The sequence below is a fragment of the Cryptomeria japonica genome, chromosome 3 (genome assembly GCF_030272615.1).
Source record: "Cryptomeria japonica chromosome 3, Sugi_1.0, whole genome shotgun sequence".
Lineage (NCBI taxonomy): Eukaryota > Viridiplantae > Streptophyta > Pinopsida > Cupressales > Cupressaceae > Cryptomeria > Cryptomeria japonica.
Window position 1 is genome coordinate 289,698,529 of NC_081407.1, and position 72,089 is coordinate 289,770,617.

The following is a 72,089-nucleotide window of genomic DNA, read 5'->3' on the forward strand; positions in this document are numbered from 1 at the left end:
GGTGTTGGTAAATAAAATCATTGTTGTGATTTTTCACTAAAAATAATTTGACTCACCAAAATGGCAACAACAAAGTTTACAATAGTTAGAAAAATAACTATTGGATTGGTATTTTTTGTGTTTGAAAGTTGTAGCTCCCTCCTATGATGGATTTTCATTTTTTGTAGGGCATGCTTTTACCAAAAAGCAAGAAAGGCATAAAGAACTAAAATTGAAAGAAACTATGGGAGACCCTAGCTAGGTTAATGGCCACAAATCTATTCTTTTTTAGAATGAAAATTTGTATTTTTCAAGAGGAATAAACATAGATATATTGATTTTTAAATATGTTCTAAAGAAAAAATCCAACTAGTGTTTGAAAGAAGGAATGTCGTCTAACATAGATTTGTTCACTTAGGATTTTTAGACTCATAGATTAGAAAACAACATATCATATCATCAATGATATCATAGGGTAAATATGTATATCAAATAAAATTAACTGTCAAAGCTATCAGATTTCCACAATCCGTTCAATTAATGTATACAATTTCTGGATTCGATTGTGTAAATTTATTTAACCATCAACGTTTCGAATCACACTCTGTGATCCATCATCAGGATGAAGAGAGGTCAAGGTGTTGTAAAGTGATTCGAAACGTTGAGCTCTCTCCATCCTGATGATGGATCACGGAGTGTGATTCGAAATGGTGATGGTTAAAAAAAAATTGCACAATCAAATCCAGAAATTGTATACATTAAAATTAATTGTATTCATCACATGAAAGAAAATATTAGAAGAAAAGATGTCAATTTAACACAAGAAAAACCTACAACATAAAGATGAAACACATAGGCTCATAAACCAACAATGTTCTTCTTTATTCAAATTAAAAATAAGATCTCTAAAGACTCTTTATGTTGCTCTACAACTTGATTCCATTGAAAAAAAGCCCTTGGTTGATACTCTAGAAAATAGCTCAGTTTTTACAATATAGGAAAAAGAAAACGGTTGCATAACCAAGACGACTAGTACACCAAAATCTCGGACTAGTGGTGAATGACACCCACCAATGTTAAGAGTGGGGTTTTCATCCCAGCGGAATGCTAGCACCCTTGTGGACACATGGATATTGGCCTCACCATCTAGTTTGGGTACACAACCGCCAACACGATGGAGGCACATCCATCAAAGTTTAACCAACATACTAAATTTTGTCCAAGAGAGACATAACATTGCAATGCAACTTTCTAATTCACCCTTATGAAAATTGATGCAACATTAAAAGAAAATTATACATTTATTTTTTAAACGTTCGTCATTTAACTCATTAAATAAAATAAATTTTAACATTAGTAAAATATATTTATAATAAAATAATAAGTCTCATCGAAAATTTAACATCTATACAATTATCATGACATTTTATCAAACATTTCACGCATACATTCTGATACTTCTACATTTTGAAGAGCGTTGTTCACAAAAGCATTAGATAAATGCCCATTTTATACAATTTTGTAATGGAACTCCTTACCCTCTTCCAAAGCACACAATAAAAGATTGTAGAAATATCTTAGCATTAACCATTAAATTATCTAAGAAGATTCTAAGGCCATGTCCATATATCCTTGGACAGCAATAATAAAACTCAGTTGATTGCACACTAACAATGATTGAACTATCTTCTATGGGTTTACATCTTGTCCATCACTTTTAAATGAATTAGATACTTGATATGACTGTCACAGTGAACTAAAATATTATTTCATCTAAAAGTTTAGGAAAATCTGTAGCCAGAGAACATCAGGCATTTGAAATACAATTCACCATAATGCTTCTGACTGATTAACTATTATCTTATTTCAGAAGTTTGTCCAGAATAACATTAGGATTCAAACTCCTACTTTTCCTGTAGATTTGCATACTTTCAAATTTTATAAATCCATTTCAATGTGCATCGGCATTTTGGGAGGTCCTATAACTATTAGAAATGCCCAAACAAAATATTAAATTCCGTATAAAACTTCCAATGCCTTATAAACACAGATCCATTTTGTGCATACCTTGCGATCATTACAGTTGATGAGAAGATATATCTTTGAAGTATTTTGTCAGACAGTTGGCATGGCTTGTCTACATGGCACTTGGAACTACAACATTTGACAAAATTCACTTATCTTGTATACTTTGACAGATGTTCAAAACCAGTCAAGCATTTTGTCAAACAGTTGGCATGGCTTGTCTGCACTTGGTGGAAGGGTGCCTCTTCTGAACACTATTTTGTTCGAAAGAAAAGCTTCTCCCAGGTGGTTGCTCAGGTTCCTCAAGCTGATGTGGGTGAAGGTATTGTACATCTGGCTGCTACCCCTGGTTCTGGTGTTGCTTCGCCTCAAGTGTGTGTGGATGCTTGTGTTGGCATCCTGGCTGATCGGTTGAAGGATGTTGGATCTTCTTCTTTGGTGGATGACCTTCCCGCTTCCCAGATTGCTGCTAGATCTTTGTCTGATCCTTCTGATTCTCAGATTTTTGTTGTCCCTACCTCTCTGGATGCTGCCTTTGTTCCTCCTCGTGGTGGGAGGTCCTCTATTCTGGACCCGTCTTCTTGGAAAAGGACTGCTGCTAGGGTTGAGGAGGGATTAATTACCGTTAAAAGTAAGAAATCTAAATCGTCCCAGGCCTCTTTTGATATGACCCTTTGATCTCACAAGTGTAGATCAAATACTTGATTCGTCTTGGTTGGGTTGGCGTTGCTTGCTGGTCTTTGGTTTTTGCAGCTCGTTGGTTCTTGTTGGGGGTCCTTCTTGTGTTGTCCCCCATCTTTTGTCTGGTTTTGTCGTGTTTCACTTGTGTTATGTTTCATTGGGTGGACTTTCAGGCTTATCTTAAGGTTCGGGTTCCAGGTCCTTCCAAAACCTGTTTTGTATAGGGTTTCAAGTCCCTTCAAAACTTGTTTTCCCTTAATCAAAATCAAATTGCCTCATAAGGAAACCCATTTCTTCTACAATGATACTTCCTTGATTAATTCTTTGACAAATAATATACAACATTGTTGTGTCAATTTTATGGGCATGGAAAGTTTAAAATTTGTGAGGTTAAAAATGAGGCTAACAAGTCAAAGGGGAACAAGGAAAATAACCTGAAAGGGGATCTTTGGTTTATTTGAAACAACAATGTTGTATATTATTTGTCAAAGAATTAATCAAGGAAGTATCATTGTAGATATGAATTTACTAGTAGTTCTAATAATTATTGTTGAAAGAAGTGTTTAGGGCAATTGGAGATTTGTTTGGGGTTATATTTAGAGATTTATGATACAGGAGTTATATTTAGTGATCTATATGGCACTTATGTAAGAATGTGTAAAAGTTGTTTTAAGCAAACATATTAAAGAATCAATTAAGTTGAAGCCAATTCTAGGAGAATTGATCAATTAATTTTATTTTGAATTCCTTCCCATAAGATGTTTCAAATATTGCAAGGTGGGACATATAGCAAGTCATTTGTGAAATCGTGGGTGAGGAGCCTAAGCCCAGCTGAATGAAAGAAAGTAATGTGGGAGATAAGAGGCAGGAGAGTAGATTTTTATAGGATAAGGAGAATGGAAATAAAACCCAACGGAATCATAATGTTCAGGATGTTTTGCATAGGTGGAAGTAAATTATCTAGAATGGGAGATCAAATTTCTTTTTGTCATTAGAATGGGGCTTGAATATATTAACTATGACAAATAATTCCTCTAATCTAGTAAATTTGTATTATGTTTTTTGTGCAACTCTGACTAGTAACAAGGCAACTTCAATTTCATTGATTATTAACTCACTAAACCAATGAATTGTCAATGGATTGAGCAAATTACTTAGCATCTTGTCAATAAATTCATTTGCTAATCCTAGCTTGATAAGATCTGGAAATTATTTGATGTCTTCAATAAATCTTGCACCGAAGATATCCACATAATCTTTTAACTATTATTGGAAAAAGATGACACTATCAAAGAACTCAATTTCATACTTTCAAAACAAAAACATTTTAAGTGGGTTGGCCAAAAAATATCTATGTATCTCGTGATTTGGATGTCCATAAAAAATTATTTCTAAGATGCATTGAAATAGTAGCATCATCCAAACCAAAATGTTAGAGGAATTTTTCTTCAATATAGATAAACCCATAATCATATGAATCATTTATTAGTGATTTCAATCCATTGAGCATTTGTCCAAAATCTAAACATTAATGGAATTTCTAACATATTGTCTAGTAGTGTTTGTAATCCTAATTATCAATACCAAGTGAAACCTTGTTTGGATCTCCTAGGATTATAATTGTTGTTGCTAGCTCTATGGTGAGGGTATCTACCAAGGGATTATTTTTACCCTTAATCCAATTTAATCTCGAAATTATATCCTAAAAATATAAAATACCACCTAACGATTCTCCCTTAGGCAATGTTTGTGTTTGGCTTCGTTTTCTTGAGATTACACATAGCTTGGATGTCTATCCCTATTGTGAAGTGTTCAAGTTAAAGAAAACAAATATTTTCCAATTCCCTTTTTAATTGCTAAATTTTATTTTTCATATATGTGATGCCTAGTTTTGGTATATGTAAATGTATTTGACTAATATCCACATATATTATTTTTTTCATCTATGAATTAGTGAATTTGTTTATGCTAGATTTGGATACTCTAATATAGTAAATCCTAAGAGATTCAACCACTAAAACCCTAGACCTACAAAGAAGTCCAACATAACATCAATAGAGAACTATAAACATGTAAATCACAATACCAAAGAACATTATACCATTCACATGCTCCATGGGTTGATCCCCATTGTCCTCCTATCTCATTTGATCTTGCTTAATATTGTTTTTCTAAGATTTTAAGTGTGCCCAAGAGCTCAATAGAGAATGGATAGTTTTTGTCAGAGACAATTCGGAAGAGTATGGGTACACTTGCACTTGGTTCTTTAAAAAGAGAGATGAAGGAGGTCTTTTTTATAGAGAGCACCCTAAAAATGGAGGGCTAGGATTAAGAGGTGGAAGGATAAATGGTCGATTGGGATTAGAGGGTAGGTATAGGAAATAGTAAAATATTGGGGAGTGGTTAAGATAAATCAAGAGATAATTGTCACTTGTCATGGAAGGAAAAAACTAATGAATTAATTAAATAAATAAATATTTATTTAATTAATAGACAAGGTGGGCCAATTAAATTAATTAAATGTTTATTTAATTGAGGAGAAGGATAATTTAAATAAATAAAAACGCTAGGAAAAGGCTTGGTGAATTAATCAAATAAATAAAGATCTATTTAATTAGTAGAAGATTTAGAATAAAATAATTAAATAAAATGTTTACTCTACGGAATTAAAATAATTATCATGTTTTATTAGAAGTGTCAATATATGTTAAAGAGGAATACCTAGTTTAAGTATGAAGTATTGAAGGTTTTAATATTTTTCTTTAATTTTTTGAATTGCCTTTGTTGTGGGTGCATCCCATGTCAAGTTGTTATCTTTGAGCTTGCCTTAGATTCTTTTCCTTTCCTTAGCTAGATCTTGGTTAAAAGGAAAAACATAATTTAAACAATTCAAAAAAATTTGAATTTATTTTTTACCAACAAGAATATCAAGAAATTATTGAATTATTTATAGTATATGGGGTTCTAATAGTTGCATAGGGTTTTTTTTAATTGTGACAAATGATCACAATGATATATATATATATATATATATATATATATTGCGCCAGAGTCTTTTAAATGCCTTAAAATAAGTAAAAGGAAGGATGATATCATTTAAAGGTTTATGGTTGATAAAGAAACTTCTATTTTCCCTTTCTCTTTCTGCTCTTTTGTTGACTAAGGTAGTCCATGAAAACGAGCTTTTACTTTTCCTAATAAAACCACAAATTATAGAGGGTTCATGTTGCAAAAACCTTTTGTTGCAGAAAACCTTTACCTTATTTCATAGAAGAAATCTTTTTCAATAATTGAAGTCTTTGAATGATGCTATTTTCTATTTCTATTCATTCTTTATCTTTATCCTTATTGCAATCCTTTTTATCTTTTATTTGTACATGCTTGATTATTTCTATTTCTATTCATTCTTTATCTTTGTCCTTATTGTTATCCTTGTTATCTTTTATTTGTACACGATGTTTAAAGAATAGGACTTTTTACTTGCTAATATTTATGTCTTAAAAACATAAGTTTTTCTTATGACGTAAGGTTCATACTTGGTTAAAAATAAAAAATTCAAGAAGAAAATCACTAATCATCTTATTAAATTTAATAAAATATATGATAAAGATTTTACAATTGATATTCACATGAACATCTTGTGCATATCTACCCATATTCAACCCAGAAAGCTTTGGCCTTGCTTTCTCATAGTAGTTGTCAAAGATAACTTTGGTTTTGGCAAATATTCTTTCTTATAACTTGATGATCATTTGTCTAATTTAAATAAAATATCTCTAATTTCTCCTACTAACTTATTTATTTGTTTAGTTTATTTTTTTAATTAAAAAACTCCTTTTTATACTAGTTGTGTCTTCCATTATCAAATATAGTTTTTCATAATACTGGCATCATTTCATCATTAGCTCCATCGCTGCTAGAACTTTGCTCATACTTTTTCTATTATTCAAATTTCTTTATATTGAAAGATTTGCTAGAAGAATATTCACTTTTCACCTGCCAATGTTTTAGTTTATAACCTAAAGTTCTTTTTGTACTACATTTTTATTCCTTATAGGTTTTCTCCTTTTCCATTTTGTAACTCCTTCAATCTTTGAAGATTCCTCTTACCTTGTTCCCTTCTAGTGTTGTTTTTGATTAAGGGAAAACGAGTTTTGAAGGGACCTGAAACCCTATACAAAACAGTTTTTGGGGGGACCTGAAACTCGAACCTTAAGATAAGCCTGAAAGTCCACACAATGAAACAGAACACAAGAGAGACACAACAAAACCAGACAGAAGATGGGGGACAGCATAAGAAGGACCCCCAACACGAACCAACTGGTTGCAACAAAGACTAGCAAGTAGCCCCAACCCAACCAGGACTAATCAAGTATTTGATCTACACTTGTGAGATTGAAGGGTCATATCAAAAGAGGCCTAAGATGATTTAGATTTCTTACTTTTAACGGTAATCCATCCCTCCTCAACCCTAGCAGCAAACATTTGCAAAGAAGACGGATCCAAAATAGAGGACCTCCCACCACCAGGAGGAACAAAGGCAGCATCAGGAGAGGTAGGGACAACATAAATCTGAGAAACAGAAGGATCAGACAAAGATCCAGCAGCAATCTGGGAAGTGGGAAGGTCATCCACCAAAGAAGAAAACAAACCATTTTCAGCAGAAGAGACAACAACATCCCGAATTCCAGCAATTTTAATCACGAGCCATCCTTAGTGGCATCCCTTCTAGTGTTGTTGCACCCTTATGTTGGTTTTTGTTTTGTTCTATTTCTTTTGTGACTAAAAGAGGGGTAAAAATTTATTCAATCAAAGAAAGAGATACAGAGCTAGAAGGGCCACAAGCCCAGAAGTGAAAAAATTACACAACCTTGTCAACATCCACTAAAGTATCCAACACATGAGACATTTTGGAAGATAATTGCTCCCTATCCACTATATTCCATCCTTACCTATTATCAAAAGCCCATTTGGCCAAACAATCAGCAACTCTATTCCACTCCCTAGGAATATGACAAAAAGTAACAGATTCCAAGGAATTGCACAACCAAAGAATTTGCCTAATCACCATAGCCAAATGCCAAGTAATCTCATATAACCGATGCTCATTCAACAAAATCACCACCACTTGAGAGTTTGACTCACAAATAATCCAATTCCAATGGAGAACACAACTAGGCTCCAGCGCATGCAAAATGGCAAGAGCCTCCATGAGATTATTGGTATGGAGACCCTTGTAAATAGAAAAAATAAATTGAATATCTCCAGAGCTATTACGGCCCACCCCACCAATACCAACATGACCAGGATTCCCTCGAGATGAACCATAAGTGGCCCCCCACCTTCTTAAGCTGACACTAAATCCCATTTAACAAGGCTCCATTTACAAATATTCAAATTGCCACTCCACAAAAATTGGCGAGAAAGAGCATCAAATTCCTTAAGAAAATACATAGAGGCTGACAAAACTAAGCACCTGTAGATAGGAAGAGCCTAGATCATGGATTGAAGAAGAGTCATCCTAGCAGTAGTGGACAACCATCTATGAGTCCAGTGATTAACCTTGTGACGAAGCTTATCAAACAAATCCTGCCAATACAGTCTAGGAAGTTAGTCAGAAGAAAGAGGAATACCAAGGTAGACCAAGGGAAGAGAGCCAATCTGAAACCTCAAAATATTGGTAATCCTTCTCTGAATAGCCTCGGGAGTACTAAAAGAATATATAGAGGATTTGTGTTCATTAAATTTCTAACCTGAAGCCGCCAAATAAATATCTAAAGTCCTTTTGAAAGATTCAGCCTCCCGAAGTCGACCAACCCCCATAAGAGTAGTATCATCCACAAATTGAAGATGGGAAAGCGTAGGCAAGCCATGACCCCGCCTCCAACCTTGAATCAAACCGTGAGAAACTCGAGACTTAATAAATCTGCCAAAGCCCTCCGTCACAAGAATAAACAAATAAGGAGAAAGAAGATCCCCTTGGCGGAGACCTCTCGAAGTACCAAATAACTCAAATGACTCACCATTCAACAAAAAATTCATCACTCATCAATAGATGAATGTCTTTTCTTTTGGTTTTCTTCAACTATAATATATGATTCAGAATTAACTTATTGACATGAGATCTTACCTTACCAAACTTTTTGAAGACTATTTGTTCTTTCTTATCATCCTCTAAAATAATTTACTTCATTATATTTTTTTAAAGTAGAGATTTCTTCATCAAGGCATCTCTTTCAGGAACCTTACTTATCTTAATGTATTTTCTTATTCGTCCTCTTTAGGGCTCAAAGCTAGTATGAGACTGACTTGCCTTTCCAGCATATCCATTAACTGAGGATTGTTAATGGGGTCTAATAAGATAGCCATGGAAGAATTAAAGGGATAAGGATTAACTAACATCTATTTTCTAAATTTATCTTGAAGGACATGTATAGAACTCGATGCTTATTCAAGGAAAAAGTCTATGTATGGTTTGTTATTAGTATGAGAAATGGTAAATGACTGGATCATTGAGTATTTTTTTTGGATGAAGCTCATGGGAATCTTCATGTAGGTTCTAGTTCTAAGACTCGTTCTACAAGAGTCTATTCAGGATGAGTAAGCATGTATGTTACTTAAATTATCCTCCATTGTAGTTTTGGAGAATTTGAAAATCCTCTAAAAGTTGGTACAATACGAGAGCTAGGTAAGATTACATATTAAGTAGATTAGACAGATTCATGGCTAATTCTGAGTGGATGAACTATGTGGCCTTTGTGCCTGGGGTTATTCCTTACAATAGCTCTAATCATTGGCTAAATGAGGTAGTATGGAATAAGATAAAAAGCCGAAGGGAAGCCCTTACGAGATGGAATTCTTTAGGTTTGAGAGATCATATTTATATGAGGCTTTGAAGAGGTGTAGCTTGGAGATAAGGGGATGTTAGAGATTTAGGTTATCAAAAAGCTTGTAGAAATTAAGGAAAGAGATTGAGAGTGGAACAAAATGGGGAGGGGACATTTTTGAAAAAAAAAATTAGGTGGAGATCACTTTATAAGAGCCTAAGGCTTTAATTTCACAACAAGGGGAAAATGGACCTTTGGCAAACAATCTAATGTTGGAATTAAACAATATCTTCATAATGGAGGGATATCTTTTGAAGTAGAAATCAAGGGTCAAGTATTGAAATACTAAATTATTTTATCTGTCTATTAACGTAAGAAGGTAAACTAATTCAATTTGCAATATTCAACTTCCTTCTAATTTAAAGGTGACTGATGTGGGGGTTTGGATTTCTTCATGGATTATTAGTCACTGCACTAAAACATTATCAAAAGGCTCAAAAAAATATGTTGTTTAACATTCCTCCAATGGTGTTAAATGAATAGAATAAGGAACTATTAAATCCTTTCAGTATGGAAGAAATTTTTCTATTTACTTTTTCTTTGGGTGCTAGAAAGGTTCTAGGCGTGGATCGTTACAAGTTGAATTCTTTCAAAAATTGGAATTTAGTAGGTGAGCAAAGGAATGTAGAATTAGAAGATTGATGTTGAAAGAGTGGAATTCTACATTTGTGGCACTCATTCTAAAATGCAAAAGTTTAGAATTAAGAGATTGATGTTGAAAGAGTGGAATTTTACATTTGTGGCACTCATTCTAAAATGCAAAAGTTCAAAATCTTTTGAAGAGTTCATGCCAACAATTATATGCAATATGATGTACAAAATTGTTACAAAGGGTATTTCTCTTTGATTGAGAAGTGTTTGAGTGGAATTATTTCAAAGGAATGGAGTGGTTTCTTGAAAGGGACATAGATCTTGGATGGGATTATATTTGTCCATGAGACCATACATTCAATTCAATATAATGAGATTCAAGCTATGATTTTAAAATTGGATATTATTAAAGCATATGATAGGGTCTCTTGGAGTTTTGGGGTTCCAAGTAATACTTAAATTTGGGTCAATAATAAATGAATGAAAATAGGTCCATAGTTATACCTCCATAGCTACTCATTCTATTTTGATAAATGGCTCATCTACCAATTTTTTTTAAGTAAAGATGTGGTCTCAAACAAGGAAACCCTCTCTCCTTATTTAAACCTCTTAGTTATGGAAGTGTTGGGTCAATCTCTAAAGGAAGAAGTTGACAAGGGAAATTTGAGGGCCTTCAAGTCCCTTGCAGGAAGAGTAATGTCACCCACTTGGAATTCATTGATGATAGCTTGAAGTTTGGAGAAGCAATGATTAGAGAAGCTAGGGTGATCAAGAGCACACTCAAGACATATGAGAAGGCAAGTCACTCAAACATAGATTATTATTTTGAATGATCACTATAAGAAAGTAATATCTCATGGATTGTGGAAACTTAATGTCTAGGATGATATTTGTCGATCTTAAAATGGTCGTGGGTTGGATTTTAGACATTGAAAATAGATGAATCAAGCATTAGGATTGAAATTAGTTCGGAGACAATATGAGGAAAGGGACAAGTTTTTGAGCAACACAACTCGAGCTAAATATATCCCAAGAGGGATTAAGACTTCCAAGGGGAGAGACAAAACTCCCTAATACCCTATGGTGTCGAGTATCTAGAATTTTGTAAGGATTTGTTGTTAGTATATATGGCCAAATGTAAGGTAGACTTAGAGCTGGGAATTATTTGAAGTATATTGTGATAGGCAGGAAGTGGGTAGAGTTGGTGTTTCTTATGATTGAGGCTAGCTCATCTTTCCTTTAACTATACGACTTTCTTTCCAAATGACCTATTTTGACACTCAAGGAGGATTCCTTGGTCTAATAGTAATAGCTCTGTCTTATTTAGCTTGGTGTATCATCAGTTGACTAGTAAGGAGGTTTGCTTGAAGAAAAGTTTTCAAAAACAATATATGACAAAGAATGAGTCTACCTAAGACTCAAACCTTTCTCTAGGTGACTATAAACAAAAAGGCTTTCACTTGGGACAAACTTCTTAAGCTTGAAAAGGTTGGCCCTTCTAGATGTGCATTATGCAATCATGTGGAGGAAACTATCTCTTTATTTATTATAGTTTTGCAATGCAATTGTGCCATTGGTTTTTATAAATTGGAGCTTTAGTGGGCACTCTTGGAGAATCTCATGCTTCTTTTACTGGGGTTGAATCTGAATATCAAGAGTAGGGTATTCAATTGTTTTGATATTGTGCCCTTACTCTTATCATATGAAATATTTTGATATAAAGGAATAGGATAATTTTCCAAAATAATGTTGTTTTAATAGAAAGAGTTATGGGGAAATTTTGATTATGTCTTGAAGGAGTTGGGTGACTATAGACTGAGGCATAGTTGAGGTTCCAATGACTAGCTTATGCACCTAGGGGTATGGGTGGCAAAGGGATTAAGGTAATGGAGGTCACTAGCTAGATTTGTGCCATGAAGGGATGGGTGAAGCTTAATCTTTCTAGTATACTAAAGGCAACCTTGGAGCAATGAAAGGGGGTTGTGTGTTTAGAGATCAAGAAGGGAAAAAAATTATGTGTTTTGGTGTATGATTTGGATAAGGAACCAATAACATGGTCAAAGATAGCACTATGTTGTGGGGTTTGAAAGTAGAAAGGGAGAGGGATTGGAAGCTTTTACAAATGGAAGGTCATTCAAAGCTAGTGATTAGAAATTTGAGGATGGGAGACTACAAGAATTGGCTCTTCGATGGTATTCTAAGGCTACGATGTTAGCAAAAAAAATTGAAGAAATTCTTTCAATCATATTTGTCAAGCAAGTGATTTATTGGCTAATTGGATTGCTCGAGGGTGAACCTCAAGATGAAAGAAGGGAAGATTTGGATGCAAGGGAGGGATAATTGTCCCAAGGAAGTTTTGCAGCTATTGGGTAAGGATCTTGAGGCTATTTAACCTAATAACAGGTTGGCATAGAGGATTTAATAATGATTGAATGATGATGATATCATGATTGATAGAATAATGTAAATTATTTTTTGTAACCACATCTATTTTGTATAGAGAATGGTGGCAATGAGTTCAAAGTATTAGTTGAAATGGGGATTTTCTTGACTACCACGTTAGCATGTTTCTTGATTAACTAATGGCATCCTCTTTTATAGAAGATTTGGGGAGGGTCAAGAGCTTGAAGGAGAAAATTACCATGTCAATGCCAAAGAAAAACAAGGAAAGTGTCAAGTTTTAGGTAAAGAAATGATCATATATTTCATGCCATTTATAGAAAGGAAAATCTAGAATCCTTAAATATGGCTCTAGGTCCTTCCCATCTAGGAGCTTACTAACGTCGTGGAGGGCACTACTAGTGCAAGCATTTGGTTCATCATGGCCAATTTATTAAGAGACCTTAGGCATAAGTGAGTTTGGAGGTGTTTGACGTAACTCAAACACTAAGTTGTACCTCCATGTTGTTAAATGCCACAATTACCTTCCTTTTGTGTGATGAGATTGAAGACATTGAACTCAAATGTGAAGTTTATTTTAATCGCTTATTAGAGCATCTTCATGCTTTGAATAGAAAGCAAATGTGCGTATAGTAGGAAGTGGAAGAGATTGTGCAAAGATTGAAGGTCACCCATCCAATCGAGGCCATATTATGCTACTAAAATTGTTGTCATGAAGATGATTCAAACAACATGGCCAAAGTCACTCCATCTAGTGAACCTGTCTTATGAAAAATGTTCTCATAATGTGAAGCAAGGGAGATTGATGCCTACATAATTTGTCTCAACCTCGATAGGTCTTTATTTGTTCCTTTTTATCTGCATGAGGTTAGGTTGAGCTGAGGGTAATTTTTAAACTTTGGCTTTTGCATTTCCACAGGCATTGGCTTGAAATTTATGATTGGATGGGCTGGGTGATGGGGACGATAATTGATACTTTTACATTCTCATTATGTATGCCTCTAGTTTCTGGTTCATATCTCTTCAATGTGTAGTGTAGAATTTGATAGTGGACCCGGGAACATTTGGCCACTAGAATTCAAGGGTTAAACCCCTCATTTTGTTCCTTCCTATATCCCTATTAAGTATATTATCAAAAAAAAACTCTATAATTAAATATATATTTAAAACAATATCTTTATATCACAATTAAAGATAAATAGATATCCATAGAAAATAAAAAGTATGACATATTATATTCATTACATAATTAAAAAAATGTCTACAATATAACAAAAATACTCTCTCTCTCTCTCTCTCTCTCTCTCTCTCTCTCTCTCTCTCTCTCTCTCTCTCTCTCTCTCTATATATATATATATAAGCTAATAACTCTTAAGTATCTTAAATTTGTCTCATTATAGTATTTCATAAAAATAAATTTGTATTACTACACTATTATATTATATTACAATGTTTCTATTAACACAACTATCTACCTCACAAAATGGCTCTGCCATCTCCATCCAACGGCTCTCCCGCGTCCCTCTTTTTGAACGCCCTTGGTTATGTTGCGGTTGTCTAGGGCTTTGCTCCCCCCCCCCCCCCCCCCCCCCCCTGCGCAGGGTCCTCAGCTCCTACGATCCATGCTACTACTATTTGGTCGGCAACCCTTTTGGCGGTTGTTGATGCGCCTGGTGCTGCATCCACCCCCCTTAGTTCCCCGACTGTGGATCCTGCTGTTGTCGGCTCTCTAGCTTCGGGGGATACGACCTTGTTGCTTGTTGCTTATGCTGGTCCTTTGCCCAAACCTGCTGGTAAGCATAGCTTTGCTCGTGTGGCCAAATCTTCCACCCAACCCTCTAAGGGGGTCCATCCTCTCCCTTATGCGAAAACCTCCCCTGTGGTGATTTGTGGACAGGATGTTGTGGACAACATTGGGTTTTACTAGCGTTGTGCTTTGGTGTGCACATTCTCTAGACTCTGGCCTTCCCTACCGGACCTCCACCGCTGGGTAAGTGACTCCTAGAGGCCTTTGGTTGCTCTCAATATCGAGTTTTTTCCATGTGCTAAAGGATTTGTTGTTGCTTCCTTCACTTCTTCTGCTGATAAGGATTTGATTTTGAGCAAGCTTTGGGCTTGGGGAGTGCACTCCCTCTCCATCAAGCCTTTGACAACCTCTTTCAACCCTCTCACTGAACCACTTAATGTGCGTCCAATTTGGGTTCGGCTCATTAATCTCCCTCTTCATTTTTGGGAGCACTCTTGATATGAGGCGATTGGTAACTCTATTGGTCGTTTCCTGAGACTACCTTTGCCCACATTCTTGTTGATATCAACATCTCTGCTCCTCTCCCAGGTGATGTGGTTCTTATGGTGGGGGATAGGCCTTGGTCACAACTATTGGATTTTGAAGTCCTCCCCTTTCGCTGTAGAAGATGCTTCTCTACTGGCCATCTTGCTTCGGGTTTCTCTTCTCCACAACACAAAGGGGTTCTACCTAGTGGAAGAATGCTACTGCTAACCACTTAAAGTAATTGCTATGGATTCTGCGTTTGTTGGCTCCTCCAATGGGGATGATGTCTTGCCCCCCACAGCTCCTGTTGCTCCTACTGATGTTTTGTGGTGTCGTCTCTGGAGGCCCTCACTTTCACTTCTCATGTTTTGCAACCCTCCCCTGCTACTACTGTTTTGTCACAACCTGTTGTTGTTGATGTTCTCCAACCCCCTGCGGCCCTCTTCCAGCCTTTTGTTATCACCTATGTTGTTGACCCTGTAGGGGGCCTTCCGACGGATCTTAGCATTGCCTGGTTTGTGGTTGCTCGTAGGCGTAAGGAGAAATCTTCTCCCCTACCCCATACCCCCCCTCGTGGGGGTTTGGGTGGCATGTCCCCCCCTTGAGTGGGGTTGTTCCCTGGTTGGTTAGGTTCCTGTGTTTGTTCCTCTCCACCTTTGGGCTATGATTCTCTTCCAGCATCATCTCTCTTGATGTTGCTTTTTGCAAGGGTCAGCACCCTAGTTAACGCTGTTTTTTTTAATAAAAAACACACCTATCTTAAAAAATATCTACATGAAAGACACATTTTTGTTAGAGTTAAATCACAAACCCATTCAAAAATAGACACTTATTCTATTTAAGTCACAAATCCACTCAAAATTAGATAATTCAAAATGATATCTTCCAATAATTTTACATAGATTTTCCAAAGATAGATATGCTAGTCATCATAGTGGTCTTTGTCATTGCATGTGCTAAAATATATTTATAGACCAAGCTGATTACTAGTACCAACCCATGTACTTCACAGTAATTTATTAACATATGTTCCATTGAATGCTTGAATGCCATGGCCTTCAACATTCCCCTATTACTCCTATACTGTGAGGAAACAAATCATCAACCATGTATTCAAGAATAACTTCCCGTTCACATGTTTAGAAGGTAGGGAAGTGTCATATGTCCGATTAAGTAGGAATCATGTATAGCTGTTAATGATGGAAAAGGAAGTTAAGTATAAGCATGAGTTGCATGCATATTTACGGTGGAAATATTAAAAAATTACCACCTAACAAAAACTTTATAATACTTTCTCCCACGTCTTGCTAATAAGCTACTCAATCTGTGCTTCCCCATTTTTTTGCATCGTGACAGCATTACTAGCGTCTTTGAACGGTCCTTGTTCTCGGCTCTTAGCATTCTTCAAGGACATCTACATCTTCAATTGGGTATCCACTTTCATCATCGTTATCTTAACTCCAATCGGATGTATAACATTCTATGTTTTCTATGCTCTCTGGGCAATCAGGCTTTAAAATATGTTTTTGAACCAACATCAATTCATAACATTCTGGCTCAGTTTCTTATTTGTTCACAATCAAATTATGGAGAAGTATGGTTTCCTTCAAATTACAAGAGAAAATACTAGATAATTTTTGAAAAAGAAGAAATTTTATTGTTCAGCACAAATCAAGATATCTCCATTTAACCCACAATTAACTTCCAATCATCACGTTACACGTTTTATTCAAAGCTGAAATGTAAGCAAGAATTTCTTCTGTTTCCAAATGGATTTCTACAAAAAGCTAGGTTGCAATCATGAAACTGCTCGACAGAAACAGTTACATGGCACTGAGAGACATCAATCTGCCCAAGAGTAGTAGTGATGCTAATACACAAAATCAGGATGAAAATCCCACAGTAAAGCTATCAAATTATACCCAGCATCATATTACAATTCAAATATCTCTCAAATTTTTTAAAAGGTACATTCTATACAGGCTAGGCAGTACAATACAAAATTTTCATAGCAACTTCCATCTGAAAGATGCCTGGAAATTCGCAAAACAATTAGATTTGCCTGAAAGTCAAGTTTAGTCTTCCTCGGCACAACCTTGTCTTTTGTAAAAGGGATTTAGGAAAGGTGTTAGGCTTCACAACAGATATGCCATGGAAAACATGTCGAGATTCACCCCCAAAGATTAAAACATCTCCAGATTCCAATATAATCTTTTCAGCCTTCTCTGGGTCTCTTTCTGTTCCATAAAGAAACTCTGCCGCATCACCAACAGAAAATGATACTACGGGTAGCCCTTTCTGGAGGCTGCTGCTACTTTCATCCTTGTCCTGTATATGCAATTAGACATTTCATTATAGCATTCATACAACTGATAAGAAGGTATACTGCATACTTTATTAAAATTTCCATTTACCTGATGTAGCCCTAATCTTCCACTTTCTTTGTAGAAATTTACTATGCACACATCAGGTTTCATGAATGGCAATACATTTTGTACATCCTCCTCTTTTAATTTGCTGTGATTTTTTATTTCATCATGAGCAGACCGAATAGCTTTCCGAACCAAGGGTATAAAATCCGAAGGAAGAGATGGTGGTTTTTCATTATCATAGGAACGCACATCTTCATAAGATCTGGATTCTGGGTCCCAGTTCTTACCGAGGCACATCATCCACAAATGCATTTTGCTTCCTTCTTCATAAGCAGGTTGATAGAATCCTCCCTTGTCAACACCAAGTTGTTGACATATTTTAACTATTTCAATCTGAAAGTAGAAAGCCAAATAAAAATTATGAACCCAATTTTGGTTAGAAAAACAGAGCGCTCACGACACAGTACTGTACCTTAAAAGACCATATAGAAAATGTTACTTACTAGCGATGGGTCATAGAAAGTATGGTATCATCTTGTGATTTGATCTCAAAATCCGTATGGTGAAGCTCATAATAATTTACTTTAAGGTATTTAAATAATAAATATCCATATTTCTATAACATGACGACTCTAATGAAGATTAAAATCTAGTTTGTTTTGAGATGCTCCATGTACAGATGACCAAAGTAAGAGACTGGGACTTGAAAAAAGTAAAACAAGTCAAAATAGCTAATCTTCAATGTGAGAAGTAACTTCAACAAATCATCTAAAACTAAAACTGAGAAGAATTAATACCAATGGAGAGTGAGGTAAACCTAAACTATAGAAATCAATAAAATCATAAGCTTTATAATGAGAAAGAAAAATGAAAAAAGAAAGCATTGTGGTGAGAAGAAATTCCAACAGCTGCAAGATAAGGAAGACAACCGAAAACATGCATTTATTCTACTTCAGAATCTAGAGCAGAAGAACCAATGCTGAAAATTCACAAATTTGTTGAGAAAATGGCTTGTCTAAAAAAGCGCAACTGATCTTGGTATTCAGACTCTGAAGATACCATAGATGAGAATGAACTGAGCCCACTTAGATAGTTATGGCCCTATCCCAGCTGGTCACCCAACTTTCTTATCCAAATAGAGTCTAACTTTTATGATTTTAGAACTCAAATGCTACCTAAGTGCAGTAATGAGAAGTATAACTAGTCATATTTTCTAAAAAAATGTATTGTAAACTAAACAAAGATAAAATAAAAGACAATACATGATGAGCACACGCAAGATAAAGAATAAGTGTTCCTCAAACAATGTGCCATAAAACATTGACCTTTTCTGAATTCTTTTTACTAAGAACCCCAAGCATTACCAATAACACTGAGAAAATGAACTCAAGCGAGAAAACATATAACCAAGATTAAAATGAAAAATAAACTAACGTTAGGAACAGCTTGCAATGTCAAATGAATCAGGATAGCCTTGAAACTTGAAATGGAACTTCTAAATTGTTTGGAAATGACACCTTAAAAAATGCAGCAACTCAATTAGATAGTTGTATTTGCAATTGCATCGTACCTGCATAAATAAAATAGTCTACATTGACAAATTATAGACTAACAGCTGAATCAACTGGCTCACCTGATCATTTTCATTGAGCCATTTCTTCAACAACACCATGCCTGGCCTCAAAATCTGGGGCCCTTTACAATTTTCACTATTCTGCTTCTTTACTTTAGTTTGGGCATATAAGGAAAGGGATAGTTCAGTAAGCCCTTCTCCCTGACTTGCTGCATCATTATTGGGTAAGCAGATATCAAAAACATCTCTTCCTTTCCGAAGGGGAAGGCTAGGGACACGAAATAATGGATCATCATGCTGTACCCTTCCACTTCTGACCTTCATGCTTTCTGGCATTCTTCTATCCTCCATACGACCATTGTGTTTTGCAGGCTTCTCAGTGGAAACATAAACTGGGATTTCCTGAATACTTGGGTTTGCCTTTATGCGGGAAGTTTGGACAATTCTTTTATTTGCAGAATGGGTATCTGAGGATTGCTGCCTATTTGGATCTTCCCTTAAGCCAATGATTTGAACAGCTTCTTTTTTCGCAGAATGGAGACCTGAGTCACTTTGCTGGATAGCATCTTCAGTGGTAAAATCAACCTGTGTAGATAATTCTATCATTATCGGTAAGAATGTGAAGATATTTTGCACATTAGATTCTGTTTTTATACAGATAATGTACCAAAAAATTAAAATCATGCACTTGCTGTCCATATTTTAAATTGGACTTGTACTAATACAACAAAACTAGCACTCAATGTTGAAACTTGAAAGACAAACTTCTGGACAAATCAGAGGTTTACTAAGGCTTTTCTGATCACATTTATTCTTAACCTCATTTTTTTACTCTACTTTATTCCTTTTCAAAATTGTTCCATGTACACACACGCATATATGACCAATATAGTCCACTAGGGTTGATCATACAATTAGAAAATAAAGCATGGAGAAGTAAACAAAAAGCTATAAGCCAGAAGCAAAACTACAAGGTTTTGACTCCACCTTTCTAACCATTCCTTGCTAAGGAGATTGGTCGACAATCTACATCAAATTCATTCTGGTTCTAATGAAGGATCACGGAGTGTGATCCAAAATGTTGATGTTAAAAATAACTACAGTTAAATCGGATAAAACCAGAAGCAACATTTTTCACTTTCATGGATTGTGGAAATATCATTTCTCTTATTTCTTGTTTATCAATTAGTTCATACATAAAAGCTTAGATGAAGCTCAGATACACCACAAATTCCTCACAGAATGCCTGCTGATCTGTTTTAACTTCATAAGTAATCAAAATCTAGAATAATCTAAATCCCCTTGTAGGGAAAACAATCCTGGACCACAGTGAAAACACTGATCATAGCTATCCGCCAGAAATTTCTCCAGGGACTGCTACCTTCTGCTGTGGGGCATTTTCCAGCATCACAAAAACAATTCAAGGATAACAGATTCAGTTCACAAATATCATTTAAGGAAACTAAAACTGTATCACATTAATGAGAAACATTCTGTTGGTTGGAAATGTTCCCCATCAAAATTATAAATTCAAAAAATATTAGAACTGCTAAAAAACAAACATAATGATATGTAAGCCTTAGATTATCACAAAAGCATTTTGGCAGCCACCATTTGATTTCATTTTTCAGCAACACCCAGAAAAAGATTTTAGCAGTAGCTAATAAGCATAGACGAGTTTTAGGCAATAATCAGCAAGGAAACAAAAAATATTAGAAGCAGCAGCAGAGATCTTTTTTGAAGAAATAGTTAAGAGGCTTTTTTATTTTCTAATACCAGAGAGTGAGTGTGTTTTTTGCAGCATCTGAGGAACAAACCAAAAGGAAAAAGAGAAAAACTCTGAATGAAAAAACTTAATAACTAGTTGTATTCCAAAGAGATGGACACATATAGATGGCACTCACAAAGCACAATAGAGCACTATTCCTCTTAGGAGTCTGCTTTAGGAAGATGAAGCATCATGAGTGGGATGCCCAAGTGTGGATGATGGAACATATTCCATTTGTAGCCAATGACGTCATCGGGAAATTTAGGAGCACTTGGGGAGTTAGCTATGTGCTAGGCCCCCATGTGAAGACCATGTTAAATTAATTATTTAATTACTGTCTATTGGCTGTTGGCTGTCCTCAAGGGGGGGCATACGGGTTTGGAGGTGGTATTTGCCTCTTGTTTTGAAAAACTATAGTAGTTTTCTCACACCAAATCTTCTATAAATTGGTGCCTTTGGTTAGTGTTGATGTGTTTTTATGCACATTCAAACACATCAATAAAATGCTCAAAAGTATCTTATCCTCTCTTGAACAAAGTTACTCAAATGTTGAAGATTAGCTTAAGGATCACTTGAGATCACTCCAAGGTTCTGGTGTGTTGGGTCACGACATGTGGATAAGCTCATTGGTTTGATGTGATTACGCTGGGATCACAAAGGGACTTACATTGAATTGTTGAATGCTTCAATCGCTGGAACTTGATCATTCGATGTTGCAATCTAGCAAAAGGAAAGGGTTGAGAGAGTCTATTCTAAGACCTAGAATGTAAGAAAATAGGTGAATGATTAGATGGAATCCTAGTGGGCAAGGTCTCACCATCAACTTGAACAACTTGACACAAGCTCAGTGCAACCTTCTAAGGGATAATTCAAAGATGCTCAAATCATTATCATCTAACATTGATCACCATTCAAGTTAATGCATAAACAATGAACGCATAACAATTTGAAGTTAGGCTCATATCATTCCAATTGACCACGCAAGGCACGCTTACAATCAGTAAGAGGCTAGTGGTATGGACTAAACGGATTCCACACAATTCTTCCATTCAATCAAATCAACAAGAAAGTAAATTGAGAAGTAAAGACCATGCAAGTTGTTGAAGTAACAAATCAAATTCACCATAACTTCAATGAAATCAATTGCTCTTTACAACAAGGTTTGACAACAAACTTTGCCTTCTCCTAATCTAACTTCTATTCTAATCTAGCTAACATCTTAGCTCTATTCACTATTCACTACTCTATTTGCTAACTATTAACCTTTACAAATGAGAGATTTGAGCCTTTTATAGTGCTCTCAATACAATTCAATGGCTCAGATCAATTTGAGATCAATGGCAAAGATTTTACAAAGAAAACCCTAATTAGGGTTTGTTACAACAAACTCTATTTTGGCGAATGAAATAATCACAAGACTTTGGCATGACCAATAGATAATAGGGGTAGGTGCCTCGAAGTTTGTGCCTTCATATGATGACCCTAGTTCATTAAATCGAGACATGCTGGTGTGGAACCTCTTTGATTGGTGGAGGTAGTGACTGGGATGATGACTAGGATACCACTTTAACTTGTACTTGTAGACTTGATTCATCCTCATGAATGAATATCATTATCCAGCTTCAGCGGTGATGATGATGATCTTCTAACTTTGATTGACTCTTCTGAAACTATCCTCTTGAATGCCTCGATCATAGAGGTGCAAGGTATACCCTTAGTTTTGAAGTATTGATGTTGCCTTGGAACGAACTCTTGATGTCACAACTACTTCACTCCTTTAAAGTTCCTTTTTTGTGACTCCCTTCATGTTGTTGGTGTTGTGGATCATGTCCTTATATAAGTGAATGCTTCTTGTGTAATCACCTTCTTGTGCTTGTTTATGAAGTTTTTTTTTGATGTAGCATGATGGGGTAGATCTTGCAATCTCCTTTCTCCTATTCCTTCAAGGTGCTGCTTTGCAATTTGCATCATCCTCCTTTCATATCTGCAAAACAAAACAAGTATGGTATCAAATACTCATGACGTATAGCTTTTACACTCCTTAATATAATCTCTGATTTTTTTATGTGTTGCAAGTCTGATAGGTGGATTTGGAGAGAGTTCATTCTCATGAAGGAGCAATTGAAGTGTTTTTGCTCCTAGAGAGGAGCTCTTGAAGTTCGCTCCAACTTTGATGCACATGAAGTTTGCTCTCACCTTGATGCACATGAAGTGATCTTCAAACTCATCATTTAACTTGCTTTCACTCGTTTTTCTTCATTCTATGAGCTCAACCTTAAAGCTTTTAGTCATTCATTGATGAAAACATGACAAACTGCCTTTAGGAAAGGCCTCTAGGAATTTCGCTCCGAGAGTGGAGCAAATAAAGTTCGCTCTTAAAGGCAAGCACATGAAGTTCTCTCTCCAAGGTCAGCACATGAAGTTCGCTCTCAAAGGCAAGCACATGATGTTCGCTCTCCAAGGTCAGCACATGAAGTTCACTCCAACTGCCTTGCTCATGAAGTTCGCTCCAACTGCCTTGCTCATGAAGTGAATTTCAAACCAAAAATAACCTTTCCTTCAATCACTTCATTGTTCAATCTTTAGGTTTTTCAAACCTTCATTTACAAAAACATGTCAAATTTATCTCATGAAGGCTTAAAAGGGAAATTTGCTCCTATCAAAGAGCACATGAAGTGAAATTTCACTCCAAAGAAGGAGCACTTGAGGTGATCTCAAAATCAAAATTATGCTCATTATCTTCACTCATGATAACTCAAATGTCCTAACTCGCACTCAAACAAGGCTTCTAATGCAAATTCGCTCCAATAGTGATGCTCATGAAGTTCACTCCTAAGGCTATGCACATGAAGTGAATTTTGAATCAAGACTCTAATTCTCCTTTGCTCACTTTCACTCACTCTCTCAACTTTAATACATAATAGCATGCTCAACATGAGGTATGAGGAGGAATTTCGCTCTGAGGGAGAGGCACATGAAGTTCGCTCCACTAGGGGTGCACATGAAGTGAAGTTCAAATCAAAGTGGATGCACATGAAGTTTTCTCCAAAACTCATGCACCCGAAGTGGATTGAAACTTGACACTTAGTGTTTTCTTGCTCATTCTCCTTCATTCCATTCATTCAAGCTTGTCGAAACTAGATTCATGGTGCGTTCTAGGAACAACCTCGCTCTCAACTAAGGGCACTTGAAGTAGCTTGAAAATGTACTCTCAAGTGGTGTCTTATCACTTTATGCCTTAGTTTATGCCTCTAGATGCTATAAGACCTCAAAACTCACCTTGCTTATGATTTCACCTTTAACTTGAGGCAAGAGGAGTGGAATTTGTTATAAGAAAGGGGCACTTCAAGTGAATTTCGCTCCAAAAGAGGAGCATTTGAAGCATCCCTAACTAGCAGTCTCTCATTCATTCTACGTTTGAACTCATGATGAACTTCATTTCCTCTTGTAATCTAGATGTTACTGGAGGCTAACAAACTCACTCATTTCACACCTCACACAAGGCTATCCACCTGACTCCTGGCCTCTTGATCAACTATACCCCTCTAATGCAAAGGCTAATAGCTAAGGACTCAAACACTACCCTGGAAAGCAAAAAAAATGTGGGAATCCCCATTTACAATGGGGCGATGTGTGGATACCTCACAACAGTTAGTAGATAGAGAATCGCTTTTTTGCAAGTTGGAGATGTAACAAAGTGCTGTCAAATTAAAGGCACAAAAGGAGTGATGGAAGTGAATGTATTGTAATCTCATTTTGTAAGAGTTGGTATAGAATGCTCTATACCGTGCAAGGTTGACTAAAGATTGTAGCCAACCAAGATCTAGGCACTTCATGAAAGCACAAAAGAAATTAGCTATGAAATAATAATGCTATTCTATCAAAAGATTGAAATTTTAGATTACAATGGATTGAATTAATTTAGATTACAAAGAGAACCTCTTGGTTATAGAGGCCAAGGTGAACATAGGATAGCATAAGATTACAACACATGTCTTAATCTTGAGACAACTAAAATAATATATATTAATAATAGATACACGATTTTATTGATGATTCCACTACTAACATTTAATGACATTTAAATGTGGCACTTAACTTCAATAATGACACCTCACTGTTACCTTCATTCCTATCAATGTCTCTCTTATTTGCAGAAAATTTTGAAGGAGTTCCAAGGTTATTTTATCAAAGCCCATGGGAGGGTACCCAAACAGTACCAGTGTAGTATATGATTGAATTCCAAGGTTGCAGAAAGAACCCTAAAAGCATTCGCTCAAAATTTTGAACATCAAAAATGGGTTCAGATTTGAAGTTAAGAAATATATATATGAACAAAGTTTTCTATGAGCATATTAAACACAAGATTTTATGAGCTTTGAAATTTACATTAAAAAAGGGATTCTGCATATTGAAAGGATCAGCAAGAAGAGGCTCCAAGAAATATTATAATAAAAGTTTGCAAAAGATTTATAAATCGGTTAAATATGAAAATAAAATGGCAAAACAATAATCAAGTTCTGAATGCAATTTGCACAAAATAAAGCACAAATTTAAATCCCTCAAATGACGCTGCTTATTTTGGCTCAAACAAAAAAATAAGGACAAAGCGCATCAAAAATAAAGGCCAAATACAAGCAGATATACCAGCACATAAAGCTAGACTTTGCAAATCTAAACATTTGAATTTTAAGAGACTGTAATGTATATTTGCAGACACTTCAGGAGAAGGTTAACAGGCAAAAAAGAAGACAGAGAAGAAGAAGAAGAAGAAGAAATATATTCTCTCAGTAGACAATGGATGCTTTTTGTGAGGTTCTCTAAATGGACGTTATTGTTGACTTCTCTACCATTTCTTATGGTTAGAATATTCAAGTTCATATCTAGACGTTATGAGACAATATATTAAAAAAGAGATTGCATTGAAGATGTCATAAATAAAATTTAGTGATATATAAAAAATGACATTGAAATTCAATAAAGACGATTCATTCTCACCTTCATTTAATGTCTCATTTTTGTTGATGCCTCTCCTCTTATTTAATACAAAAAGGGAAAGGAATATTAAATACAGCTAACAATTATTCCATTAAATACATTATCTTGTAGATTGCTCAAGTACACTGTACACATAGCATTTGCAACTTTTTCTACTTTCAATGTGTTTGTCCTAAACAATTCTCCAGTACTCTAATTTACTTGCTTGGTAAAAAAATAAATATGCATTGCCAATGAAAAGAGGCAGGTGAATATAAGACAGGCTTTTAGCAAACTAACCTCTCCAACATCAGCACCCAGCCTAAAAACTGTTCTATTTCTCCTCACACTTTCAGCTTCATCAAGAATTATCTGCTGTTTCTTCCTTTCCAGCCTTTCCTGCCACCGCATAATCATTCATGATTGTGCATCAGATACTCATTTTTATCATGGTAGACATACATTGCAGTGCACATGCAAGAATTCTTAAGTTGTGTGAAAAAATGGCATCCATGACAAGTGCAACAAAACAGTCTGTTGAAAATTTGAAATAATAAAAAAATAAGCATGTGACCACTTCAACTGTAGGAAAGAGGGAAAAGGATAAAACTGGATCTGCTTGATCAACAGTTCCACACTAAATCATTCTGAAACATATGAGAAAAATTGTAGTACAAAACAAAAATTGAAAAAACAAGTATAAGTTTCATTGCTTCAACTAAGACGCTTTAGAAACAACTTAAGTCAAATGCTGTTTACAGCAGATGGTCAACACAGAATATTATGCACACAACTTGGGAACCCAACTTTTCAGAAGAATAAACATGTAAATAGAAGGATGTAATGTTGTACAGTGAAAGAAAGACATAGTAAAACCTTTGAAGATGGTTTCACCTTTTGCTGTTTTCTTACATTTGCAGATCAAGGAATGCATTATAGCGTACAGTCATGTGCTCGTTAGATTATTAATGAAATACTTGATCAGAAAAAAGGATTTTCAAAAGTAAAACTTTATGCGATGCAGTGAAGCTGAGAAAATTAACATATAACTAAATATTTTAAGGTAACAAATAACAATTAACTTTTGTTGAGGTCAAATATTAATATTGAAATACATACCTCAGGGCTCATCCAAGTGTTCTCTTCAATATTAAACAAATCACTTTGATCATCAATAATGGTTGTTTGCAGATTTCCCTGGCGATCCTGTTCCAGAAGTTTATTCTTCAGTATAATTGCTCTGTCTTCAGCTTCTTCTGCAGGACCTCTCAAATGTCTTGATGGGCTACTATGGTGCCAAATTTCACTTCTCCCACAAAACATACAGCGGCCTTCACCTTCCTTTTCACAAACAATCCTACCACATTCAAGGCAATTGTTCACCAACTTGTGCTCCCTAGCTTGACAGTCGCATTTCTCACGCTGCCTTAAGTGTGTAGGATTAATTATTTTAGCAACTCTTTCATCAGTATGCTCCTTTCCACTAACACCATGCTGATTATCTTTTGATACAAAACTAGCATTTTTTAAAGATTGTGTGCCTGGTGTTAACTTTTTTCTAGTTTTACCAGCAACTGGTTTACTTGAAAAAACTTCAGGTTTCTTGTAGGTTTGCATAGGTTTTGGTGTACTCAAAGATACTTCAGGTTTCTTATAGATTTGCATAGGTTCGCCTGGAGAATCATCTTTGTTAGTCTGCTTTCCAAGAGATCGTCTGCGAACATATTCATCAATGACATGCTCTCCATCACCTTGAATAATATTCTGCAGCCAAAAAGCATTTTATAAGAAGTCGCGTAAATGATCTTACAATGATCACACTTTCTTCAAAGCAAATATTAAATCAAAATACAAACATCTACACTGTCACATATCTAACAGGTACATACACAATAATATTGAATATCTACATACTGGATATAGAATAAGAATATAATAAAGGATAGGTGAGAATGAATGAGTAGGGCAAAATGCTATTTATATGTGGGTCAAGGGACACCTTTTATAGGGCATGTTCATCAAGATGATAGTTTTCATCTCTTGGTAGGACACCTTTTAGGCTCAATTAGGTCTATATCATATATATCTAGCAAAACAATGAAACTCAAAGCAACCTTCCCCCCTCCAGCATAAAATAATATAATAATTTTGCCCCAAAGTTCAAACAACACATTGTACTACTCAGGAACCATAGCCATAACAAGTGTGGCAACACAAATATTCTGCTCCAGATGATGATAGACTTACCAATTCTACTTATTGTGCTGCTGGGTAAAAAAAACCAGTTGCATGAAGAAAATTATTGTTAAGAGTGGTAAAATACCTTCTATTTATTATTGTGGAGCTGCAGGAAAATTATTGTTAGAGTGAACTTGCCAAAATGCTTTTTAACTTATCACCCACTATATTTATTTTAGAAGAAAGCGATTTCAGAGGCAGCACCAAAACACTCCCCTCCAAATTCCTTTGAAAATGTCAATAATAAGCACAGATAGATTTTGACAAATAGATAAGGCTTCCAACTAAGAAGAAATAGTAAAATGATCTGAGTGATAAGAGAAAGCCTAATTCCATGCAAAAGGCACTAACATAAAAGTTAGGGGCATTTAAAGATAAATATTAGACTTTGAACAAGAGAACAAGATATTGAAGTAGCATTAAAATAACAAACTTCATCATAGTAAACATGATTTTTCTACAGTCCAAGTAAATGACTTATTTATGCTTATGGAAATAATTGTGAGTATTTTAAGTGATCCATCATTAGGATGAGGAAAAGAGATTAGAAGATTGCAGACCATGCTTAATAAATACTTATTGAAGGCAAGATGAAGTGAAGAAGGGAAGGAAATGAAGAGAGCAAGAGAAACAAAAAGAAAAAAAAAATGAACATTATTTAGTCTTCACCAAGTATCCAATAAACCGGGTTTGCAATCCACTCATCTCTTTTCATCATCGTAATGATGGATCCCTAAATGTGTGTCATGTCCCCTCATTCAGCTCTTAATGAGGTAGACCAAAATGCTCAATTCCTAACTCCCACATTTCCCTTGATCCCATTTTGTGTGTATGTTCTATCGCTTCATCTCCTAGGCATGTACCTAAGACCTCCAACACATAGAAAATCTTCTAAGTTTGTGCATGTTGTCAGAGTTGCATAGTTCCCCTTCCTAGCATGCCTATCCTCCCAAGTCCACTTCTCTCTCTACTCCTATCGAGGTTTCAAACTTCCCCATCCAATCATGCCCTTCACCACTTCCCCATCTTCTACTACAATTGCAGAGTTCCCCTTCCTAGCATATGCCCTGTCCTCCACCTCCATCAGAGTATTGCACTCCTCCCTACCACCATGCCTCCAAGTCATCGCCTGCTTTCACTTCTCCCCTCATTGAAGCTTCAAAGTTTTGCATGCAATGATCCTTGCCACCAAATAGGATTCAGGCACACTGGAGCAATAAATCAATAAAAATTATAAAGTAGATTAAAAAATGCATTAAAAAAATTCATAACACACAATTTTTAACATGGTTCACCCAATGTGGACTACATCTACAGAGAAACAACCATCCACTTTCTTTTATTATCCAACAAAAAAAAATTACAATCTTCCGCAGCATAAACCATTGTGTGTGCTATATCAAAGCACACTCACACTGCCTCCAAACTCTTGACCTTTCACATTCCACAACCACTTATTTATCATGCCTTTGGCAGTTTACAAAGTTGGTTTACATACCAAACTAACAACCGAATCAATTATTAAATAATGGGCAAATTTTACTTCGAGGATGTTGTCCCCTGTAGCTCCCATTGAGGGTGTTGCCCACAAACCCCTACCATGGAATCTGCCCCTGAGCCCCTGCTAAGGGGGATAAGCCCCCAGACCCTGCAAGATGGGCTTTGTGCCCCCTATACTCCCTCATTAATTAATTTGGGGTCAACAAACTACTGTCAAAGTCACCAAAATTTAAGCCCTGCAGCATGATCAATTGCCACATACCAACACTCCGCACAAAATAATTAGCACATTAGGCTCCTTCCCTCCAACATACCTAACCCTTGAACTCGAATTTTCAATTGAAGAAATAAACCATGAGTCAACCCTAACATTTAAACCTCAGTACCCCAGCCACTTTCCATCATTGATCTCTACCTACCACCTTGCACATCAAGCGTGATATCATCATGCAAAGTGATGATGCAACTCCCAATGCAATTCCACCTAGCACTAACATTCAACCCACTACTTTTGAAGCCAAACCACATAGACTTCCGACAAGGCAAGCCACAAGGATGCAAACAATTGCCACTAATGCAATGGATAGAGTTTCAAACCCAAAGGGTCTCCTTGCCATGCTAAGGATAGTTGAAGGTCATAGTGGACCACCTACACTCTTTCCAAGCCTATTTCCACAAAGGGCATCATTTTCACTCAATGCAAAGGGAACCAATGTTCAACAAGTAAAGGAAGCCATTTCCATATATCAGGCCCAAGACGAAAAACACAATGTGATTTCCAACACTCTTCTTGAGGGTCTTAAGATTGCAAAGACAAGATCAAGAGGTTGTCATGAAAACCCACAAACAAACCCTAACCAAAAATCATAGTGGGCACTTCTTCTTCAAGCATCCAAATATGAGGACAAAAACCCACAAGTTTGCAAAGATCAAAGGATGAAACCCTTGTAGAACTCACATTGAAGGACAGAAACACTTCGACTAAAGGAGCTATCTCACCCAAAGGCTGCATTCAAGTTATAATGGCGGTGGTTCTTCAGAACATCAAGTTGGTTTGATTTGCAAATTGCCTTGGGAGTAAACCATTGTATTTCCAATTGTATTACGATTGTGCTGCCAATATTTAGATTATCAGGGCATACTGTTGTGCTTTCTCTTGTGGTACTTCTATGAATGTAACATCGTGATTAAATCTGGTCTGACTAGTCCCTGTATAATATATTCAAGAGAGAAATTTAAATAGTCCAAATATATAGCATTAATATGTGATTGAAAACATTGATGAATAAAAACTCACAAATTTGTTTCCAGAAGCGTAGATTACTGAACTTCTTTATTTGAAAGTTCCTTCTTAAACATGCAAAAGACAACTTGGGATAATAAGAAGAGGACCTTAAGTATAATAAAACATATTTTCTGGAGTTTTTATGCAAATAGCCCATGACTGCCTAAGTCCTTGTACAAGTTGGTAAAATATGCTTTCAAGAGTGATTATGTAATCTAAGTGAAGAACCAATACTGCTTTGGAGTCTCTTTGGCCTAAGTTGGCATCCACACTTTCTTATAAATTTGTTCCCAATATACTGTCTAAGACAGTAATTTTAACATCAATGAAGATTCTGTTTGGTATTTTTCCAAAGATTTTTCAGGGGTTTTTTCTATGGTTTCACTACAGAATTAGTCTTCCAAAATTCTAATTTCTGAATGTCAGCTTCCACTAGTAAATTTAAAGGCAGGATGATATAACTTGCTATTGGAACAAATTTCAAAGAATAAGAAATCTATCCAGAAAAAGTGTCGACTGTCAAAATTTATTAATAAAATACCCATAATCATTCCATATCTACCATGTTTTGAGATGGCATATGATTTGAAATGAACCTAACACCCATGCAGGAGAGTCCTTTTGGCTTGTACTAGAGCAGTTGCACTTAAAGCATCCATAACCTAGGCTGAAAATCAAGCACGTGAGATCCCCTCTTTGTCATGGCATTTAAGTTAATGTAGCTTGGTAGATCTCGCATAGGAGTTTGGTTTTTGACAAATTCTTGGTTGGAAATAGCTGGTTTCTCAGAACTAAGCTCTAATAAAGAACTCTGTAGGAGGATGGCCCACTCTCAGACATATAATTAACAAAATAGTATACCTGGCCTTAAAAGATATTAATACGTGATCCTGCAGTTAACTTTAGTGACTTACTGAAACAAATTGAAACTAAAAATTGTAAAGGCAGTTCACAAATTGTGCACATAACCTTGAAAAAGTCATTTTCACAGAGGGTTTCATTTACCAATTATTTCGCAATTCAAAGAAAAACAGTGATTTTATTAGAGAAACTTGGCAATCCTATAAATTCTGAGTTAGGCATTTGAGCATTTAGTAACAGATAATAACTATAAACCCAAGTGAAAACACAGCATCCAAAGGAAAGCTGTGTTGTCAAAAAACAAAGACAAGTATCCCAAAGAAAACTAAGCATTTTTATATTTTAAATTAGAAAACTGCTGCTCACAGAGAACTAAATCCTATAACCAAATGAACTACAACAATTAGCAAATTTAGAGTTTATCATTGCATCTAGAAAACCTAATATTAAGACTTTGTTATGGAACACTTGATGAAATTTCCACCGATTGCTGAAAATACATTCAAATATTTTGAAAAAGAAAATTACTCGCAGATAACTAAAACCCAGAACAAAAAATACATCTATTTTAAACAAGTTTCGAGCTTAACACATAATCCAGAAGCCCTGAAATCAATATTTTATCTTAAAGACCTACATGACAAAACGACCCAGTCACCCCCAAGAATTCTTGAAAGGTTCTTTGCAAATTTCAAAAAACAAAATATTGCTCAAAAATAACTAAAACCAGAATAAAAATCATCAACACTAATCATGCTCAAAGCTTCGCAAGAAAAGAATAGAAAAGTTGGCAAAACATTTCAGTTCCAAAGATGAGGAATATAATTATCAGGACATGTTCTCGTGATGGAGACTACAGCTCCTTATTTCATTTTACAGGAAAGACCATAAATGCTGTATTCTGGAGCTGCAGGAAATAGAAGAATCTCAACCAAATAATAAGTGGCCTTGTGGGAGCTGCTGAACAAAGCTACAGGGTAAAAAATATTATGTCCTAAAAAACAAAACAGCCACTTTTTCTGCAACAATCACAGGAGGGGAGGGCCTAGAATTTTCCTGCATCTAATAAGCTCATATACAATTGTAAAGTTAAAATTATGTTCACACTTATTTTCTTATAAAACTTCCGGAATTTTCTCCATTACAGTTGGCAAAAAAATTTAAACGCATAACTACCAGGAAATGCAGGGGTGCTGGTAACAGTATGGAGATGGGGATCCCAATCAAATTAGGGTAAGCAAGTAAATGAATAAGGATACGGCTTTACAGCCACCAAACATTGGAGCTTAAACCCACTACACCAATATTTTGCCAAATGGAAATATATTTATATAGTTAAATTTTTAGGTTTTTTGAATTGCATATCGATTGCAAATATCTTGCTCATTCAAGCATCAAATGAGACCAATACAAGCTCCTTACGAACAAACACACTAGAAATCACATATAAAAGACTGAGAGTCACAACTTAAAAGTCCACCTTTTATTTAGAAACCACCTCCATATTAAATGCCAACTATGAGAGACCAAGAGTTACAGCTTAGAATTCCACTTTAGATGTCCCTATTGGAAATTGAACTTGGATCTCACAAAGAAAACCTAATGTATTGACAATTAAGCTCAACCCCTTGGCATGCCGAAGGACTGCTTATCTACATTTCCTGGTGTGTATATAAGATATCCAAATTTTGAAAACTTTGCAGCCAATTAGCAACAATGGCCCGTAAAAATCCGCTGAAGGTAGTCATCGTATCTAGAAACCCTAAAGTAGGCTTTTCGATGACCTTTAAAGTCCTTCAAACAAAGAATTCTAATTCTACATTTCGAGTATTTTAGAATATAAAAACTTTGCCAGCAGATAACGAAAACTTGAAACCAAAAAATATAGTTTTCAAGCCACTTTAAAATTCAGCATTGCATCTAGAAGCCCCCAAAAATAGGGTTCTAGCAAGATTATTGCAAACGTAAAGAATTCTTAATTTCGTATTCAAACATTTAAAAGAAAACACTTTCCTCACAGCCAACAAAAAGCCAGAAACAAAAAGAAAAAGATGCCAAACAAATTTTAAAACTCGGCATTACATCTAGAAACCCTCGAACTTTATCTGGATTTTTGTACAAATGCTTGCGTGAAATTTTTTTGATTAGGTATGCCAATATTTTTAAAAGCAAAAGCTTTGCTCACATACTATTTGAACTCAAAACCAAAATGCCTCAAAATTAAACTCAACAATATAGCTAGGAACCCTAAAATCACAGTTTCACCTGAGATTTTCTAAAAAGGACTTACATGAAGATATTCAGCAGCGTCCGTGACATCAGCACGTTCACAATAATATACTAGACTGTCGGAAACATCAGGATTACAATTGCAGGTCTTCCTGAGAGCTTCGCGCAAATATTCTGCTGTAGGTAATGGCGAATTGGCCATATTATACTGTCAAAAAATCTTTGCTGACTAAACAGAAATATTTTCAGGGGAACAAAACTCTCGAGAGCTGTTCGAAAAAGGTTTGAGATATAAAATCTGTTTTCCTGTTTTCAGGTGAAGGAATAACACAATTCGTATAATCTGATGTCTTGCTTTGCTCTCTCACAGATATATAGTATGGACTCCGTCCGGAGCAGAAACTACACGAAAAGCACATTTTGTATGCTTTTGACACCCTGTTAATAGCCATCAATAATTTCCATCAAACTGCTACCCGCTATCTGAGAAGTTCAAAAGTAAAGGAGTCGGCAGTGGCTAACCCAGTTTAATTTGTTATTATTAATTTTTATTAATTTATTAAATAAACCCATAGTTAATGGAGTAAGCGATTCGAACGCCAAAAGAATAATTTTAAAAAACTAATTTATAAATTATTTTCCACCAGTAATTAAAAATGTTTAATGGGATTCCAAACTACATTTCATATAGAAGTTTGTTAGAGCATGGTTGAAGTCTTTTGGGTTTAACCAGTAATTAAATATGTTTAATGGAATTCTAAATTACATTTCATATAAAAGTTTGTTAGAGAAATGGAAAAATTATAAATTATAATTAGTTAGCATGGTTGAAGTCTTTTAGGTTTATAGATTAGAATGAGTTTGTTTGTGCAAATAGAAAATTGAGGTAGAATAAAGTGATTTGAAGGTGAATTTAATGATTGTTGAAAATGTGAATTTGGTGTTGGGTCATCTTTCTAATGAATATAATCATTTTTTATTTTCATAATAAATGAAATCTTTTAGAGAGTCATGATTTTCTCTAGAGAGGTAGTAAAGTCTTTCATGGATCACATAATGCTCTAGACATTGAAATATAAAATCTTCATGTATAGATTTATTGTTGTACTACAAATGTGCTATTCTCTTAAGATAGTGACTCCATGTGAATCTTATGAAAGTATCCTTGTAATTGACCCAAAGAAAATCTCGAACCAAAAGCAAACCTAATATACTTGGGAGGAATAGTGTCATCTTCTATATGAGAATAGTGCTTCAAGTAGTCATACATTTTTTTTGGCAGTACTTATACATGATATCTAATTCTTAGTGCCTCTATGAATGCCTCATTTCAACATATGAGGAATGTTGTGGAAATGATATTACATGAAAGATAATTGATATAAATACCAATTTCTTGTTAGAACCACATGCATTGGGCATACCAAGTGTTCTTGATCCTTTATTCTTACAACTTCACAAATGGTTGAAGAGTCTTTAACAAATACCTATTATTTTGGTTGTTGCATTTTCTAAACATTTTAACCCATGAAACAATGTTAGTATATGCAAAATTTAGTTGAAATATATAGAGGATGGATATTAAATTGTATGAAGGTGATCTCATGGGGAACTAACTATTTTGCCCATAAGTTTTCACATAGTGCATGGAAGTAAGAACTTTACCAACCCCAACTCAATTGGTACTATGAATTCCAAGTCCTCAAGTGACACAAAAGTTTGAAAGTTATATGGTTTTTTTTTGGCATACTGAAATTGGAGTCGGAAACATTTGAAAGGAACTATGCCTAGATAAAAATTTATTAGTATCAAACAAATGAAAATAATGAAAACAAAAAAAAAATAGTTCCTATATCAACCCAATACAATAAGCAATATAGAGGGTAAATCTACACAATAAATAATGGAGAAAAACAAATGACACAAGCTATACCTTAGGAAAACCCTTTTGAAAAATGAAACCTCTAAAGTGCACTCAATGTATTGTAAATAACAAAAATAGTTACAATATACACAACAATATTAGTGCTCTATTAGGATAACGATGGGATATTTAATGATGTATATCATGGAGTTAGTCTACCAACATAACCCCTATAATATACAAGTGCATCCTCGAAAACCACCAACCCAATAGTTACAATAGACACAACAATATTAGTGCTCTATTAGGATAAAGATGGGATCTTCATTGATTTATATCATGGAGTTAGTCTAGCAACATAACCCCTATAAATACAAGTGCATCCTCCAAAACCACCATCCAATAAATAGGTCAAGCCCAAAACTAGAAACCACACATGGTTTCCAAAACCATGAGTAGATGTAATGGGTAAAATATAGCACCCAAATCTCAAGCTCAAATTCTAATGCCCATCTTTATGGATCAATATTATGAACATAGAATTTGTTGCCTCATGTCATAAATACCCACTAAAATAGGTATTCCATTTAAACTTATTATATCTTTAACAATATGCTCCAACACAACATGAGCGAGTCGAAATTCATAGTCCACTATCTAACTCCCTCTACATGTTCCTACACACATTATAAAATATTTTGTGCTTCTTATAATGATAAGATTCTTTTACACGTCTTTCATGATATTAGATAATTTTTACAATACATCACATTACATATTAAATGAAATGGCACCAATTGGGTTGCCCATTTTCATGTGGGCACTTAATGATACAAATTAATAAAAAATATGAATAATAGGAATTATAAGGTGTGTTACACTTAATTCTAGTATTATTTCACTTATTGCGAGAACAAAAGGAAATCTAACAAAAGTGAACTACCCAATAAGAGCTAAGAAGACCATATCCATTCTACATCAATGAAAATATTCTATGTTCATGGGCTTCATCAAAGCATTTACAACAACCACCAATGTGAATATCATCTTGATTATATCTCTCTTAACCTCCTTTGTACACGTGTATGAAAGATAATATCCCTAGCTGATTTGATGGCACATTGATCTTGACACAAAATCACCATTGTATCCTACTTTAATACAAATTTGAACATAATAACCAAAGCCAAATCTATTCTAAATCAAGCCCAAATAACTGGCATGGAATTTTTCATTTGTAGTCAAAATAATGACCATAATTAGGAGCTCGCATATCAAACCAAATTTACACCATCAAGTATGATAAACACATACTTGTTGGAAAACATCATGCAAAAAGAGTAGCCACACTAATTTAAATATGAGAAAATCCTTTCAAAAACAAAACACCCTCCAAAGCACCAAACTAATGTATTGATCACTAATAGTAGAATGGTTATGCAATCAACTTGTAGGCTCAAAGCCTTAACATGGAGATCAACATTTCATTCCTTTGGAGAAAATTTAACAACATAACCTTGCAATGAAAAATTCCCAATGCCTCCATCTTAAGCCCTCGACACATAGACTCAAAGAAGCTTAACAAACCACCAAAAGCCACTAACATGGGCCCAACACAAGGTCCTAAAATAGTATTATAATAATTATCATGATCTGCACCACATTTGGACTCATTATTTTTCATTTATCTCCTTTAGAAAGATTATTTATGGTGTATCATAAGTGGGTCAAGATTCCTACACTCTATAAGTCCCTATAATTATGCTCTTGCATATATATCATAAAATTTATCATTAGTAACCCTCATATATTCCAATTTCATGATTACATTATATACTTTTATTGCTTCTTAAATATTTTCCAAGATAGTTGACACATGACTAAAATGTCAACTGAAAGTAGAATACCTTGTTTTCCTAATGAGGATAAATAATTTGAACATTGGTCCTTACAATGTGTTTGACACACTCAACCCTAACATCCTCCTACTTTTCATTTACCTTGCAGGAGCACACGGAAGCTTTAAAATTTTGTGAATTAAATGTCAAGGGTATAACCATGATGTACTAATCGACTCCCTTATGCTTGCTAGCTTCACATGATCATCCATGACATCTTCTAAGTGACACCACCTTAACAACGACTATCTCATACTTTAGCATGCACTAGCATGACCTAAATAAGACAACACATTGGCATATCACTATTGGTGTGAAAGGTGTATTGTACCTAGTAAGTTTGACACATAGGTCTTAATCACACATGTTAGTTAAGTTTACTTAGGGACCACATAGGAGGCTTCCCACTTTTAGTGGATAGTAATCACCTTTCCACCTTAAGTGGGTAATAAGTTATCACTTTATGTCTCGTAATATAAGATCAAGACACTTGTCATAATCTTATGCTATCACATTTCTCACCTTGGGCTATATAATCAAGGGTGTGTCATACATTGTATTTTCACTTTGTTTGCATTCTTGATAGGAATATAATTTATTATTGTCATATTGATCTTCTCCTTTCATTGTGCTTTATATTAGGCCTTTAAATATTGGGTGGTTATCTCCATAGTCAAATCTAACATGGTATTGGAGCAATTCAAGAGCCTTTAATTAGTCTTTTTGAGAGATCTGAGTGCAAATATTATATTTTCTCAAAGCATTGTGTATGCTCTTCTCTTGTGTTTCCATGCAAAATTAAGAATTATAAAGGTGTGGTAGAAATACCAGATTATAGGGGTGGTCCTCTTTTTGGCTTTGTATTATAGTTCAAAACTAGAACTTTCTAGTGCAAACCTAAACTCGCCATTATTTTTAGAGAGTTCAAGAAATTTAATTTTGCCTTTTGTTTGTCCAATTCAAATGCCAAAGACTGGATCTATGAAGGTTTGAAGTTGGGAGGTCGTTGCCAGATCTAAAAGGTAGCTACAATTTTAGAGCATTTTGGGTCAAATATGATCTTGCCAGATATTATACTTTGATCTTGTGGCCAAATTTGGCAATCTGTATGTACTAAGATCAAGACCACTTTGTTGTTTTTGGAAAGTGGCATATGTAAGCTCGCTAATCATAAATTGATAAGCTTCTATATTGTTGAGGGTATCTTGGATTGAGTAAATTCAGGGGTATTCTTCTTATGGTTGTTTGTGTTCCTCTTGATTTGCGTTCCTATTTCATCGTGGAGAAATCTCAAAATCCACTTCTAACACCTTACAACTATCCTAAATGAAAATCTAAAATGAACAAATTGCTAAGAGTAAAAAGATTGTATATGATAGTTCATGGGCTTGATGGTGAACCAAAATATGATGAAGATAAAAAGAACATGTGGTTGAATAGTTGTGAAGAAACATTTGGCTATCTATTCTTGAATGTCTCTCTTCAGTTTTCAAGGACATATATTAGAGAATGGACTAATAAGTCTCAATCCATGCAATTTTGAGAGCATATAGGATTTAATAATAGAATTCAAGCCAATAAGAACATAATTAAGGGAATGTAAAATTGAAAAATAGATACACAATTGGTGCTAAGTGTTCTTTCAAAGCTAGGACCTGAATATTAAGTATTGTTGCCTACTTTCTATGCTACAAAGAATGCCTTTGGAATTGATTTTTCTGTGCTTTCTTTTGGATATTTTGCTATGCAACTCACTAAGGAACAAGATAAGCTTATTAAAATGGGTGTCTTGAAGTCTTCAAAATCTCATGCCATGATTGCAAAGGATGAGAAGCCTTCTAGTGGAAAAGATAAGAAAAAGAACAAGCCTAAGAAGAACATAGAATCCACGCCTAATTGTATGGAAGATCATGAAAATTCCTCTCCTAAGGGGGGAATCATCTAAGAGGGAGAATCCTACTTATGCATATTACAAGAAGACAAGACATGAAGAAAATTGTTGTTAAAATAAGTATACTAATGAATTGAAACATATTCTTGAGAAGAATAGAATTAGTTTATCTTATAGAATGTCCATTTAAACTTCTTATTCTCATTCAAAACAAATAGAATTTGATAATTAATTTAGAGTTGCACTTTTGGGAAAATTTAGAACATAAGACGAGCTCTTTCTAATTCTATAGGTTATGGATCAAGGAGATGGATTCTAGATTCGAGAGCTTCTCATCATATGGTATTTTTTTAGTCTATGTTCTCTTAATTTGAGCCTTGTGATATGTCACCTATTTTGATGGTCAATCATACACATATGAATGTAATTAGGGGGATCTATTTATATTGGGCAGTGGCACCTTCAATGGTGCTTTGTGTGTACCTCACTCGACAAACATCTCCTTTCCATCTATCAAATCACTCATGGTAGAGTAGGGAAGACTGTGGAATTCAATCCTGATTCAATTATCATCAAAGACTTGGAGAGAAAAGTAGTAGTTGCTACTAGGGTGGTGGATCATGCATCTCATTTCTAATCCTTTCTAGACTTTGTTCCTACTAATGACTTTGATTCTTTGGATGATGATCACACATCTAGTGTGGATTTAAATTTTGAGGAGAACTTTGGTTACTTAAAATTGGGTATTCTCACTAGTGATCTCATCTTTAATCCTTGCATTCCATCTCCTCCATCTACTATTATAGTTGATGATGCTTGTGTTGCTACATCTATGGCTTCTTGTGATTCAGTGCAACATGATATATATTTTCTTCCAAATACAATGACCTGGGATGACTACTTGATAGGCATGGTGTTGGCCTCCTTTAATAGTTCAATAACTAAGCCCTTAAAACTATAACTCAGAGATTACACACCTATACTAAGTAGCTATTATACTCATTATGAAGTTTCATTTAACTTATCAACCCAGAGATGTGAACTTGAAATGGGTCAGCATTGTATGTGCACTAAAACTTTGTTATGGCCATCATAACTTAAGCAAAGAACAATGTTGGAATTGAAATATTATAAATAATTAATGAAGGAAACTGAACTTATATTAACAACTAATCTGAACATGCAAATCTTAAACTGACACAAACTTCAGGAATGAAATTCCAAACAAACAAACAAGAAACTACTATGCTTGCTTTGGCTGCAGGAACAATCAACTACTAGAATAGTACTAACTATTGAATGAAGAATAACTACTAAGCTAACTGAACAAAGTTCTCACCAAGTGGGGCCCCTTGAGTGAGACTTTCAAGATTAATGCAAGTGCTAAAAACTCATAATATCATTGTATTCATCAAAACAAAAGTACACAAGATATGACAACATGCTCTTAAACTATATTTCAAAGTTGAAAGTAAACTTACAACATCAGAATTTCACCTCTACAATAGATCATCTGAACATTATTTATAGAAAGAAACTACCAACTAATCCTAACTAACTGGGCGACCAGCTCCACAACATAAGGAGGGCGCCATTTATTGAAAGCATGAAAAGAGGAAAGGAAAGATCATGCATGCGCTTAACTAAATCAGATAAAACTTCCTCAATGGAGATATAGCATAGAATGCCCCTAAATATACTCAACTGATGGGTATGTGCACCAAGTTGTGGTACCAAAAGGGGGTCTTAAGATGCCACTTTTTTATGAAATCAACGGTCTAAACTTCAACGACAAATTGAAGATAGTTACACTCTGAACTTGAAGATGCAACAAGAACAAGAGTCAAAGTGCTTCAAGTCTACTTTCTAAACTACTAATTTGTTTTGGAAATAGTGGAGATTAAGGGCTTGAAAAAGGGGGGCCACAAAAAGTGGTCCTATTTTAATGCAAAAAACATAACATAGCGTCTATTGTGCCCCCCCTAAAATGTTAACTTTTTTTTTGAATTTTTAAAATCGCTTCAGTGAGAAATTAGCTAATACCTTGTAGTTTATGCCAGATTTTTCAGCTAATTTTTTAATGAGTATATGATTTTTTACTAATTTTCGAAGTGGACACATCCTGAAAAACAGAAATTTGAGCGTGCTCCCCCCCTGAAATCATTGATAACTAATCAAAAATCAAAACTTTTTTTTGAATTGTGTAGAATGGAGTCTAGTTTCTAAAAATGTAAGTTTCTTCAAAATTCGATGAACGTGTAAAAAACTATACCCAAAATAGTGCATGTTGGTTTTTGACCAAAAACAGACACACTAACAAAAGAAATTATAGATGAAAGCCTTAACGAACTCAAAATGTGAAAATAATTACATGTTTGGATAGCTAAGAGAGAGATCGAGGTCTCTATGGTGTTTTTTTTTAGTTTTATTGAAACACATGCAAACTTGATGGAGAGCATGGCCAAAAATATGTGAAATTTTCTAATCTTCTATTAAAAACACGTCGGAGGCCTGAAATGGTCGTCCAACCCTTTGGGTTGGATGCCCAAGTACAATCCAGCCCAAAGGGTTGGTGGTTTCCAATGCAGACCATTTGGCAAGCGCCCTATTTGGCACACACCAAATGTCCTACATTTTTCAATTTGAAGGTTTTGTGATGCAAATTTTTCAACTTGGGCACAAGTTATACCCATCCTAAGAGGAGAATATATATACATGAAATATAACATTTAAGTATAATTCATTTCAATATGTTTTCAATATGTCTTTTTCTTTCTTATACTTTAAGTTGTATTTCATGTATATACTGGTAGGATGTTTGAGAGTGGTTTCAACTTTATAGGAGTTATAATGTAGATTCTAGTTTTTAGAGGATCATATTGAATTTCATACTTAGTCAAATTTCAGTAATCAACATACTCCTACTAGCATTCTCCCCTCTCTAGGTATATCCCACCCTCTCTACCTTTCATCCCTTCCTCAAGTAACCTAATTTATATCCTTGACCCCCTTCCTCTCTCTTCTCTCTCACTCTCTTATTATTTCTCTCCCCTCCCACTTGTTTCTCTTGTTCAGTACCGATCCCTTCTATCCTCTCTCTCCCCATATCTAGGGCTCTCCTTCCCTCCCTATTCACCTCACTACCCCTCCCTCCTATATTATTACCCACCTCTCTCTCCCCCTCTAGGTTTCTCACTTATCTAATTGTCCACCCTCTAGTTCTCTCCCTCCCTCTCCACCTTTATCTCCCTTTCCCTTGCCCCTATCTATTTATAAACACTCTCCCTCTCTTCTCTCTCTCCAAACCTAAATCCATCTCCTCATTCTCTAGGTCTCTCGCTCCCTCCATTTCTACCTCTCCATCCATCCCCTCTTACTCATCTCTTTGTTCGTCTATCTCTTCTCTTCTCTCTCCCTTCCCTCTCTAGATCTCTCCCTTCCTTTCTTCCCCTCTACATTTATATCTCCTTCCCCCACTCTCTCGTTATCTCTCTTCCTCTCTTATTCTCTATCTTCATTGTCTAGTTCATTAACTCTCCAACCCGCCCTCTCTCCCCTCTCTAGGTTTCTCCCTCCCTTCCTCTCCACCTATCTACCTTTGTATATAAGTCTCATTATCCACCTCTCTTTATCCCCCTCTATCTATCTCACTCCTCTCACACAATCTAGGTCTCTCACCTATCTATATATCCCCTCTATAGTTCTCTCTCTCCCTCTCTCTCCCTCTCTCCCTCTTCCTTAACCCTATCCCTTTATGAACTCCCTCCTCTTCTCTTCCTCCCCTAACCTCTTTATCTCCTCCTTCCATAGGTCTCTCACTTCATGTCTACCTCTCCATCCGTCCCCTCTTACTCCTATCTTTGTCTTCTATCTCTTATCTTCTCCCTCCCTCCCCTCTATAGGTATCTCTCTTCCTTTCTTCCCCTCTCCCTCTCTATCTCCCCATCCATACATACCCCCATATATATCTCACTCCCCCACTCTTTTATTCTCTATTCCTCTTGTATTCTCTCTCTACATTCTATGTCATCAACTTTCTCTCTCCCCTCTCCAGGTTTCTCACTTCCTTCTTCTCCACCTATCTACCTCTACATCAAGTCTCATTACTCACCTCTCTTTCCCCCTCTATCTATCTCAATCCTTTTTCTTGTCATCGAGGTCTCTCATCTCTCTTTCCCCATATATTATGACCTCTAATGACATGTAATGGGTCATATGGTGTTCTAAGGGGTCATAGGACACCATATGACCCCTTAGGACACCATACGACTCATAACGACACTATATGGTGTCCTAAGGCCCCTTAGGACATCATATGACCCCTTAGGTGTCGGTAGGGGTCATATTGTGTCCTAAGGGTTCATATGGTGTCCTAGGGGGTCATAGGACACCATATGAACCCTTAGGACACAATATGACCCCTACCGACACCTAAGGGGTCATATGATGTCCTAAGGGGTCATATGATGTCCTAAGGGGTCATAGGACACCATATGACCTCTTAGGTTACCATACAACCCATAACGATACCATATGGTGTCCTAAGTGGTCATGGGACACCATATGACCCTAAGGACACCATATGACCCATAACAACACCATATGGTGTCCTAATGGGTCATAGGACACCATATGACCCATTAGGTGTCATTAGGGGTCATATTGTGTCCCGAGGGGTCATATGGTGTCCTATGACCCCTTAACACACCATATGACCCCTTAGCACACCATATGGTGTTGGTATGGTTCATATGGTGTTCTATGACCCCTTAGGACACCATATGACCCCCTAGTACACCATATGGTGTTAGTATGGTCCTATGGAGTCCTATGATCCCTTAGAACACCATATGACCCCTTAGGACATCATATGTCCCATAATGACAACATAAGGTGTCCTAAGGGGTCATATTATGTCGTAAGGTGTCATAACACACCATATGACCCGTTAGGACACAATATGATCCCTAATGACACCTAAGGGATCATATGGTGTCCTAAGGGGTCATAGGACACCATATAACCCCTTAGGACACTATACGACCCATAAGGACACCATATTGTGTCCTAAGGGGTCATATTGTGTTGTAAGGGGTCATATGGTGTCCTAAGGGGTCATAGGACACCATATGACCCCTTAGGACACCATACGACCCATAACAACACCATATTATATCCTAAGGGGTCAAATGGTGTCCTAAGGGGTCATAGGACACAATATGACTCCTTACAACACTATGACCCTTAAAAACCCCTTGCGGGGTCATAGGACACCATATGACCATTTAACACACCAAACAACTTATAATGACACCATATGGTGTCCTAAGGGGTCATAGAACACCATATGATCCCTTAGCACACCCTACGACCCATAACGACATCATATGGTGTCCTAAGGGTTCATAAGACACTATATAACCCCTTAGGATACCATACAACCCATAACGACACCAAGTGGTGTCCTAAGGGGTCATAAGACACCATATGACCCCTTAGGACATAATATGACCCCTGACGACACCTAAGGACTCATATGGTGCCCTAAGGGCACACCATTTGACCCCTTAGGACACGATACAACCCATAACGACACCATATGATGTCCTCAGGGGTCATATGGTGTCCTAAATGGTCATAGGACACCATATGACCCCTTAGGACACACTATGACCCCTAATGACACCTAAGGGGTCATATGGTGTCCTAGGAGGTCATATGACACCATATGACCCCTTAGGACACAATATGACCCTTAACGACATCTAAGGGGTCATATGGTGTCCTAAGGGGTCATAGGACACCATATGACCTCTTAGGACACCATAGAACCCATAACGATACCATATGGTGTCCTAAGGTATCATAGGACACCACATGACCCCTCATGACACCATACAACCCATAACAACACCATATGGTGTCCTAAGGGATCATAGGACACCATATGACCCTTGAGGATACCATATGGTGTGCTAAGGGGTTATATTGTGTCCTAAGGGGTCATAGGACACCATATGACCCTTTAGAACATAATATGTCCCCTAACGACATCTAAGGGGTCATATAGTGTCCTAACGGGTCATAGGACACCATATGACCCCTTAGGACACAATATGAACCCCAACGACATGTAAGGGGTTATATGGTGTCCTAAGGGGTCATAGGATACTATATGACCCCTTAGGACACCATATGACCCATAATGATACTATATGTTGTCCTAAGGGGTCACATGGTGTCCTAAGGGATCATAGGACACCATATAACCCCTTAGCACACCATACAACCCATAACGACACCATATGGTGTCCTAAGGGATCATAGGATACCATATGACCCATTAGTATACAATATGACCCCTAACAACCCCTTAGGGGGTTATATGACACCATATGACCCCTTAGCACACTATACGACCTATAACGACACCATATGGTGTCCTAAGGGGTCATATGGTGTCCTAATGGGTCATATAACACCATATGACCCCTTAGCGCACCATAAGACCCATAATGACACCATATGGTGTCCTAAGGGGTCATAGGACACCATATGACCCTTTAGGACACCATACGACCCATAACAACACCATATGAGGGCTCATATGGTGTCCTACACCATATGACCCCTTAGGACACCATATGACCCATAACAACACCATATTATATCCTAAGGGGTCATATTGTGTCCTAAGGGGTCATCAGACACCATATGACCCCTGAGGACACCATATGACCCACAACAACACCATATTGTATCCTAAGGGGTCATATGGTGTCCTAACGGGTCATAGGACACAATATGACCTCTAACGACCCCTTAGGGGGTCATAGGACACCATATGACCCCTTAAAACACCATATAACGCCTAACAACACCACATGGTGTCCTAAGGGGTCATACAACACCATATGACCCCTTATCACACCATACAACCCATAACAAAACCATATGGTGTCCTTCATCTAACACCATATGACTCCTTAGGACACAATATGACCCCTAACAATACCTAAGGGGTCATATGGTGTCCTAAGGGTTCATAGGACACCATATAACCCCTTAGGACACAATATGACCCCTAAAGACACCTAAGGGGTCTTAAGACACCTAATGACCACTTAGGACACCATAGTGATGAATAATGATGAACAACAGATACCCCAACCGGTACTGAGAGGGGGGGTGAATCAGTACATGCAAAACAAAAACTTTCTCAACAACTTATCTAGTTAACGTAATACCAACTGCTTATCACCATTACCGAACTTAACCATGGCAATATCGGTTAAACACAATAAGACACTAGATACCATAAACTGATAAGTCTGAACACTTCAGATACGATCAATACTTGACATCAACTTCACCCATAAACATATGCATGTGGTATACTAGTAATACCATAACCTATTAACTCTGCATGCATAATCTTTCAACCAAATACTTCATAAACATCACATGAAAAATGCATAACACATAACACACAGCTTTTTCATGTAGAAACCCAAGTGGGAAAAACCACGATGGGGATGAATACCCACAAGCTTGTTTTGAACTCTTTTGAAGCTCGCCCTGTTAGGAGCCTAGTCCGGTGAAAAACTTTACAATAAGGTTCTGCTAGGAATCGATCCTGTTAGAGATCACCCGATTAAGGGATGGCTATATACCCTGTTAAAGGTTACCTCGCTAGAGGATTTAAAGAACTTAATGATCTTGAATCACCTGGTTACAGGTTTTACAATAAGCCTGTTAAAGCTACTCGGTAAAGGGATTTTCAAAATGTTGGAATGGTTAGAAGACAATAGGTAAAACTCTGATCTGATAACAACACTACATGCCAAGGCAGATCCTTTTCATTTCCTCTACTTTGCAATCACACTCTGTAGTTTTCCTTTTACTGGTCTGGCAAGTATCTCATCACTCGGATACACACACACACAACATTTGCCAACAACTTTACAATAACAAACATCATCAACCTTATAGACAACAGATAGGTCGGTAGCATAAACCCTAAACCCTAAGCATCTTAGGTTTACAACATAGGCGGTCCATTCCTGGCCGTCCAAACACATTGCATAGAGTATTACAAGTTCAAACAGATCACAAGACAATCTGCATCGTTCATTCTTCACTACACATGGTAATCAATAACCCATCACGCTCTCTTCTCATACCACTAAGAAGAATGATCATTCTCAAGGTAGACTCCAAACGCAGTCGAACTTCTCATACCTCAATCCTTCACGCACACAAGGCTGACGTGGCACCTCAATCTCATTCACGTCTCTTAGCTAACTCATCACAGAGTATCATCAGTTCCATCAGACAAGTTGGATCACCAAACCGATAACCATAGAGCTGAGACTACCAATCGGTAGTCCCACTTAGTGAAACCCTAGCACCAGTTCACTACATCTCTTCATGCCTCTTCATACCAGTTCACCAACTTCATACCGGTTCACTTACACTTATTGACATCAATAACAACATACATTATCATCATATCAACATGTTGGTTCATCATATGCCAATGATATCCAACAATCTCCCCCTTTGGCATTGATGGCAATACTCAATGTAGCATTGCAATTAAAAACATCATAGACCAATGTATCTGCATCATCATATATCTTCTCCCCATACATTAGATATCTTCTCCCCCTTTGACAATAATGCCAAAGTGGAGGCACAAGCTTCCAAAATCTACTATGCTGCTCCCCCTAAGGAGTAGCATCCTTCAACACATCAATCCTGAAAGATTTGTCACTGTAGTACTTGACTGATGCAGAGCACACAAATTTAGTTGACTTCATGAAGGGGTAGAACCCCTAATTCACCTCTCAAATAGGTAAATGTAGTCTTCAGTAAGGGCTTAGTGAATATATCTGCTAGTTGCTCCTTATTGGAAACATGTTGTAGTACAACCTCCTTATTCTAAACTTTTTCTCTCAAAAAGTGATATTTAAGCTTAATGTTCTTAGTTCTAGCATGCAATACCGGGTTCTTGGAAATATTTATTGCACTTGTATTATCACAAAATATATTCACCGGTTTAGATACAGGTACCTTGAAACCTTCCAATACATGCTTCATCCAAATTGCTTGAGTGTAGTTCATAAATGCTGCCACATATTCTACTTCAACTGTAGATTGGGAAATACAGCTCTGCTTCTTACTTGTCCATGATACTAATCTTCCTCCAAGAAAGAACGCTCCATTGGTTGTTCTTTTCCGGTCATCCACATTACCTCCCAAATCGGCATCAATATATACCTTGAGATTATAGTCACCATTATATGGATACCACAATCCATAATCAACTGTTCCTTTCAGATATCTAAGAATCTTTTTAATAGCTACCGAGTGGGATTCTCTTGGACATTTCTGAAAATGAACTACTATGCCTACTGCATGAGCAATATCTGGTATGTTGTGCACCACATAGTGCAATTTATCTATCATTAACCGGTACTCTTTTTCATTCACTAGTACTGAATCATCTTCCTTGGTCAATTTACAACCAGTCACCATTTGTATACCAACCGGTTTGTTTTCCTCCATGCCAAAAGTCTTCAATACCTCTTTGACATACTTGGACTGAGTAATAAAGATACCCTCTTTCATTTGCTGAATTTGTAAACCAGTGAAGAACTTTATTTCTCCTATCAAAGACATCTCAAACTCTTTCTTCATTTCATCTGCAAATGCATGACTCATTTTATCATCTCCTCCAAAGATTATGTCATCCACAAACACTTCATAGATCAGAATCTGATCACCTTCTAATTTCAAGTAGATGCTGCTATCTTTACTTGTTCTCTGAAATCCAATCTTCACAAGATGAGAAAGTAATCTTTCATACCATGCCCTAGGTGCCTGTTTCAGTCTATACAGGGCTTTGTGTAACCTGCACACCATGTCACTATCTTCTGATAAGGCAAACCCTTATGGTTGCTCTATATACACTTCCTCTTTTAGGATTCCATTCATAAAAGTAGACTTTGCATCCATTTGATAAACCTTAAATCCCTTAAATGCTGCAAATGCAAGTAGCATTCGAACACCTTCTAGTCTAGCCACAGGAGCAAAGGTTTCTCCATAGTCTTCTCCCTCCTCCTAAGCATGTCCCTTGCATACAAGCCTAGCCTTGTTCCTTACAATTGTGACTTCTTCATTCAACTTATTCCTGAAGACCCATTTAGTACCAATGATATTTTTATGTTCCGGTCTGGGCACCAAAGACCATGTCGCATTCTTTTCTATTTGGTCTAGCTCCTCTTCCATTGCTTTAATCCAGTCTTCGTCTGTAAGAGCTTCTCTAGAAGTCTTGGGTTCAAATTCAGAAATCATGTAAGAATTCTCCTTCACTTTTCTTCTTGTGAGTATCCCTGCATCTTTATCTCCTATGATTTGCTTGGGATGATGATGCAGCTTCACATATCTAGGATTGATTCTAGCCTGATCTGCTATCTTTTCTTCTTCTTCTCTCACTGTAGCTTCTACCGGTACAGGAACACTGAGATCTTTACAACTTTCTTTCTTAATCGGTTCCCAGAAGGCTATACCCGGTTCATCTTCCACTTCTTCATTGCATGTTTCCTCAGGTTCCTCAGGGGATTCATCAACCATGACATTGATACTTTCAACAATTTTCTGAGTTCTATTGTTGTAGCACTTGAAAGCTTTGCTCTTAGTGGAATATCCTAGAAATATTCCTTCATCACATTTTGCATCAAATTTGCTCAAATGCTCACCTCTCTTGATATAGCACTTACTACCAAACACTTTAAAGTAACTCACAGTGGGAGTTTTCCTGATCCAATACTCATAAGGGGTTTTATCTTTACCTTTCTTGACGAGTACCTGGTTCATAGTATAGACTGCAGTGCTCACCGCTTCTCTCCAAAAGTGTGAGCAACCTTTCCTTGGATCAACATTGTTCTAGCTGCTTCAACTACACTCCTGTTATTTCTTTCTGCTATGCAATTCTGTTGTGGTGTCCTTGGGGCAGACAGCTGCCTCTTGAAACCATTATCTTCATAGTACTTATTGAATTCATCAGAAGTGAATTCTCCTCCTTGATCAGTTCTCGGGCATTTTATCTTTTTACCACTTTCTTTCTCTACTAATGCTCTGAAAGCTTTGAACTTTCCAAATGCTTCAAACTTGTCTTTCAAGAATGTGACCCACATCATTCTTGAGCAGTCATCAGTAAGAATCATAAAATACCTATCTCCCTGAATACTTCTAGCTTTCGTAGGACCACACAAATCAGTATGCACAAGATCAAGTAAATTTTTTGCTGAGAAAGACTTACCTTTAAAAGTTGAGGAAGACATCTTCCCCAGTTGACATTCTCTGCACAAAGAATTCTCAGGTTTGTTTAGCAAAGGTAATCCTCTTATCGCCTTGATCTTACCGGCTTTAACAATGTTGTCAAAGTTCATATGACAGAGTCTCCTATGGCATATCCAACTACCATCAAACTTAGCCATTAGACACCAACTTATCTTGGCATTCAACTAAAATAGGTTACCTCTGGTCTGCTTACCGGTCGCAAAAACTTCATCACTCTTCCTAATTATACTGCAAATTCCACCTTTAAATTCCATAACTAATCCTTTGTCATTTAGCTGAGCAACACTCAACAGGTTATGCTTAAGACCTTCTACCCAATAGACATCATCTGCACTGCTCTTTCCATTCAGTGAGATGGATCCTTTACCTTTCACCAAGCATGGTGCATCGTTGCCAAATCTGACAACACCTCCATCATATTCCTCTAGAGACATAAACTTTCTCCGGTCACCAGTCATGTGGTGAGAACAACCACTCTCAATTATCCACTCATTAGAGTTGTCAATGCGAGAGACAAGAGCTTTCTTGTTAGACACTTCTTCCTTTACTGCTACAAACACTATGTCTTCATTTTCTTCATCCTCTGATTCTTCATCAGTGACACCTTCATCCATAGCAACTAGACAATTTCTTCTGTTTCCTCCTTTATACTTTCTAAACCTCTCCGGTTTATCCTTATTGTCATTGTTAGGACAATTAACAGCTATATGTCCTATCTTGTTGTAGGAAAAACATTTCAAAGGAAGTTTACCTCTGTATTTTCTTGTTCCCTTCGGAAGTCTTTTAGCAAGAAGAACTTCAAACTCCATTAGAACCTCTTCATCATCCATATCTCTGCATTGTCTGGACTCATAATTGGTACTAGTTTCTTTTCCTTTTCTGGATGTTACAGTAGATGCTTTAAAGGCTAACTCAGTCTTCTAAACACTACCATCATATCTATTCAACTCGTATGTAGTTAACTTTGCAATGATAGAATCTAAGGATACCTTGGTTTTATCAATAGACCTTTGTTCCTAGATAGCAGCAACTTTGATTGCATAGATTGGTAACAATGATCTAAGGACCTTACTAACAATAGTGGTATCATCAATAGTTCCACCAACGCTTTTGATATCACCAACCACAGTCTTAATCCTAATGGCATACTGTTGAATGGTCTCACCTTAAACCATACTCATATCCTCAAATTTACCTCTAAGGCTCTCTTCCTTAGCTTGCTTTACATGCTCATCACCACCATAGATGTTTTCCAGTGCATCCCATACATCCTTAGGTGTGTCCTTGTCTTGTACATCAATAAACTCAATGTCTGACAGGCTGCTGATAAGGGCTTCCATGACTTGCCCATTTTCATGGATCTCTCTCTTCTGATCATCAATCAGAGTGCTAGCGGGAGTAATATAGGCATTCTCAACATAGCTCTAGTGTTGAGCACCCCTACTCTTGATGTAAATCTTCATTCTTTCCTTCCATATCTTAAAGTTATCTCTATTGAACTTAGGACCTTCCCTCTTCATCATTACAGTAGGATCTTGTACCTCAAGCGGTTATACTTATATCACTGAGGACTTGGAGGCGCTCTGATACCAATTGATGAATAATGATGAACAACAGATACCCCAACCGGTACTGAGAGGGGGGGTGAATCAGTATAGGCAAAACAAAAACTTTCTCAACAACTTATCTAGTTAACGTAATACCAATTGGTTATCACCATTACTGAACTTAACCATGGCAATACTAGTTAAACACAGTAAGACACCAGATACCATAAACCGATAAGTCTGAACACTTCAGATACGATCAATACTTGACATCAACTTCACCCATAAACATAGGCATGTGGTATACTAGTAATACCATAACCTATTAACTCTGCATGCATAATCTTTCAACCAAATACTTCATAAACATCACATGGAAAATGCATAACACATAACACACAAATTTTTCACGTGGAAACCCAAATGGAAAAAACCATGGTGGGGATGAATACCCACAAGCTTGTTTTGAACTCTTTTGAAGCTCGCCCTATTAGGAGCCTAGTTCGGTTAAAGACTTTACAATAAGGTTCTGCTAGGAACCGATCCTGTTAGAGATCACCCGATTAAGGGATGGATATATACCCTGTTAAAAGTTGAAACCCTGTTAAAGGTTACCTCACTAGAGGATTTAAAGAACTCAATGATCTTGAGTCACCTGGTTACAGGTTTTACAATAAGCCTGTTAAAGCTACCTGGTAAAGGGATTTTCCAACTGTTGAAATGGTTAGAAGACAACAGGTAAAACTCTAATATGATAACAACACTACATGCCAAGGTAGATCCTTTTCATTTCCTCTGCTCTGCAATCACACTCTACAGTTTTCCTCTTACTAGTTTGGCAAGTATCTCATCACTTGGATACACACACACAACATTTGCCAACAACTTTACAATAGCAAACATCATCGACCTTATAGACAATAGATAGGTTGGTAGCATAAACCCTAAACTCTAAGCATCTTAGGTTTACAACAGAGGCAATCCATTCCTGACCGTCCAAACACATTGCATAGAGTATTACAAATTCAAACAGATCACAAGACAATCTGCATCGTTCATTCTTCACCGCACATGGGAATCAGTAACCCATTACGCTCTCTTCTCATACCACTAAGAAGAACGATCATTCTCGAGGTAGACTCCAAACATAGTTGATCTTCTCATACCTCAATCCTTCACATGCACAAGGCCGACATGACACCTCGATCTCATTCACATCTCTTAGCTAACTCATCACAGAGTATCATTGGTTGCATCACACAAGCTGGATCGCTAAACCGCTAACCATAGAGCTAAGACTACCATCCAGTAGTCACACTTAGTGAAACCCTTACACCGGTTCACTGCATCTCTTCATGCCTCTTCATACCGGTTCACCAACTTCATACTGATTCACTTACACTTACTGACATCAATGACAACATACATTATCATCATATCAACATGTTGGTTCATCATATGCCAATGATATCCAACACATATGACCCATAATGATACCATATTGTGTCCTAAAGGGTCACATCATGTCCTAAGGGGTCATAGGACACCATATGACCCCTTAAGAATAGAGAGAGAGATGGTGACCTTGAGAATGGAGAGAGAGAATAAGAGAGTAAGGAAGATATATGAGAGAGTTGGGGAGGAATATATATATATATATATGAGGGTAAGGAAGAGGGAGACAAAGAGGGAGGGAGAGACTTAGGGAGAGGAGAGAGAGGTGAGAGAGAAGAGAGAGAGAGAGAGAGGAAGATGGATAGATAAAGGGAGGAATAATTATGACCACTACCCTCAACCCTATGTTCCCTAAACTATGTACCATCAATCTTGTATCTTATACAGTAAATCTTATATCCTACAACCCATTATCTAAATACTATATTAGGGAGGAAGAGGTGATGACCTAGAGAGGGGAGGGAGAGAGAAGAGGAGAGTGGCAAGAATAAAGAGAAAGAGAGAGATAAGAAGAGAGGGAAAGTTGGGTAGGGGGTGACTAAGAGACCTAAAGAGGGATGGGGTAGATAGGTGAGAGAGAGAGAAGAAAATAAGAGAGAAAAATAGGTATGGAGATAGAGGTTGGGAGGGATAGGTAGTGATCAAGAGAACAATGAGAGAGTGGAGAGAAACAATAGGAGGAGAAGAGAGATGGATGGAGGGAAGGATAGATATGGATACAAGGAGGGAAAGTGAGAGAGAGAGAGGGAGTATAAGAGAGACCTAGAGAGGTGGAGAGAGAGAAGAAATAGAGAGAAAGGGAGAGTAATAGGTCTAGAGTTTATGGAAGATAAAGAGGTTATAGGAGAGATAAACAAAGGAGAAAGTTTATAAAGGGAGATGGGTAAGGGGTGATAGATGGAGAGGAAGGTAGAGAACTAGAGAGGGGATAAATAGAGAGGAGATATGTAGAGTGTGAGAGAGAGGTTAAATACATAGATGAGAGAGAGGGGGGGTCATAGAGATGGGTTCCTAATGAGATATTGATGGATAGGTATATATTTGTAGAGGGAATGAGGGAGAAACCTATAAATTTAAGAGGGAGAGATGGTAGGAGGGAGAGGTGATGACCTAGACAATGGAGAGAGGGAATAGATAGAAGAGTAAAGAGACGAGTAAGAGGGGATAGATGGAGAGGTAGACATGGAGGAATTCAAATACCTAAGGAATGATGAAGTAGATAGGTTTAGAGAGAGAGAATAGAGGGAGAGAGTTCATAAATGGATAAGGGTAAGGGAGAGGGAGATAAAGATGGAGATGTAGGAAGAGAACTAGGGGGTGGACAATTAGATATGTAAGAAACCTAGAGTGAGGGTGAGAGGTGGATAATAATATAGGGAGGGAGAGGTAATGAGGTGAACAGGAAGGGAGGGAAAGCCCTAGATATGGGGAGAGAGAGGATAGAAGGGATAGGTAGTGACCAAGAGAATGGAGAGGGAGGGGAGAGAAATAATAAGAGAATGAGAAAGAAGAAGAGAGAGGGAGGGAGTCAAGGATGGATATGGAGTTAAGGAAGGAACAAAAGATAGAGAGGGTGGGATAGGAAGGAAGTGAGAGAGATAGAGAGGGATAGAGATAGGTCTAGAGTTTGGGGAAAATAAAGAGAGTCAGATCTACATAGCTAAAGAATGCTAATAGGAGCATGTTGATTACTAAAATTTGATATACTGATTACTGAAATCTTGCTAAGTTTGAAATTTTACATGATGCTCTAAAAACTATAATCTACATTATAACTTCTATAGTGTTGAAACCACTCTCAAACCTCCTGCCAATATATACATGAAATATAACTTAAAGTATAAGAATCTTTTTTCTTATACTTAAATATTATATTTCATGTATAGATTCTCCTTCCGAGATGGGTATAACTTGTGCCCAAAATGGGAAATTTGCACACTCACAAAATCTTTAAATGCAAAAATTGACTTTTCACATTTGGTGCGTGCCAAATGTGAAAATTCAAAAAATTGAATTTGGCGAGTGCCATATTTGGTGCTCGCTAAATGTTTTGCATGGGAAAATACCAACCCTTTGGGTTGGTTTTTCCTTGGGCATCCAACCGAAAGGTTTGGATGACCTTTTCATGCCAATGACGCATTTTTATGGAAAGGTAAAAAGTGACACCTTTTTGGTACCACAACTTTGTGCACTTACCCTGATTGTACATGATTAGTTAAAAAGGTAGTCGCAACATTAAGTAGAGAAAGCTCCTCTTTGTTGGTCACTCATTGACCTCTTCAACAATCGACTAGCTGGTAAGAGTCTTGCTCCTTGTTGCAGGCTTCATCATAACACCACTTTCTTAGTACAGATCTGCAAAACACGTTAGCACATACAAACAACCACATTTCCCGAATCATCTTGAAACAATATTATTTTCAACACATGCACATTTAATAGATAATTACGTAGCATATGCATTAGTATCACAAATTGTTTCAAGGTTAAACTTAAGCCCAAAAGGTGATAGTTTCTAAGGAAATAACATAGTAAATAGTGACATCACAGTATCAAAGTCTAAAGTATCATCATGAACAACATAATAAATCCTTAGAAAATAGGACTATAAACTTGTCTCATCATTCCCCCCAACCTAAGGTCTTGTTGGTTCTCCATCAACATTATTCCTTAGTTGGTCAAGGTTCTCATATTACCAATTGCTAATTGTCCTACACCATGGTCTGCATCCTTTGAATTAGGATCCCAATAAAATCCATTCATATGTTCCAACCTATTCCACCTTGGCCTTTCTTTGGCTATATCATATTGATAGTATCTATAGTTTGGCATTGGCCACAACAGGATGGGTGGCTAGAATATTAATGAGAACTAGTAATATTTATTTGTTCTACCAACCTGTATATATATGGTCCATCTTTTATATGCTACATAATAATTTTGCAGTGAACGTGGCTCGACTTTCCTTAGCTGGTCAGTCAAGCTATCCCATCTTTGTGAAAGGTACCCTGCTACTATTCTTCCTATAGTATCCTCTACTTGTTCATATTCTACATAGGCTTCTTCCTACAAAGGCAACACTTTGTCCTTAATATCCTACTTGTATATAACTTGGTGCCATTCATAAAACATTGTTGCAGGATCTCAAGATTCAACTCTAAGAGGCAAGGATTCTCGTAATCCCTTCTCTCTATAAGCTTCGAGCTACACATCCCAATTGTTTTCATTTTGAATCCAGGAAATAAATGCCCTCAAATGGATATCTCCAATATACATCAGTGGGTTCCATTGATGGTCATCTAGGATAGCATAATTTTGTAGGTACAATTCACAAAGTAAATTCTTAACCTCTGTTGGAGATTCTCGGTAGGCTTGAAATAATTCCTTAGGGAATTTGATGGAAGGGTTTAATCCTGAAATTACCCTAGAAAATCGGAAAGAAAGATACATTTCATTTAAATCCAATGTATAAACCCTTGGAGGGATCCTACATTCCATTAATTGTGGCACTAATTCTACCACATCATCCACTTGTTTCTTCAATTCAACAATCTCCTCATCTTTCTCCCTAATTTCATTATCCTTTTTCTCAATTTGTTTCTGCAATCTAAGGTTTTCTTCATCCCTCTTTTCTATTTCATGCAACAATTTCAACACTACACTATTCCATGAATATGCAGGGGGTTTATGAATACCTACCAAAATTTTCCTGGCAGTATGCTCGAATTGAAGTACTGGCGGTTGCTCGAATTCCTGCTGAAAGGGTCCATCCTACTCTTGATGTTGTACTTCCTCTTCTTTTGCTTGCTCTGCAATGGCAACAAGCTGATCTAGCCCCATTTTTGCATGTTACTTAGATGCATTCTCTTCAAAAGTGCTCTCCTCTTCATCATGTATCTCTTCCTCAGATTCTGCTAGCACTTTTCCACCTACTTTCCTAAGCCTAAGGCTTTTTCTTGGCATCCTACCAACATCTAATGCTGTTGGATTTGTCTTCTTAGAAGGGGTTTTCCTATTTTCTGCTTCTACAGGAGGAATATTGTCTCCAATTTTCTGTTTTCTAGGGCTAGGGCCAGGTTTTGCTATTTCAGGAGTCTCAGCACTAACTTTTTCTTTCCCTTTTTTTACTTTCTTCTATTGTTCCTCTACTTTTCTAGTAGCTTCCCTAGTTCAGCGTGGGGTTTGGAGTGAAGTATCACCATCATGGCTTGAAGAAGGAGTTCCTTATTCCTGTGATTCAGAGGAATTAATTGCTATAGCCACACTGGCTATAGGAGGGCTTGCTCTAGGTCTTACACCAGAGGTAGACGCCTCAGAAGTGGATGCAGTAACCTTCCTCATTTTTATAGACCTACGAGACTGACTCCTCTGTTCCACATTTTCTGGTCTGAATCGATCCACATTCTCAATTTCCTCCCATGTCATACTAGAAACTTCTCGTAAATATTTTTCAACTAGCAATTTTATCAAACAGTGGTGAGACATAGAGTTGGACCTACCTTTTTGAGTTTCAACCGCCATAATCTCCAACAATCTGTAGAGAACATTAGGCATGTTCATTCTCCTCTCATTCCTTAGTTGGTTTAAAATCTTGAAATGAATGGATTTCAGACAAGACTGGTAACCCTCATAGGTAATATATTTGCAAATCTGCACAACTGCATGCATCCACTTGTTTGGTAGCGATGTTCTCCTTGCTCCTTGTTTATCTACAACAAGTTGTGGGTCACTAGGTTCAGTGAATTTTGTTGGTATTATGGATGTGTTGCATTAGTTTTGTCGTTGATGTCAACACTTATCCTTCTAGAGATCTACATTGTTGATTTGATATTATTGTTATATTGGTTTACTGCATTGTGTTCACCGACAAGTTCAGTGACTTATGCACAATCACCAGTATATTTTTCACTGACAGGTTATATGGTTCACCAACACTGATGATGATTTGTTATCATCTGGAGATCACTTGATTATGTCAAAGACATGGTTTGGATACTTGGTTTTGGTGATTTGGTTATTTGTCTAATCGGGTTGACATATTGGCTATTATCGGCAGACTGGTCTAGGTTATGGACCGGTATGCGTTATCTATTCCAGATCAGCATGACATGTTATGGAGATGATTTATTGATTGAATATTGTTGTAAATGTATTGAGCCGATATGTTGTATCACATCAAGACTTATTTGTAATTGATTTTATTGTAATATTCTTAGTGAGCCAACCTACACATTTGGTCTTAGGTTTTGCATATATGTAAGATCTCATTTGTGAGATGTGATATGATTATGATATTTAAGCTCATGGTATGGTATTGTAACATGGTATGTGTGAATATTGAAGATCATATGAGCAGACCATAAAGAAGGTTCAAGGAAGGTTTGAAGGTGATTATCAGAGCTTAGCCGATACTGAATCCAGCATTGGAGATGCTATTTTGAACAGTACATTATTCTAGGATTTAACCATCCTACTATAGTCATTGCGACTCCCATTTGAGCAGTGTGCTCTAGGCGGTTGGCCTTTCTACATGTGCAGACCCCATTTGTATACATATACTATCTGTAGTAGTATCATCTGATTGTGGGTAAGGTTTCCCACCGTGGTTTTTCCCCTTATAGGGTTTCCACGTCAAAATCTATGTGTTATGTGTTGTGGATGTTGTTTCTCTTTCTGTTTCATGCATTAAGTTTCACCGGTATTGATATTAACTGCTAATCTGTTAATTGGCATTAAGTTTGGTTTACTGGTATAAAGTATCAAGTTTGATTAAGTTATAATTGGGTTGAAATTCATTGACAATTGATTCACCCCCCCCTCTCAGTTGCCTTCCGGTTCCTAACAATTGGTATCAGAGCCAAGTCCTCTTTTTGCAGAAGCCTAACAACTTGAGGAGATCCTATGGCAACTAACATTTTCAGGAAGGACAATCCTAAACTTGATGGAACTAACTATGGTATATGGAAGATCAGAATGGAGACACATTTGAATTGCATTGGAAGAGACATATGGGAAGTTACAAAGAATGGCTATGTTGGTCCTACTCCAAATCAACCTAATCCACCAACATTGGGTAAAGATCAAGAAAATGATTGCAAAGAAAGAGAAGCACTTTTGAGCGCATTATCAGATCAATAAATCATGGGATTATCAGACCGATCTACTGCTAAAGCTATTTGGGATAAATTGGAAACATTGAATGAAGGAGATACCAATGTCAAAATTGCAAAACTGGAATGTTACCGGGTTAGGTATGAAAATTTGAAAATGGAAGAAGATGAAAGAATTCTACTTTTATGGAAAGAGTTAATGAAATTGTTTTAGGAATACAATGTTGTGGAGGATCCTTAAGTGAAGATGAAATTGTTTCTAAAGTTTTAAGAGATTTGTCACCGGCATACAAAATGAAAGTAATTGCTATTAATGAGTTGAGAACAATGCCTAATACATCAGTATCTAGAGATACCTTGGTTGGAAAACTTTCAACATTTGAGCTTGAGGAATTTGGTCCTATTGCTACAATTAAGACATATTTAGCCTTCAGAGCATCATCATCTACATCATCATCATCATCATCTGACAAATGTGATTGGAAAGCACTATATGCAAAAGAACTTGAAGATATCATAAGGGAAAATGAAGAACTAGAAGAACTTGAAGCACTATTTGCAAGGAAAATGCCTAAAGGTCCAGTTGGAAGTAAGTATGAAGGTAAAGCACCATTTAAATGTTTTAATTGCAATAAAGTTGGTCATATAACATCTAGATGTCCTGACAGACATGCAAGATTGAGAGAGGAAGCTAAAAGAACATATAAGCCTAACCCTGAATACCAGGGATATAGATTTAAGAAGAACAGAGATAAATCTTATTAGTATGTTGATGAAGGAGTTATTGATGATTCTGATGAAGAACTGACAGACAATGGATGGGCTTTTGTTGCAATAAAAGAAGATCAACCACCACCTACTATTCCACCGGTAGAGTAGGCCCTGGCAGCTAAAATTGAAGAAAAAGATGAACGGATCATTGATAGTTGATGTTCACATCATATGACTAGTGATAAAAGTAAATTCTTATCTTTTCAGAAATATAGTGGAGGTCTAGTAAGATTTGGCGATGATAAAGCTTGTTTAATCAAAGGAAAAGGCACTATACCTTTGGATGGTAAGCACAATACTGAAAATGTTTATTATGTTGAAGGTTTGAAGCATAATCTTTTGAGTGTTGGTAAATTAGTTGAAAAGGGATTTCAGTTACAATTCAAGAATGGTAACTGCAAAATCATGAACAGAACTGGATTGGATATTGCAACCGGTAATCAGACTAAAGGTAATATCTTTCATTTGAATAACAATGATAAGACATGTTTGATTGCACATATTGATGAAAGTTGGTTATGACATAAGAGACTTTTTCATGTGAATTTTGATTGTATTGTAAAGATTAGTTCAACTAAGGCAGTAAGGGATTTACCTAAGATTGTGAAAACTCATAATTCGGTATGTAAGGAATGTCAAATGGGAAAGCAAGTTCGAACAACCTTTAAGAATATTTCTGAGAAATCCAATAATGTTTTTGATTTAATTCATACTGACTTGTGTGGTCCGACAAGAACAAGAAGTCTTCAGGGAGATAGATACTTTATGCTAATTATTGATGATTATTCTAGAATGTGTTGGGTTACTTTTCTCAGGGAGAAATCAGAAGCTTTTGGAAAATTCAAGTTATACAAGGCAATGGTAGAGAATGAAACCGGTAAGAAAATCAAATGTTTAAGATTTGATCAAGGAGGAGAATTTACATCTAAGTAATTTAATACATTCTATGAAGTGAATAGAATCAAAAGACAACTATCAACACCCCAGACACCTCAGCAAAATGGAATTGTGGAAATGAAGAACAAAACTATTTTGGAAGCAGCTAGAAGCATGATATTGGAAGCAAATCTACCTCATGTGTACTGGAGGGAAGCAGTGAATACATCGGTTTACACTTTCAATAGAGTTCACATCAAAGGTGAAATCGGTAAGACCCCTTATGAACTATGGTTTGGTAATGTGTGGTGAAAAAAGTGACACTAAGCAAACATGCCCTAATCTCACTTTCAACCACACACTTGTAGAATATGAAAGAGCCTAGAGGTATCACACAATTGGCTACTTCTTCTTGTGGAAGAGAGAGCCACGGGCTACCTATTAGGATTTCTATTCATTTGTTGTAATTGAAAGATGAAATGATGCAAGTTCAATCCCTAACCCCAAAGTGCAAGTATGAACTAATGACAAGATTGCAGAATTGAACTTAAATAATGAAAAGCTGTAAACACAAGGACAAGAAAAGAATGCAAATGCGTACCTGGAGTTAAAATCTGACTGAAAATGTTCGGGACGGGGGCGCGGGCGCCACTGTCCTGATTCTGCCCCTGAAACTGCTCCAGAAACTGTTGTTTTGCACTTTAGAAAAAGCTGTCAAAAATGCTGAAAATGCTGTCTGTCAGGAGGACCAGGGTGCCCAGCGCCCCTGTCCCAGGGACCAGGGCACCCAGCGCCCCTGTCCTGGCAGGACCAGGGCGTCCCATGCCCCTGTCCTGGTCTTTTGCTTTGAGATTTGGTGTGTTGTTCGGTCTCCGTCTGCTTCTTCCGGATCTGTAACTTGCGGCGTCGTCCGAATCCCGAAACCTGCACTTATATCTGAAAAGGGTATGGGCAGCTATATAGGGTTTTGCCTTAGTCAAACCCCCGCTTTGGTGATTTCCACCTCCATGAATAGCCAAGTTGTATTGTAAAATGTATTGTGTGTGCAGACCTAGTGTGTGTGCAAGGTCCTTAAATGCAAGAAAGCAAACTAGAGCAACCTAGAAAGTAAACCCTAATTGCTTGTAAATGATAATGTAAATGCTCTAAATCAAGATGCAAAGTGATCTAAAGCATGAATAAAGGATATATTGAAGCTTATGCAAAGACATGAAAACAACATGAAATCATACCCAACCCTCAAGGGAGGAGTACAAGCCAATCTTCAGTCGGTAATCTCCTATTGTTCTTCAATGTCTTCCAAGCCCTAAATGGATGAATGAAATTGATAAATTCTTGATAGAAGGATATTTAATGTTGTTGAAGTCTTCAAAGATCTTCTCTTTCGCTGCATATGAGGTCCTTCCAAGCCAAAAATCCGGATCCTTTCAAATGAAGAAAGAGAGCTCTTATGTAGGAAACCCTAGGTCTTAATTTCAACTTTAGGCCGACTTAGAGATTGAATATCCCGCCAATTTCTTGGGGTTAAGCTTTATTTTATGATTGGATCGTGCTCCTAAAATTTTGGGAAAAATGTCCGGGACCATGTTGCACTCCGGGCGCCATGGTCCCGACAACTTTTCACCAAATTTTCAGGACTGTCGGATATGATGATTTTAGAGAGAATCCCGAAGTAACAGGTGATTTCGAGATGTTTTGACCCCCGAAATCAAGCCCCCAAGTTCAAAATAGGACCTAATTAGGGTTTTTGATTAAATGATGTATTGGAAGAATAAAATGAAAGGGGCACACTTTAATGAAAGGGCCCAACTTTATGATGTGGGAGATGATGAAATAGAACCTTAGACCTAATTAATTTGACTAATTAAGTGCTAAAAGGGAAATGCAATGCAAAATGCAAAATGTGCCAAGGCGGGTGCTAAACTAGGTGTGAAATTGTACCACCCTAGCAAGTGCGTACAATTTACGACGCTACATTTAGCCCCCACTTAGCGGTCATATGAACACTACGTGCATATGCAAGCTAAAGTACAGAAAAGTAAACATTATTTGAAAAAGGATATATCCATAAGTCGTCGGACGAAGCCCCCAGCGGTATCTGCAGTACACAGTTAGGAACCGCACCCTACAAAACACACGTTAGATCACAAAATCACCTAATGCTTACTAAGGAAGGTGATGAAAATTCGAGGGTAGCTATATGCCCCCCCTGTTTCGGCTTGCTAATTTTAGTGAGTTGAAACAGGGTATCATGTTTACCACTTCGAATTGTTAAACAAAATTGATGACAAATGCTCACAAGAAGATTTGATATGAGATCAAAAACTAATGGAGAATCATTTGGTAAGAAAGAGGACTAAATCTCAATTCCAACACAACAAAGAGTGTGAGGATTTGAGAGTTCTCTAACACGAGATGAAGGATGTAAATGGAAACAAAACGCAAAGAGAAGAAAAGAAAGGAGAAAAGCATGAATACACACATTGGTGATCCATGAGAAGAATAGTGAGAGAGAAAAACACGGACTTCTCGCCCCTAGATCTTGTCTAGGTGATCCATGGAAAAAGGACATGGAAAACTAGCCCCTAGAGTCTGTTTAGGTGATCCATGTAAGGGAGGAAAGTGAGAAAATCTAGCCTTATGCCGCTAGTTCCACTCAACCTCGTGCATGTGTGTGTAAGTGAGGTTAGAAGCATCTCATAGGAGTCTATGCCTGAGTATGCTACAACCTGTATATGTATAGTACAAAAGCGCGACATCTCGCTCTAAGAGTCTGTGCTCTGGTTCCGAGAATAATCACCTTGCATAAAAGAAAAATGGAGACATCTCGCTCTAAGAGTCTGTGCTCTGGTTCCGAGAATGACCCATTGCTCAAAAAGTGTAATGTTTATGTCATAAGAAAAGTAGAACAAGGATACCTACCTTCATCACAAAAGAAGATACCCCAAAAATGCAACAATGTCATAGATCCAAGCAAGAGAGTTTTGCACTCTTTAAGCAAGGATAAGATAGTTGAAAAGGGATATCTTGTAGTATGTGTAAAGGAGATCCTTAGAGGAGAAGAGATCTTTGTACAAAAGACATCTATCCCCGAGAGGAATTGTCTTAGACAAATATAACATCTTTCTAGAATAAGACAAAGAAGAGAATAAGAATGCAATACTTCCTTCTTTTGCGAGGTGAAAGTGATTCTTAATGAAGGATGACGCTCTTTTTAACCCAATTAGGAGAGTGAATTCACTATGGATGTATTTTACCAAGTGCAAAAGAGGTTGTAGTCAAGGACTTACACCTCTTGTAAGAGAGAATCCTTGAACCAACAACAACAAATGCATACAAGGCATAACATCAGGTAATAAAGTCCACACCATCCACAAAATAGGAAAAAGTGGATCCTTAGATAAAAATAAGGAAAGATCATTGCCTCCCAAGGATAAGGACAATGAGAAGGACTTACACAATCTTCTAGGGAGAGATTTGGACATAAGCAAAAGAAGAGATGTATGAAATCACTCTTGTCCCCATAGGAACAAGAAAAATTAGGCTATTATGTTGCTTCAAAAAATATGATTGCACTTGAAATTGTACTATCATGAATGACAATAAGCCCCTAGTAAATGAGCTACCAATGTCACATAATGATGAGCAACATAATAGCCATTAATGTTATTTAAAGACATGATAGATTGAATGAGGTATTTGACATGCTAAATGCTCAACTATAAGTGAGATCAAAAACATGTATAAAGTGATAAAAATTGAAGAAGGACAGTTACGAGAAATCTTAGAAGAAAGATGAGTGTAATTTATTAGAGCCTTATCCCTGGAGGAAAGGACTTTGTGATGAATAGGAGATAAAGATTCATAAGTGGATCTAGAAATTTGAGGGGAATCATAAAGAGATTTGTTCATCGCCAAGATTTCCTTATGAGGGGAATGAGAGATGATAGAAGTGGAAGATGATTTAGTTGAAGTGAGATCATCATCACTACTAAATATAGCATTCACATTGAGAGATGGTCTTTTAGATGCTTTGGTACGTTTGCAGGGATTATAGCCGAGCCCAAAGGCATAATTGTGAAAATTAGTCTCTAGAGGAACTTTTATCCCTTGTTCATGAGCACCACAACCATTTCCATGATACCCATGCTTAGCAAAAATGCGAAAACCACGACCATAACGATCAGCCATTTCAGGAAGAGAAGGTGGTTTTTCATAAGACAAAGAATCAAACTCTTCATAATTAGAGGTGTGAGGAGAAGAAGTTTGAGAAGCGGCCACAAAATTATTGCTCATAGGTTCAAGTAAGACTGATTGATCTCTAGTTTATTCCTTCTTTTTACCTTTAAGATCTCTAGGAGGAACCCTATACTCACCTACAAAGGTGGGATTGAAGTCAAGAGATCCCCAATCATCTTCTGCGAGAACCTTCTCAGGATCAAAAGCCTTTTCATGTGTAAACTCAAGTCGAGAAGGATCTTCTTCAGGAGCTTTAGACTCATCCAAAGAATTTTGATTATTAGAGGGTGATGATTCATCCATAGGTATCTTGTTTAACGAGTCATCACTAGAAGAGGAAGGCTTAGAAGAACTCCCTTTGGAAGTAGATGTTTGCAAACAAGCCTGAAGATTAGTATCACCTATCAAGGTATATGTCTTATTGTTATAAATAAATTTAACTTGTCTATGCAATGTAGAGGGGACAGCTTGCATACTGTGAATCCAAGGTCTCCCTAATAACAAGTTGTATGTTAGATTTCCTGACATAACATGGATAGGAGTAGGCAAAGTAACAGGTCCCACTGTGATGGGTAAGGTGATAATACCTAATGAAGACTTAGCCACATTATCAAAGCCTCGAATGGGATGAGAGTCAGGCTCAATAAGGGATGTATCCACATTCATCTTATGCAATAGATTAATGCTACATACATTAAGGCCAGAGCCATTATCTACTAGTGTTCGTCTTATAGCCGTGTCATTTATGATAACCACAATCATCAAGGGATCATATTGTTGTTGAATTTCACTAGTAGGCAACTCATCTTGGGTAAACACAATTTGAGCTTTAGGATTCATCATAGAGTTAACTAAAGATGCTATACTACTAGATGTATTCGGTGGAGGAACATTCAAATCTTTCAAGGCATCTTGTAACATTCCATGATGAGCGGAAGAAGTTTGGATCAAATCCCAAAGGGATATCTTAGCAGGGGTAGCTTTAAGTTGTTCTATGAGATCATATTCCTTACCAAGAACTTGTGAAATACGTGGAGCTTGCGGAAGAATTGGTTGAGAAGGAGGAAGTGAAGTTGGGATAACTGGAGGAGGATTAGGTTGCCTATTGTTTCTTGTGTTATAGGTATGAGCAATCGCATGATAACTCTCTCTAGTCAGTTGCTTAGCATACTCATAAGGGCTCTTAGAAGAATAACCTCCTTGCACAGTAATAATAGGTTTCTTAGGAGTGCAAAAAGAATCATTAGCATAACCACCTTGAACCACTAAGATAGGCTTATTTAAAAGTTGAGAATTTTGAGAAGGACAAGCACCTTGGACAGTGAAGAGAGGTTTGTTAGGTGTCTCATTCACATGTATCAAATTGATTGAGGATGGTTTAGAGGAATGAACAAAAGTGTTGGAAGAATTGTTGATAGTCTTCTCTTGCACTAAAATCTCATCATGGATTAGATCAATTTTAGGAGAGAGACAAGGGATAGGCATTGATGTTCTAGTAGGAAGAGTAATACTAGGAAAGGTCATATCATCCTTTATCATCATAGGATCTACATGGGGAATAAACTCTCTAGGAGAAGGATCAACATTACTCTCTAAAGTCTCACTTTTGAGAGGGAGATCTTTGAAAGAAATGTTAACCATCTTGCTTTGAACTAGGGTTTCCTTATGAGTAGAACCAAGTTGAGGAGAGGGAGATGCTTTATTTTTAGAGGGAGAATGATTGAGATTCAAGGAAGGTGAGAAACTATCAAGGGAGAGAGAATAATCTACACCTTCTTCTAATGGTTCATCCCAAATAGTGAGGTTGTTGAAAGGAATGTTTGAAGTATTGTCAATTTCGGGAGAGGAGATAACATTGTTTATTAATTCCTCATCCTTAGGAGGGAGAGCATCAATAGATGTGTTAAACTCATCCTCTTTCCTCAAAATATATTCAATATGATCTTTAGGGGAGAGAGAATTAAGGAAATTGCTTATTATTTCATCTTCTTTCTCTAAGGGATGCTTATGTGTAAGACAAACTTTAGGAGAAGGGTAAGCATTTATCATTAATTCATCATCTCTAGTGGGAATTTTGTTAGAAAAGGAAATGCCATCAATAGGAAATGTAGGGATAATGTCATCTTCTTGCACAAAAGGATCCTCATGAAGGGAGTGTTTTTTAGGAGGAACATGAACATATTTCTCCAAAGATTCATGCTTAGGAAGGAGATCTTTGAAAGAAGTGTTCATAACCTCTTGTTGCACTAACATGCCCCCATTGGAAGGACCAACTTTAGGAGAAAATAAGTCAATGTCCATCAATACCTTTTCACTTAGAGAAGCATCATGTAGGGAAGGTAAAGTAACATTAAGAAAGGTGTTTATGATATTATTCTCTTCCTCTAGGATAGCTAAATAGGAAGGGCACATTTTAGGAGAGTTGTCAAGATCACTCTTAAAGTCTTCATCCTTAGAGCATGGGAGAGTCTCAAAGGGATTGATAGCAACTCTTTTAGGCACTAAAATGTTGTTATAGATAGGGGAGGTTCTTTAGGAGAAGGAAAAATTGAAACAAGGGAAGCTAACCCATTATCAAATGAGTGCATCATGACAACAATTTTCCTCTTTCAAACGATAACACATGCAAAATAGAAGGAAATTTTTAATTTTAACCAATGCAAGCACTTAGAATGTAGATTTAGAAAATGAAGTTTATGATTCAAATGAGTTCCTAAATCAGATTTGAAATTAATTAAGCTATCCACAAGTTCAACTTTGAATTTTAGCCAAAATTTCCTCTAAATTTTTGAATCTTGCAAGAAATTGAAACTTGTAAATACAAATTTGAATTTGAAATAGCATAAACACTCAAATTTGAAAACATAAATTAGAGAAGATTGGAGTTCACGTCGGGTTCACCAAAATGTGTGGTGAAAAAAGTGACACTAAGCAAACATGCCCTAATCTCACTTTCAACCACACACTTGTGGAATACGAAAGAGCCTAGAGGTATCACACAATTGGATACTTCTTCTTGTGGAAGAGAGAGCCACGGGCTACCTATTAGGATTTCTATTCCTTTGTTGTAATTGAAAGATGAAATGATGCAAGTTCAATCCCTAACCCCAAAGTGCAAGTATGAACTAATGACAAGATTGCAGAATTGAACTTAAATAATGAAAAGTTGTAAACACAAGGACAAGACAAGAATGCAAATGCGTACTCGGAGTTAAAATCTAACTGAAAATGTTCGGGACAGGGGCGCGGGCGCCACTGTCTTGATTCTGCCCCTGAAACTGCTTCGGAAACTGTTGTTTTGCACTTTAGAAAAAGCTGTCAAAAATGCTGAAAATGCTGTCTGTCAAGAGGACCAGGGCGCCCAGCGCCCTTGTCCCAGGGACCAGGGCACCCAGCGCCCCTATCTTGGCAGGACCAGGGCACCCCACGCCCCTGTCCTAGTCTTTTGCTTTGAGATTTGGTGTGTTGTTCGGTCTCCGTCTGCTTCTTCCGGATCTGTAACTTGCGGCGTCGTCCGAATCCCGAAACCTGCACTTATATCTGAAAAGGGTATGGGCGGCTATATAGGGTTTTGCCTTAGTCAAACCCCCGCTTCGGTGATTTCCACCTCCATGAATAGCCAAGTTGTATTGTAAAATGTATTGTGTGTGCAGACCTAGTGTGTGTGCAAGGTCCTTAAATGCAAGAAAGCAAACTAGAGCAACCTAGAAAGTAAACCCTAATTGCTTGTAAATGATAATGTAAATGCTCTAAATCAAGATGCAAAGTGATCTAAAGCATGAATAAAGGATATATTGAAGCTTATGCAAAGACATGAAAACAACATGAAATCATACCCAACCCTCAAGGGAGGAGTACAAGCCAATCTTCAGTCGGTAATCTCCTATTGTTCTTCAATGTCTTCCAAGCCCTAAATGGATGAATGAAATTGATAAATTCTTGATAGAAGGATATTGAATGTTGTTGAAGTCTTCAAAGATCTTCTCTTTCGCTGCATATGAGGTCCTTCCAAGCCAAAAATCCGGATCCTTTCAAATGAAGAAAGAGAGCTCTTATGTAGGAAACCCTAGGTCTTAATTTCAACTTTAGGCCGACTTAGAGATTGAATATCCCGCCAATTTCTTGGGGTTAAGCTTTATTTTATGATTGGATCGTGCTCCTAAAATTTCGGGAAAAATGTCTGGGACCATGTTGCACTCCGGGCGCCATGGTCCTGACAACTTTTCACCAAATTTTCAGGACTGTCGGATATGATGATTTTAGAGAGAATCCCGAAGTTACAGGTGATTTCGAGATGTTTTGACCCCCGAAATCAAGCCCCCAAGTTCAAAATAGGACCTAATTAGGGTTTTTGATTAAATGATGTATTGGAAGAATAAAATGAAAGGGGCACACTTTAATGAAAGGGCCCAACTTTATGATGTGGGAGATGATGAAATAGAACCTTAGACCTAATTAATTTGACTAATTAAGTGCTAAAGGGGAAATGCAATGCAAAATGCAAAATGTGCCAAGGCGGGTGCTAAACTAGGTGTGAAATTGTACCACCCTAGCAAGTGCGTACAATTTATGACGCTACAGGTAATACTCCTACTCTTAAATACTTCATAATATTTGGAAGCAAATGCTATATTAGGAGAGATGAGTATATTGGTAAATTTGATCCTAGAAGTGATGAAGGAATATTTCTTGGTTATTCATCTAAGAGTAAGTCATATAAATGTTTTAATAAAAGATTGTAGAAGATCATTGAAAGTGCTAATGTGAAGATAGATGAACACTTTAGAGGAAATTCAAGGTATATAGATTATGAACCGGCAGTTGAGATGATCATAAATGAACCTATACAGAGTGCACCAGTACAGAATATGGATCCAGTCACTACTGACATCATCAAAGAATTCCACAGTGTCTGAAGAATAACAACATGTGAATAGACTCAGGTATGTAAGACTGAATCACTTAGAAAATCAGATAATTGGGAATAAGTATCAAGGTGTTATGACAAGAGGAAGACTGGAAAATGAAGAGGTATGCTTAATTTCTCAAATTGAACCAACATCTATTATTGAAGCATGTCAAGATGAACATTGGATAAAAGCAATGGAAGATGAATTAGAACAAATTGAAAAGAACAATACATGGACATTAGTTCCCCGACCTAAAGACAAAAATGTAATTGGAACTAAATGGGTATTTAGAAATAAACTTAATGAAGTTGGTAAGGTAATCAGGAACAAAGCAAGATTAGTGTGTAAAGGATATTCACAGAAAGAGGGAATTGATTATAATGAAACCTTTGCACCAGTAGCTAGAATTAAGGCAGTTAGATTATTTCTTGCATTTGCAGCTCATAAGAACTATAAAGTATATCAGATGGATGTAAAATGTGCATTTCTGAATGGTGATCTTGAAGAGGAAGTCGACATTGAACAACCTGATGGATTTTCATTGACAAATGTTAAAGGTATGGTTTGTAGATTAAGGAAAGCTTTGTATGGATTGAAGCAAGCTCCCAGAGCTTGGTATGCTAGATTGGACAAATATCTTTTGAAGCTTGGTTACACTAAAGGTAATGCTGACAACAAATTATATTTCAAAGTGACTAATGATGACATCTTGGTTATTGAAGTTTTTATTGATGATATCATTTTTGGAGGAGAAGATGGATTGTGTAAGGACTTTGCTAACAAGATGTAGGAAGAATTTGAAATGTCTATGATTGGGGAGATAAAATTCTTTTTAGGATTGTATATTTCACAAATTGGTAAAGGTATATTCATATGTCAAACAAAATACTTGAAGGAACTACTGAAGAAATTTGGTATGGAAAACTCTAAACTGGTAAGTACTCCTATGACTACAACTGATAAATTGACATTGAAGGATGATCCAACTCTTGTTAATCCGACAAGATACAAATCTATGATTGGAGGTTTACTGTATTTGACACAAACAAGACCTGATATAATGAATGCAGTATGCATTGTTTCAAGATTTCAGAGTAATCCTAAAGAAAATCATGAATTAATAGTAAAAAGGATTTTTCGGTATCTACAAAGCACAACAAATCTTGGTTTATGGTATCCTAAAGATGAAAATTTTGATTTAGGTGCATACGCCGATGCAAATTGGGTAGGAGATGTAGATGACATAAAGAGTACCACTAGCGGTGCATTCTTTCTTGGTAATAGATTGATTTCATCGATAAACAAGAAGCAGAGTTGTACAACATTATCAACAGCAGAATCAGAATATGTTGCAGCAACAACTAATTGTACTCAGGTATTATAGATTAAGAAAATGTTGAAGGACATAAAGGTAAAATGCAAAGAACCTATAATCATTTATTGTGACAATTCAGCAGCAATTGATATATCAAAGAATCTGGTATTTCACTCTAAGACTAAGCATGTTTCTATCAAATATAACT

General features: G+C 36.7%; 1 protein-coding gene across 1 annotated transcript; it reads right to left on the minus strand.

The window, feature by feature from the left end:
• Positions 1-16,721: 16,721 nt before the first annotated feature.
• LOC131049384 (uncharacterized) lies at positions 16,722-34,132 on the minus strand. The gene is made up of 6 exons (XM_057983430.2): positions 33,700-34,132; positions 26,645-27,289; positions 25,826-25,924; positions 18,841-19,365; positions 17,250-17,600; positions 16,722-17,163 (listed from the first exon to the last, which is right to left on the minus strand). Exons 1-6 carry the CDS (start codon positions 33,838-33,840, stop codon positions 16,888-16,890), a joined length of 2,037 nt encoding a protein of 678 aa, XP_057839413.1. The 5' UTR covers positions 33,841-34,132; the 3' UTR covers positions 16,722-16,887.
• Between the last annotated feature and the right edge of the window lie 37,957 nt (positions 34,133-72,089).

What these genes read in the sequence shown, in the direction of transcription:
- LOC131049384 (XM_057983430.2), bottom strand. Translation starts at nt 33,840, where the DNA reads ATGGCCAATTCGCCATTACCTACAGCAGAATATTTGCGCGAAGCTCTC. An exon ending in ACGCTGCTGAATATCTTCAT is followed by an intron (nt 27,290 to 33,699) that starts GTAAGTCCTTTT and finishes TTTTGGCTGCAG; the next exon opens with AATATTATTCAAGGTGATGG. An exon ending in GAAGATTAGGGCTACATCAG is followed by an intron (nt 17,164 to 17,249) that starts GTAAATGGAAAT and finishes TTGCATATACAG; the next exon opens with GACAAGGATGAAAGTAGCAG.